This window comes from Mytilus trossulus, chromosome 13, assembly GCF_036588685.1.
Source record: "Mytilus trossulus isolate FHL-02 chromosome 13, PNRI_Mtr1.1.1.hap1, whole genome shotgun sequence".
In the NCBI taxonomy this organism is placed as follows: Eukaryota; Metazoa; Mollusca; class Bivalvia; order Mytilida; family Mytilidae; genus Mytilus; species Mytilus trossulus.
The window spans coordinates 29392563-29464651 of record NC_086385.1 but is presented as its reverse complement, the minus strand read 5'-3'; the positions used below and the strand labels follow the sequence as shown (position 1 = coordinate 29464651).

The 72089-nt window shown below is 32.6% G+C and overlaps 2 protein-coding genes across 2 annotated transcripts; both read right to left on the bottom strand.

The window, feature by feature from the left end:
• Positions 1-21211: 21211 nt before the first annotated feature.
• Positions 21212-22283, bottom strand: LOC134695496 (uncharacterized). The gene has a single exon (XM_063556775.1). The coding sequence runs from the start codon at positions 22061-22063 to the stop codon at positions 21281-21283; it is 783 nt and encodes a 260-aa protein (XP_063412845.1). The 5' UTR covers positions 22064-22283; the 3' UTR covers positions 21212-21280.
• A 12416-nt stretch (positions 22284-34699) lies between these two features.
• LOC134694227 (uncharacterized) lies at positions 34700-35518 on the bottom strand. The gene has a single exon (XM_063555226.1). It carries the CDS (start codon positions 35516-35518, stop codon positions 34700-34702), a length of 819 nt encoding a protein of 272 aa, XP_063411296.1.
• Between the last annotated feature and the right edge of the window lie 36571 nt (positions 35519-72089).

Here is a 72089-nt window from a genome sequence, read left to right as displayed (position 1 = left end):
ATAATCACATAGCAAAATCAAATAACAAAAAACGAATGGACAAGAACTGTCATATTCATGACTTGGTAAAGCTAAGTTGACTTACACAAGATGGAAGCATGGACAAATAGCTACTATTTCACCATAAAAAATGTAAGAAATGAAATAACAATGACCACTCTATTTATCTGGTCATTAACTGTATTATAAAGGTATCAAACTAACATAAATAGACATTAACAAAAATGACGAAAACATTATTGAGGTTAATGTAATAATAGAAACATATTTTGATTTTCAAATTTTGAACAAGTTAATATAAAAACGAAGATGTGGTATGATTGCCAAAGAGACAACTATCCACAAAAGACCAAAATGACACAGACATTAACAACTATAGGTCACCGTACGGCCTTCGACAATGATCAAAGCCCATACCGCATAGTCAGCTATAAAAGGCCCCGATAAGACAATGTAAAACAATTCAAACGAGAAAACTAACGGCCTTATTTAAAAAAAAAAAAATGAACGAAAAACAAATATGTAACACATAAATAAACGACAACCACTGAATTACAGGCTCCTGACTTGGGATAGGCACATACATAAATAATGTGGTGGGTTAAACATGTTAGCGGGATCCCAACCCGTTTTTAAGCAATATTTTGTACATGTTATAACATTTACAATGCCTTTGTACATGTTATAACCTGTTCAAAATCGCAACTTGTATACGACATACATATAAGTACGTCTGAAGCAGTGACAATTCTACAACAGATTTATCCATCGGATCACCACAGTGATTGTGATACATGGCTGTGTACATTCTGTATATACAACTCGTCTATACATTAGCCCAACAATGTTAGATCTGTAAATTAGCTTTTTCCTTTTTTGTGCACAGCGTGGACAACATTTAAAAACTCTTCAATAATACTCGTTCCTCAAATTTCACGTCGTTTTCATGTTTTTCTGTGAGTGAAATCTAGTCCATAGCATTTGATACATATTTTATTGCTGTTCGATTGATTCATAAAGATCAAAATATTCGATACACATAGTTTGCAAAAAATCAACTATTTTTGTCAGATCAAGGATTTAGTCAAACATTTGATTGTCATTTAACAAACTTTGTCGGTCTCTGATTTACTTGTTATTAAAACTTTATTTATACACCATGTGAAACAACCTCTTTTTACGTTTGTTAGACTAATAAAAACAGGATAAATATGAGTAGAGAATCGACATACTGGTCTCAGATCGATTTATTTGAATTTTTTGGTCTGTTATCATCAACATTACATTTTATATTTCTGTTCTTTATTTCTTTTGACAGATGAAAAAATTTCGCAGTTGTTTTTACCCGAGATAGAAATTTCCAATCGATTTTGTCGTTATTTAAAGTTTAGAAATTTAGATTTATTTTCATTTTTTTTTATTTCAATCTTTTTCCAGAGGAGAAAATACAAAACAAAGATTAAAGATGCCGAATGATTAGTTTTCAGTTGATCACCAATAGAAGTCTTAACCCCTACTTTATACACAACTAAGCTAAACAATAATAATGTATCAAATATCATTTATCACGAGGGTCAACGATAAATATAATTTCATCCGTTTGAGGAACGGAATTAGATTGAATTAATTTGTTCTAGATATCTGCCCATAGACCGTTAATTGTATTCCCGCGCCTCATGGGAATAACCATTCAGCACGACAGGGCCGACTCGATTAGACGTGTTTCCCCAGTTAATTTTTTTTTTATCTTGCTTATGTGATTTTTTTTTATATTATGATTAATGTTTTGATTTCAGTAGTAATTATAAATTATATATTATATATATGACTATATTTTGTCGACATGATATTATGTATCATAATGTGCAATTAAAATCAGCACTATCGTGTGGGTATTCAATTTGAACTTAAGTTTGTTTTTTATTAGTTTTATGTGTATACAGTTGGGTAGTCTATGGGCGTTAGTAATTGTAGCAGAATTTTAAGAAAAAAACTCATGTTAAATATGACATAATTTAAGTAATGAATTTTGAACGTTTTTGTTAACCATGGGACCGTAAAGTTAGTTCTACTCATCCAATTTCGACTTATCAGGATTCGAAATACATATATTTATATGAAACAAAGTTCGGGACCACGAGAAACCTGTTTCTACTAATTCGAAAAGTCGAGTTAAACGAGTTCAAGACAAGGAGAGTCAACTGAAGAGTACTTGTATTACCTGAGAGTTTTAATGTCAAGCCAAATCTAATTCAAAGCGTTGTATGCAACACATATAAAAATAAACACAAACAGGCTATATTAATTTGTTAAGTGAGAGTTTTATCATTCACATGCACAACAAACCAATGACCAATCAGTAAGAACAATAAATATAAGTAAACACGTAGATATATACGAATCATATAGATATAAAGTTTACTCATACAACTCAATTGTAAATATTAATCTAGTACTAGTATAACAATGTATAACTGACCAGCATTGACTTGACTGAAACCTCATTTCGGCAAGAATTTAAAATTAAAATTAAATAACACTTTATAACTGGTCTTCCTTTAACCAGAATAAAATAAGACATTGTCAATGACGACGTCATCAGAGACAAATCCTGTACATATCTTTTATGACTTAATTGCTATTTTCTTTTATACTGACAGGATCTTTTCAATGTTGTTCGAATGAACGATGTAGACGAAGTACAGAAGTGTATTGATTCAGGTGTTGATGTTAATTTTGCAGATAAAACGGTAGGAAGATTATTTCAATATTATCATCAGGTAGTTCTATCTTGCTTTCGACTTTCAATCCATCAATCCATTCATTGATTTTATGAAATTCGAAAAATTGTCATCCGATTGAAAATTTTAGAATTTGTAAAAATAACCTCTGCTATTTTGAAAGACATCGTACAATTACCATGTCATTACGATGTCAAAGTCAGTATTTGTAGAAACGTTCTTTGTCCGAATATCATACCCTAAGAAATCCATATTTCGCTGAGTGACTAAATCATTTTTTTTTTCTCACAGTCACAGTCGCCAGTGCAACTTGATTTTACTACAAAAGATTATCTGCCATGTTCCTGCCACAATATTTCTTTGATTAGTTCACTAACTGTGGACGTTTATTTAGTCAGGACTTTATCAAATATCTCCATCCGGGTATTTGTTCACAGCATACTCAGTAATCAGTTTCACCAATAAACCTTCGTTCACAACAAGGAACGATTTTCGAACATTTATCTCAATACTTCATTGGTAATCGTAGACGCTTTAACTTTCAAACATATTATATTTCTCAAATTAATTCTACAATTCTGAGCCGTCCCAATATTACCAAATCTACATTTCAATGCCGTATACTAAACAGATTATAATGATATCCACGTGGTAAATACGATACATGTTATTAAGCTTTACATCTCAGTGATGTAGCAATATCACTAGGCGACCAATTAAAACTTTCACCCAGAAACCTTAAAAAAAAAGTGCAGTACCGTCAAACGCGGGTAAGTCACACAGGCTCACGTTGATTGTATTAAAATGAAATGCTGACAATTATAATTAATAGACATACTTGAAATGACAAATAATTATTATTGAACGTGACAATTTTTCTTTCTTTCAAATTTGCAACTTAGATTATCATTTTATCCTTGATGTAAACACCGAACAAAAATGTGAAATCATTTTCCGTCGACTTTTGTCGACTACATACTTCTCCGTAAATTTTGAGGTAGAATCTGTTTCAATTCGAAAACCAGTTTTCAAATTGTGAATCTCATTACTCATACATATAAAAAAGTCTGCATTATTTGTATAGTTACCATTTTAAAATACAAATCAACAGTATGCCCTTGTTACTTTGAAAACATACATAAAAGAAAAGCCGTGAGGTACATGTAAACAACAAATGTTCCTTTTAAATTATAAAACAGAGGATCTCGTTTTCGTGTTATTTCAGGGCAGAACAGCATTACACGAAGCTGTTGATGGACAGAATGCTAATCCAGACGTTATTCAAATATTATTCGAAAATAGTTGTAAACCGGATGAAAAAGACAACGAGGTAAACAGAAAATGGTTTTCATGCAATAATGATGTACATGTACAAAAATGTAACCTACAATAACAGCTTCTAATTCAATTTTACTTAAGGGGATACCAAACACTTTTACCCAAAAAGAACCTGTCGTTTATTTTTTCTTGTTTCTCTCATTGATAAACTAGTCCTAAGTTTAACATCTTCTAAAGATTTCAAAAGATTAGAAACATATGTCTAAAAGATATGGCAACTCGAGTATGTCCTATTTTACAGGCTAATATCGGCATAATTTGGAAGTTTCAGAAATATGTGTATAGGGGTATATAAGGAACCGTAGCTCTCATATCTATCTATCATTTTTGGAGCATTTGTGGTCCATAGAACTACAGATTTTTCAAGATAACTATAATTTCCTCGATATCTTATTTTGGAGGGGAGAAACGCCCACAAAAAGTCAAACAGGTGTTGGTTTGTTTACATATTTCTAAGCGAGATTTGAGTGTTTTTAAGACTTTGAACATTAATTCATACGAAATATTTAAATTGCTGACACAAATTATTGTTTCCGTTTATACTTAACATTAATGAAACGTTCTTTTATTCAAAAAGTCTTACAAATAAAATGAAAGACAACGTAAACAAACCAACACGTGTTTTCCCATAAGAGTTATCTTTTTTTATTTTTCTTGACGTCACGACGAGATTCAGTATTGGCTGAAAAAAATTGTCGGAGAATGTATACATTTTGAAATTATAAGTGAATAGTGTTTAGGAAATACATATTCAACCATAAATAGGTATGTCATATCCTAGATACATATCTAACGAAACGAACTATATATATCGACAACCTGTGCAAATAGTCCAAAAATATAATAAGGACCTTAGAGTTATGGTTCCGCAGCTATGAATACATATGTTAATATCTTTAAAGATTAATCCTAAATTGACAATGGCATTGTTAAAAGTGATAACTGAGGCGAATTTAAAAAAACAACAACATTTGTAGTGCTCTATCAGACTATTGATCTTGCAAAGATTTATAAAAAAATAACCTCCAGAATTTTTTTCCATCAAAAGTTTAAATTTCGCATCACCCTGAAATTGGCGCAATAAATAAACACAAAACCCATTCTGATAGTACATAATGACCACATTGTTTTTAATCTTTTATGATATTTGGCATATTGATGTATCATCATGAGATAAACTGTCTCGCATGACCTTCGTGTGACCTTTAAATTTTACAATATCGTCAACTCAAAACATTTTTTTTTTAGCAATAAACACTACCAGACCATAACTTCTTCGTCTTTTGACCTACACCTTATATTTGAAATGTGCATTTATAATCATGAGGTGGGTGCCTCCTTTTAATTTTGAACTTCATGTGACATTGAACTTTGTCCTCGAGGACGATTCTTGTATTTTTTTGGAAGAAACATTTGAGCAGGACATGGCTTGCTGTCTTTTGGCACAGACCTGAGCTTGGCTAATAATTCAATTCAATTGCATTCAAAGTTTGATTTAGAGTCATCATTTAGTTTAAAAATAATTATTACACAAGCTATATTCGACCAAACAACAATAAAGACAAAAATTTTAACATATGAACAAAGTTCATGCATACAAATTACATGAAGTGAATGTAGTTGAAAAACAACAAAATAAAACTAGTTTCTATTGAGGCGAAGGGTACGTACTTACCCTCTCTATAGAATGTTGTCTGATTTAACATACGGATTCCGCTTTTGAAGTACACTAACAAATAATATAAAAAGAGGAGTAATCGTTTTCGTTTTTTGAGATACGCGCTGTTGAATCTATTAGCATACGACGCCAAAAATGCAAAGGTTACAGATGGAAATATTAAAAATCGGCAAATATTTTTACATAATCAAGATTTTTTATTTTATTGGTATACAGAACTAAAACAATAATACGATTCAAAATAGACCGACGAATCCTTAGGTTCTTAAAAATCTGAACTAGGTGATCTAATAAGTGATATAATAGAGCTGACTGTGCAAGATTCATGGGTAAAATCAAGTTTGTTAAACATAGAATTTGATCGTATATCTGCAAAGGTTATGGAAATTAGATACAACTGTTTTTTTTTTAGTTTTAAGCAAATCAGTCTTCAAAATGCTATAAAAATGTAAGAGTTTTAACTTTTTAACTCATTCACTTATCTAGTTTTGTTTGGAATGGTATGAAACCGTCTTAACAAATCTTAATCGCTCAACATAACTATCTGTCCTATCTTTCTTGATATGCCTAAACAGACTGCAATACATGCTGTGACGATCGTTCAAAATGGCGTCTGAACGTCTGAAAAGTCATTTTTCTCTGGTGGTAAATTCAGTCGATTAAGACTTGACTAGACCAAAACTCTTTCTACAAATGAATAGTCTGAAAATTTAGTTTTCAAACAATAAATTGATTTAAAAAAAATTGAAGTTAAAAACATGGTTAATTGCTTCAAAAAGTCAGCATAGTGTTTGACCTATAACTACATTTTTATTACATGCATGGGGTGTATTATTCTGTAAAACCTCTTGGCACGTGCAGACCAGAATAAGTTTTTGAAAAAAAAATTTCGCCGAAAAAAAATAATAATAGGGGAAAATATTATTTCAAATGAATCAAATGTAGTTAAACTGTATTTTCAGAATAACCATTTACTGCTAGAATTTTTTTTTCGTGAGTTTATTGGAAATTTATTTTCGACATTGTTTTTCTTTAATATGAATTCAATAGCTGTTATATTTTGTTCTAAGTTGTAATTTTCAGGTTACACTTGAACAATTCGTATTGAAAGGGCAAAGATATTGGTTCATAGAAACAGACAGAGCAAATTGTACTATTATAATTGCATATGAAAGATTCGTCATTTTTATATATTTTCTATTTATCAAACAGTGGAAATTTCGGAATTTGGTTCTATAATGCTTATAATTTTCAAACATTTGTACCCGAAGATATTAATATTTACCAAAAACATCACAGAAATGAGCAATTTTATGTAGACGAAACGCGCGTCTGGCGTACTAAATTATAATCCTGGTACCTTTGATAACTATTATGACACGATAATGTATGCCCACTATTGTACAAAGTATAATATGAATAGTACTTTTGAATTAGAAGCCGGTTGGGGATCTTTAACATAGTAAATTTTGTTAATATTTCCAGAGTAGAGAAAGCGTCTTCGCTGGTGTTTGGGTTTTGTGAAGTGGTTTTATTGGATACGCATTATACGTTGGTAGCTTTTATAAAAAGCATAGTTATCATGGTTATCAAAGGTACCAGGATTAAAATTTAATACGACAGACGCGTGTTTTGTCTATATAAGACTCGTTTGTGACTCTTGTATTAAAATAGTTGTAAAGCCAATCACGTACAAAGTGTAAGAGCATTGCTAAGCCAAAATTCCTAAAATGGTTGCACACCAATACGGCTAAGGTAACCTATGCCTGGCTACCATATGGCTTAAATTAGAGCATATGGTTCAAAAGCAGTTTTTGGTTATAATCTCGCAAATTCGCAGTAAGAGCAAATCTGGCATGGAGTAAACATGTTCAATAGGTTAAAACCTGTCAGCCGAAAAAATTTCAGACAAATCGAACAACCCATTGTAAGGTTGCTGCCACTAAAAATGTTAATTTAAATTCTAATGCAATCTTAACGTTTTCTTAATTCTCATTGGTTAATGCCATAATTTGCATAGCATCAATACCACGGTTGAAATGTCTTCGGATATTTGAAACCGTATCACACATATTCCTACGCGTTTATTTACAAACAAAATGGAAGACAAATCCGAGTATAGCGAGGAAATTAAACTTTTAGGGCAGCTAATTATGCCAGACTTTGAGCTTAGATCAGATGTGTTGGTAGATATGGAAACAGGAGCATCCCATAGTGATGAGGAACTCGCCGAGGCAATTCATGCCATTGAGGAGACGAAAAGTCATGAAACACTCGAATCTCCTGAAACAACGACGACGTACATGTATCTGTACCAGCCGTAGAAATGGAACAAGAAATACCAAGCAGATTCGCAAAACTGGACGATGATGCGTTTGAGAAAATCATTGGTGAAGCAGAAAGTGCTTCTACAAAAAGACACTCAGACAAAATACGGTGTCAAAATATTCAAGCGTAGGTGTCAATTCTCAAATAAAAGCAGAATCGTACAGTGTATAATCTGCACAGCTCTACCCCAATTCCATATCCTATATCCTTTTCTTTTATAGCAAACACCTTCTCTTTCCAGTCTCTCTAAAATAACACACATATATTAAATCATTTATTTCAAAACAATGCAAAACAAAATTATAAATATTGTTGGCAAAGGCAGTAGATTTAAAAAAAAAATGTTATAAAGATTGACATAAATTCGCATCTTGAGAAGAACTAGTACATGTACGTTCAATTTATTTTTATATCAAGCAGGAAAATGTTGACTTGCAAGAATTCAAATTAAAACAATTTTTTTATGTATATCTAAATGCTTATGTTCCTGACAGAAAAATCCTTGTGCAGGGTCACTAAGCAATCTGCCCATTGTTCACTAGCAACACCACACAATATAACGCTTAGGCGGGGAATCGAACCCTCACAGTTTTGGTCTTCCATGAACTGAAATAGAATGTGTGACCGAAATATGCATACCCATCTTTATCTTTCAGTCTTCAAGAAATCTTTTTTAGTTTACTACAATAAGCTATAATAAAATCAGTTCTTAACAATATTCCAATATTGCCTTAAAGTTATTAGAAATTACAGGATTGTAGTTGAAAATAACCGCGATCAATATTGTTACTTTCACTGTCTTAAATTTAGGTGACAACTATATTGTATTTTTAAGATCCCATGGCATCAATAGGTGATTTGATGGTCGCAAACTAAGTTGACTGGCGATGCATTAGCCCATTTTCGTTAACTATGAACTGATACCATGAAAATTGACAAAGTTAACTAATCAAAATGGAGGATGCAAGCGAATTGCTGCTATAGTCCTTTAGATTCTGAAAAGGTGAATTAGCAATCATACTCATCTCCTTATTTTTATATGAATGCTAGTTTGCCATCAATTTACGAAGATACATTGAAAAAAATTACTCACAAATACTATATGAACAGTGCTTAGGATATAGCTGTATTTAATTTTAAGCGTTGAAGGCTTCAATTGGTAATTTGATTGTCTGAATTAAGTTTAGTGGCAACGCATTAGCTTAGCCAGAAAAATTGTATTTGTGACCATCAAATAACCAATTGATGTCGTCAGATCTTAAAAAATATATTGTTATCTTCATTCTAATGAAACTCACAGACAGAAAACAAAGTCAAAGCAAGCTCTTAAAATTAAAAAATACTGTTTTGTATTTCAAACTCTTACGGCATTAAATGGTGATTTGATGGTCGCAAATTAAGTTTACTCTCGACGCATTAGCTATCATCAATCGATGCCGTAGGAGATTGAAATACAATAATCATTTTGATTGGATAACGTCACAAATTTTCTTGGCATCAATTAGGAGATAACTGTATTGTATTTTAAGCTTTCACGGAATCAATTGGGGAGTTGATGGTTGCAAATTTAGTTTACTGGTGATGCGTTAGCGGAGACAGTTAGCGCGAATGTTAGACCATCAAATCCCCAATTGATGCCGTCGGAGCTTTGAATACAATATTGTTATCTCCATTCCAATGAAACTGACAGAAAACAACGTTAAAACATGTATTTAAAATTTGTCATATGCCGTCTGCGTTTGCGCATAGGTTCCATAGCATCAATTGGGTAAATAAGTGTTGTTATTCAATCAATATGAACGTTACAAACATTGTTGCATTAGAATTAAAATGGACTTAAAAAATGACAATGTTGCACTATTATAAATAACTGTATTAAATCAAAAAATTGAATGATATATTTATCATAAAATATTTAAGTTCTTTTTTTCTTACAGAATGGTTGACTGAAACAAAACAAGACTCAAACAGAACAGCTTGTTTCAAATTCTTCGAAAATTTTATACAGAGGTTCGAAACACAGATGGTCAACAACATGCGAACAGCACTTTTGTCGGCATAAGAGCGTCAATAAATATATATTTATGAGCACCACCACACAACAAATCAATATCTCTACTTGAAGATAAACAGGATTTTCACACATCTAACCAAATGTTTACAGCTATGATAAATAAAAATGCAAAGGGAAGGAATTGATGTCACAAAGCATCACCCATCAATCTCAGATGGAGACCTTGAAAAGCTAAAGTTGTCAAGTATTCTCTCCAACAAAAATCTTAAAGCACTACTACGTAAGGTTTGGTTCGACATTATGCAACGTTTTGGAAGACGCGGTCGTGAAAACCAAAAAAACTTTTACTAACAAAACGTTTGCTATAAAAGATGACAGAGGTTTCAAGTATATTGAAATGGTTGTAAGTGAAACAGCAAAACATCACAGAGGGGGACTTGGGGATGATAATTTTGAGAAGTCACCGCGAGTTTATGCAACATATAAGCAAGGCTGTCCAGTGGAATCGTTTGAATTTTGTATGGACAAGCGTAACCTCAAGTCTGAATACTTCTTTCAGGTTTCAAGAATCAAGATTTTAGATTCGAAGACAACACAGTTCACCAGCAGACCCTATGGAGAAAGAATGATAAACGGCATGATGAAATATATCTCAAAAGATGCCGAATTACCAAAGATGTATACAAAACACTGCGTCCGGGCTACCACAATCAATGTTTTCGAACACTCAGGTGTCTTTGACAGGGAAATAATGAAGATAACTGGCCACAAATGTGAGAGAAGCTTGAACTCTTACCATTCAGATTCAAGTGATAAACAAAAAAGGAATTACTCTGCTATTCTCCAGTGAGATTCAAACAGTAGTGATACCGCAAATGCTATTGTCCTAATCGTTTCATCTAGTTCCATTTCAAATTCAACCGTACAGCAAAAATTAACCATTGCAAACGAGACGAGGATGCCGTTGACACAAATCAACAATGTGAATAGTAACGTAATGCAGCAAATAAATAACTTACTCCGAGCTCCGATGTACCAAAAACAATTTGAGGTGAATAATTCGACTGTACATGTCTACAATTACCACGTGACTCATCCAGAAAACCAGTAAATTTATATTGTGATGACATCTTCTTTCTACAACTTTTGGCGCCATCTTTCACAGGATCCAGTTGATGGAACTTTGAAAAAAATAAAATAAATCTAGAACTAAAACTGTTGTTTTCTTAAACTTTGTCTTTTTAAAAAGAACTCTAAAAGATCATCTTTCATTTTTGTTATTTTTTTGTAAAGTCAAATTCATTAAAATGAGGTAGACACAAGTGCAAACTATTTCTTGCGTATGAAAGCTGTTATTATCCCCCAGGTAATCGATGTGTACTGACAAGTGTGTACCATTAAGCACACAATAAGTGTTAGGAGAAAATGAACTTCTTTGGAATAGAGATAACAATATTGTATTTTACGCTCCCATGGCTCCGACGGCATCAATTGGGGATTTGATGATCGCAAATACCCGTTTAATGTCTCCGCTAACGCGTCGCCAGTAAACTTAATTTGCGACCATCAAATCCCCAATTGATGCCGTCGGAGCTTAAAATACAATACAGTTATCTCCTAAGTATTTTGCAGTTTTTGGTTATTATCTTGAATATTAATTAAGATATTTTAAGTCACTCATTATTAAATATTGAATAGCAATAATCATTGATCATCATTTTTTGCAAAACATACAGGTGAGTGATTCAGGCTCTTGAAAGTCTCTGGCATTTTTATGATCAAAATGTTCTGATTTCTTTTAACATCATTATAATGTTGTATATTAATTGCGAACTGAGTTTAACTGGATAAACCCAACTCATCTTACTAGTCTTGATAGAATAGCCTTTCAATTATATTGATATAATAGAGAATATCGATTGTGTTCAAAATTATCATTCATTTTGCAGGTTGGTCTTTTCAATTTGCATCATTTTAAGAGGAATTAGCATTATCTTTTTGACTTGTCAAATGTGGTAGCTTTGTATTCCTATCAACAAAGATCATTAAAAGTGATGGCAATGAAATTTTCCATTTTTTTAAATAATAAGAATGAAATGTGTTGTATGTATTTTCAGGGGAGTACAGCATTACACTTAGCTGCTTTAAGGAATGATAACAATTTAGACGTTATCAAAGTTTTACTCAAAAATAGCTGTTCACCAGATATAAAAGACAAACAGGTAAACAGAAGTAGATTTCATCCAGGAATATTAAAACAAACGACCATATGAGTATTTGAGTCATAACCAAATGGGTATACACTCATATGGTCAGTCTGACCATACACATATAATCCGACCGTACGTGTATATATGGTCGGGGTGATTAACACGTGCAATAATAAAAAAACATTTACTAAATAAAACAAAGCAGTTTCACACAGTTAGTTTTACTCACTATTCGTAAGTACAATAAGAAAATGTCAAAATCACATGTAAACGGAAGTTTTGTCACTTTACTTAAACCGGTGGTTGACAGATGACATCGCGACAAGGGCAATAGTTTATTTAAGTTGTCCTATGAATATGGTGTACTGAAGTCATTGTACGAAATCTCGAGTTTCTAAAAACACCGTAGGAATATCAGTATATACACTGTCCGAGACCTCGGTATCCCTTCACGTACGCAGAGCTCTACAAAGAAGGCAAGATTTTCACTCGCAAGCAGAATGTGTAAGTGAAAAGAATCGTGCACAACCAAGACGTACAAATGCAGAAAAGCTATGGTACCGTGTTGAACTAAATACCACCGGCCATATTTATACATGCAAGACTACAATTAGGGATGAAAACTAAGATCAACCGACTGTGTTATCTATATTAAAAGTTTATGTAGCCTTTGAATTATAAAATCAATACATTTCTACATGTATGTAACCATCTTTTTTCGAGATTAAGTTTATTCTATTATTGAAACATTTTTAATGTATTTAAAAACAAACCCATCCATATGGTGCAGATACTCATATGGTCCGGCCAAACGAGGATATACTCATATGGTCCGACCATATGAGTTTACGCATACGGTCTTAACCATACGCGTATGGTCCAAATACTCATATTGTCCGGAACATAAACATGTTTAACCCCGCCACATTATTTATGTATGTGCCTGTCCCAATTTAGGAGCCTTTAATTCAGTGGTTGTCGTTTGTTTATGTGTTACATATTTGTTTTTCGTTCATTTTTTTTTACATAAATAAGGCCGTTAGTTTTCTCGTTTGAATTGTTTTACATTGTCTTATCGGGGCCTTTTATAGCTGACTATGCGGTATGGGATTTGCTCATTGTTGAAGGCCGTACGATGACCAATAGTTGTTAATGTTTGTGTCATTTTGGTCTTTTGTGGATAGTTGTCTCATTGGCAATGATACCACATCTTCTTTTTTATACTATAAAACACCAATATCTATACAATGATACATATATAGTCATAGGATACCATATTTGTACATAATGATACTTATATAACCATATAAAACCATATGTATAGAGATGTGATACAAATATAACCATATTTAACCATATCTATTATCATGAAAAAGAAACATATATAACCATATAAAACTATATGTAAAATGATACATTTAAAATCTTTTGAAAGCATATGTATATAATGATACATGCTTAGCCATATAAAACCATGTGTATAATGATACATATATAAAATGTAAACCATATGTAAAGAGATGTGATACATATATAACCATGTGAAACCAATTTGTATACTAATAAATATATAACCATATAAAATCATATGTATTATGCAACATATATAACCATACATTACCATATGTATTCTAATACTAAACCCCTAACGGGGAGGATTGTGCCTGATGTTCATATGATGAAATCATAATCTTTCAGTCAGTTTAATTGAAGTCTGGAGCTGGCATGTCAGTTAACTGCTAGTAGTCTGTTGTTATTTATGTATTATTGTCATTTTGTTTATTTTCTTTGGTTACATCTTCTGACATCAGACTCGGACTTCTATTGAACTGAATTTTAATGTGCGTATTGTTATGCGTTTACTTTTCTACATTGGTTAGAGGTATAGGGGGAGGGTTGAGATCTCACAAACATGTTTAACCCCGCCGCAGTTTTGCGCCTGTCCCAAGTCAGGAGCCTCTGGCCTTTGTTAGTCTTGTAGTATTTTAATTTTAGTTTCTTGTGTACAATTTGGAAATTAGTATGGCGTTCATTATCACTGAACTAGTATATATTTGTTTAGGGGCCAGCTGAAGGACGCCTTCGGGTGCGGGAATTTCTCGCTACATTGAAGACCTGTTGGTGACCTTCTGCTGTTGTTTTTTTATTTGGTCGGGTTGTTGTCTCTTTGACACATTCCCCATTTCCATTCTCAATAGGTGAGAGCCCAGGTGGTCGTGTGGTCTAGCGGGACGGCTGCAGTGCAGGCGATTTGGTGTCACGATATCACAGTAGCATGGGTTCGAATCCCGGCGAGGGAAGAACCAAAAATTTGCGAAAGCAAATTTACAGATCTAACATTGTTGGGTTGATGTTTAGACGAGTTGTATATACATTATGTACACATCCATGTATCACCATCATTGATGGCGATCCGATGGATACATCTGTTGTAGGGTTGTCACTGACTCAGACGTACTTATGAATATAATTATTTTCTGTGACTGTATCTTACATTAATTTGTAGGATCCTTTACTATAGATAATTTAGCTGATCTGTAACAATAACATCTTCATGCCTTATATATCATGTACTGTAGTACGCCGCTAGATTAAAACTGACGTGGAAAGGTAACATATGGCCACCGAAAGCTCTTTTTTTGAGAGCCCAGGTGGTCGTGTGGTCTAGCGGGACGGCTGCAGTGCAGGCGATTTGGTGTCACGATATCACAGTAGCATGGGTTCGAATCCCGGCGAGGGAAGAACCAAAAATTTGCGAAAGCAAATTTACAGATCTAACATTGTTGGGTTGATGTTTAGACGAGTTGTATATACATTATGTACACAGCCATGTATCACCATCATTGATGGCGATCCGATGGATACATCTGTTGTAGGGTTGTCACTGACTCAGACGTACTTATGAATATAATTATTTTCTATGACTGTATCTTACATTAATTTGTAGGATCCTTTACTATAGATAATTTAGCTGATCTGTAACAATAACATCTTCATGCCTTATATATCATGTACTGTAGTACGCCGCTAGATTAAAACTGACGTGGAAAGGTAACATATGGCCACCGAAAGCTCTTTTTTTGAGAGCCCAGGTGGTCGTGTGGTCTAGCGGGACGGCTGCAGTGCAGGCGATTTGGTGTCACGATATCACAGTAGCATGGGTTCGAATCCCGGCGAGGGAAGAACCAAAAATTTGCGAAAGCAAATTTACAGATCTAACATTGTTGGGTTGATGTTTAGACGAGTTGTATATACATTATGTACACATCCATGTATCACCATCATTGATGGCGATCCGATGGATACATCTGTTGTAGGGTTGTCACTGACTCAGACGTACTTATGAATATAATTATTTTCTGTGACTGTATCTTACATTAATTTGTAGGATCCTTTACTATAGATAATTTAGCTGATCTGTAACAATAACATCTTCATGCCTTATATATCATGTACTGTAGTACGCCGCTAGATTAAAACTGACGTGGAAAGGTAACATATGGCCACCGAAAGCTCTTTTTTTGAGAGCCCAGGTGGTCGTGTGGTCTAGCGGGACGGCTGCAGTGCAGGCGATTTGGTGTCACGATATCACAGTAGCATGGGTTCGAATCCCGGCGAGGGAAGAACCAAAAATTTGCGAAAGCAAATTTACAGATCTAACATTGTTGGGTTGATGTTTATACGAGTTGTATATATATATATATATATATATATAAAACGTCTGAATAATAGTCAACGATTTTTCCCACGAGGGCGCTGGATCGTTACAAGTAACGATACATGTACACAATAAAATAAATTATATGAACGCCTAAAAAGTGTACATAACAACACCAATAACACAAAAAGGAACTATAAATGTAATTATTTATAAATATTTCGGATAACAGATATCCTTCGTCAGTCAGATTCTAATGTTAAATGAATCATCTTTAAGTCTTCTTAGATTAAACTTTTACTAAATCTTGAAATTTATACAATAAAAAAGGCAAACCGAACATCAGTTAAGACGCTTGCATCATTGCAAAAATATGTTGAATATGAAATAGGTTATATGACTAATTACATCAGAGAGTTCAAATAAATGTTTTAAATAAAAATAATAATATGCGATATGAACTAGCACAATTCTAAAGCTTTAACAGTGTCGATAATTATGATGTTACAAGAAAGATTGCGTCAATAAGAATTCCAAATAAACAGCATTGAACGGTCTTATTTCTAAATAAACAGCACTGAACGGTCTAAATTTCTCAATATTTCAGATTTAACAACTGTAGTGTAGTTACATTAGAGTCTGCGATGTTTAAAACAAACGGCCGTTTAAAAAAAATAACAAATTTTGACTAAAGTAAAATAGTTGGACGTGGCTTGGTACTTATACATCCCTAAAAAAAATTAAGCAATTTAGATTGTTATATTCAACAGATATATTTTAGAAATGAGTAAGGATAGAAATAAAAACGGGGACTGTAATAATAAGTAATATAACCCAGATGTGAAGCACTGCATGGTGTCGAATTACATCTTTTCATTTATCCCATTTGGTGCCAAAGTTGTTAATTTTCTTATCCAAAATCTTTCCAGAGTAAGTCTATCCTCCCTAGACCAAGCAGAGTTGTGGTCAATGATAGTAATGGTCAGTCGATTGAGATCTGCCTTAGTGTGGCCAGGGGATCTCAAATGTCGACTAAGAGGGAGGTCTGGCTTGCATTGGTAGTCGCTACGATGACCGTTCATTCGTTTGTGAAACGCCTGTTCTGACTCGCCAACATACTGTTTACCACATTTACACTGTAGGAGATACACAACATTTGTAGTCTTGCAATTAACATTGCAAAATATGGTGTATTCTGTACCAGTGGAGTGACTGTTAAAAGTCTGGGTATCCAGTATTTGTTTGCAAGTCAGACATCGTTTGTTTCCACAACCCTTACAAGAGCCCACTGACGAAGAGCCTGCTTGAGAGCATAACTCAGCTCTCACCAGCAAGTCTTTAAGGCTTTTGGGCCTGCGGAAAGCCAGTACAGGTGGCTCGGGAAAAATAATTACATTTATAGTTCCTTTTTGTGTTATTGGTGTTGTTATGTACACTTTTTAGGCGTTTATATATATATATATATATATATAGTTTATCTAAAAATGAGGGTACTTTTTATATGGCCTTCCAAATACCGTTTCGATACCTAACATCACTGAATAGACATTTATTGTCGAAATCCGGATCTGGTGTACTAAAAAAATATTGACAACTTATGTTTGTGACATAACATCGTGGCCACAAGTAATTTGTTTTCAGTTTAGTATATTATTTATATTAAGATCCGTTTTGTTACATCTTGTGATCAATTGTATTTGGCAATCGCCAATGGCGCTAAAGAACATCAGTTGTTCGACCTGTTAGTCAAATGCGTTTTGTTTAAATATACTTTTTCACATTTTTGGTCTTTTGGAAAATGTTGTTTATGCTGTATTTAGATCCTTCTAAAACGAAATTTGTTTTACATGCACACGTATAAAAATTGCGGTTTTTATCCAACGCAATCATAGGTTTGAACCTAGTTTTCAATTTAGACTCGTTTATAACAAGTACTCGTCATTTTATAGCACCTCTCCTGACGAGAAAAAAGCCATACAATCGCTGAGAAACCGAGATGATATTGTTATAAAACCAGCAGACAAGGGCAGTGCCGTTGTGATAATGGACAAAGCTAACTACATCGCGGAAGCAGTGCGTCAGCTCTCTGATGAGAGATTTTATAAGAAGCTAGACTATGACCCAACTTCCGAGTTTAGTTCCAAAAGTATCACCACGTTACAAACCATGTACCATGACGGTCACATAGATGAGGATACAATTGGTTATTTAAAACCAGAGAATGCCAAGCCTGGTCGATTGTATCTTCTTCCCAAAATACACAAGGTAAACAACCCTGGTAGACCCATTGTATCGGCAAACGGCCATCCCACTGAGAAAATCTCGGAATTCGTCGATTTTAATCTAAGATATAATGTAGAAAATCTTCCTTCCCACATTCAAGACACTACAGATTATCTTCGTAAAATGGAATCCATGAACCCTCTTCCTCCGGAAACCCTCCTTGTTACTTTAGATGTCACCTCATTGTATACCAACATACCTCATGATGACGGCATACAATCTTGTAGGGAAATATGGGACTCTCGCAACATTATAGAACCACCTACTGAATATTAAGTCCAGTTGCTAACTCTGGTCCTGAAATGCAACAATTTCACCTTTAACGGTGATCATTACCTTCAAATAAACGGGACAGCGATGGGGACGAAAATGGCACCGTCTTACGCCAATATTTTCATGGGCAAATAAGAAAAACAAATTAATTGCAATACTCATATATGAAGACCCTATTTCAATACTGAACGAATAACAATGAGATGAAAAACAACGATCCAGAGTTGTTGACGTATTTTCTAAACATATTAAAACTTAATCAAGAGTTGTCTCCCTTTTTCTGTTGTGAATTATAATTCACAAATACCAAATACTAACTAAAGACTTTCTGTATATTATACTCATTTGTGTAGAGGTTCCATCCTCTGTAATTCATATACAACTTATACAAAAACAATCCTTTGAATTAAACATACATTTTATTACACCAACTTGTATTTACATTTTCATGACTAGAATATACATTTTTTACTTTTTGGCAATACTTTGGCTACAGAGTATTCTATGATATTTTGTTGAGGCGCCAGGGTGACTACTGATTACCTACACACAATGGCTATCAGCTGACCTATGTTGACATAGTGTCATAAAACCCCTGGTAGTTAAACACGGTTACACCACCACCTACCATGGGGAGTGACCGGGGAAAACACTCGTATTACCAATGCTCCAGTTAGCGCCCCACCTGTTGGCAGGTGTAGGCCTCCCCTCTATGAGATGAGGTGGAGGAGGTCCCAGAGTCACCCATCTGTAGACCACACCGTTACCACTAACCACATTTTCCAAACCTGCAAATTTTATAACTTGTCAGGCCCAGAGCAAGGGCCGAGTGAAATAATCCCCCAATCACTACCAGTCTCCCTGGACCTCCCCCCATTCAAAATTGACTCTGCGCCTTAGGATAAAAGAAGATAATTGATTTTTTTAAAATGTCATGTTTTTGTTCCAATTAATATAATTGTTAATTAATAAAAACTAAAATTAATGCTGGATGCTCAAATCACAATAGTCCATAATATGTTAATAAAGTGCTTAATAACGGAAATGTCCAATTCATAGAAACGCAAGTTTATTCGAAATTATCCTGTATTGGTCCAATACTATGAAGGTTCTGCTTGGATACTGGTAACCATAATATGCCAATCAAATACAGCAAACAGATGCCTGAAAATATAAAACAAAAACAGCAGCAACTATTCTCATAGGGAGGGCGGGCGGGTTTTAAAAGTTTAACTAATTTGTGTAACACCTGCTTTCTAGTGACAGCAAATTAACAAGTGCCCGATTCGGGAATTCCAAAATTCTAATTCAAGCTGATACGGGAATTCCAAAATTCTGATTCAAGCTGCGAGCGCCCTCTATGGCCATGCCGAATATGGCAATAAGCTACAGGCTGCAACATCCACACACCCACACAAATATTTGATTGAATTAAACCAGATTATTGAAAATATGAAATTTTTATAATCTCTATTAATTGCAATACTCATATATGAAGACCCTATTTCAATACTGAACGAATAACAATGAGATGAAAAACAACGATCCAGAGTTGTTGACGTATTTTCTAAACATATTAAAACTTAATCAAGAGTTGTCTCCCTTTTTCTGTTGTGAATTATAATTCACAAATACCAAATACTAACTAAAGACTTTCTGTATATTATACTCATTTGTGTAGAGGTTCCATCCTCTGTAATTCATATACAACTTATACAAAAACAATCCTTTGAATTAAACATACATTTTATTACACCAACTTGTATTTACATTTTCATGACTAGAATATACATTTTTTACTTTTTGGCAATACTTTGGCTACAGAGTATTCTATGATATTTTGTTGAGGCGCCAGGGTGACTACTGATTACCTACACACAATGGCTATCAGCTGACCTATGTTGACATAGTGTCATAAAACCCCTGGTAGTTAAACACGGTTACACCACCACCTACCATGGGGAGTGACCGGGGAAAACACTCGTATTACCAATGCTCCAGTTAGCGCCCCACCTGTTGGCAGGTGTAGGCCTCCCCTCTATGAGATGAGGTGGAGGAGGTCCCAGAGTCACCCATCTGTAGACCACACCGTTACCACTAACCACATTTTCCAAACCTGCAAATTTTATAACTTGTCAGGCCCAGAGCAAGGGCCGAGTGAAATAATCCCCCAATCACTACCAGTCTCCCTGGACCGCCACATGAGAGCCCAAGTCAGCTTCCAAATCTGACATGGGTTCTCACCTCCACAAAATTTTCTTTATTGACTCTAAGGAAAAGTTGATTATGTTGTGCGTAGGACCGACTCCCCCCTACACAAACCCTTGTATATTATTCAAGAAAAAACTGATTTCCAGTTTGTGACAAATAAGTTCCATTTGTTTTGTATAAAGACACTTCACTTACCCTAATGTTCTCATGTAATATAGCTTTACCCCTCTTTTCCGTAACAAAGATTTTGTTGGCCACTAAATCACTCTTTTTCTGTTCTGTTCTATTATTGCACCCACATTCAAGGGTGCAACATGCCAGTATCGCACTGTAGCAATAAAGGCCATATTATAATAACCTTTTTAAATAAAGCCTGGTTACGTAGGGTAGACCATTTTTTTCATTTTCAATTAAACCATTTGATGTCAATTCTAAATATGTCAAATCAATAGCTCCACAGAGAATAATAGTTGAATCGGCTTATAATTAATACTGACAGTTAGGAATTTATAATCATCAGATTAGCGGATGTTGTGTATTTGTCCTTTAACCCTGTGATTGCACTGACACGCTGTTTTGTACTATGGGAGATGTGATGTGTAATAGCCAATATTCACCGTGTATATTTCCCCAAGATAAATTTGGATTCTTCTCTATTTTTAGCCTAAATTGCTCGTCATAGGTGGCCCAGTTTTCTGACCTCGTTGCCGCTAGTCTTATATCGCGCATATATTTTAACAATTCCTGTGCCCGTGTGCAGTATTTCTCAATGTAGACACTCATAAAAACCATGAATGCTGAAGTCCATTCATTTATGGACAAATTAACACTCGACGATCTTTTTTCAATGCAAATTTTTCCCCTTTTTAATTTCAAATCGCCCTCGTCCACCTCTTCCATTGCTTTTTGCGTTCTCAAAAGAGAATGCAGCTCAATAAACTTTCCCTCCCAAATTTTTTCCTTAATTTTAAAAGGCACGTGTTCCCCCACTGTGTCATGAATGCTAGATTCTTGTGAAGGAGTGAAATCAATGGAATTATTTGCAATTTCAAAGTTTTTGTGTAACGGGTCGTGCCTTAAAGAGGTGAACGCTCGTGCATCCTCCTCCGACTCATTACCTGATGAAAAATCAGTAGTTTCCACCGGTCCTTCTGCCACCACGTGTCCGACCCCTTGGGTTTTCTTTGCAATTCTTCTCCGGCCAGCTCCGTCCTTCTTTTGGGTTATTTCCTCGTTCTGCATTATCTGTCCGCCTGTCCTGTTAGCCGTTCTTCTCTTCTTTCCCATGGCCCTTGATGGCGATCCTACGGCATTTCTCTTGTTTGGCATCTTTTCTTTTTCTTTTAAAAGTTTAACTAATTTGTGTAACACCTGCTTTCTAGTCGACAGCAAATTAACAAGTGCCCGATTCGGGAATTCCAAAATTCTAATTCAAGCTGATACGGGAATTCCAAAATTCTGATTCAAGCTGCGAGCGCCCTCTATGGCCATGCCGAATATGGCAATAAGCTACAGGCTGCAACACCCACACACCCACACAAATATTTGATTGAATTAGACCAGATTATTGAAAATATGAAATTTTTATAATCTCTATTATTGCAGCATCTTTATACAAACCTTTGTCTTGGTTCCGTTTCATTGATGATGTTGACACGAAATGGATTGAATCCCAACAAAAACTGGATGATTTCATCAGACATGCAAACAACGCCCACCATTCAATTAAATTTACGTATGAAATTTCCGACTCTAAAATATCTCTTCTTAGACACAACCACATCTATAAAGGACAGTGTCATATCAACAGACCTCTATTGTAAACCCACAGATAAACATCAGTACCTTTCTCCCCAAAGCTGTCATCCTAAACACTGTACAAAAAGTATCCCGTACAGTCAAGCTCTCAGAGTAAAGCGGATTTGCTCCTCTGAGGAGGCTGTCACGAAACGGTTACAAGAACTTCGCGGATTTTTGACAAAACGAGGTTATAAGAAATTGGACATAGATAAGGGGTTTGACCGCGCTAACAATAACAGCCGCAATGACCTCTTACAGTACAAACGGAAGAGGCGCAGCAAAATAGTCCCGTTTGTTCTAACATACAATCCAGCCTTTACTAACCTTTCACGTTTGGTCCGTGCCAATTGGCAAACTATTGCCAAACACCCTAAATTATCCAAGATCTTTCCCAATCCTCCTGTCTTGGCTTTTCGGAGACCAGCAAGTCTAAAAGACTTATTTGTTAGAGCTGACGTCTCCTCAAATAAAAGCTGTTCAATTGCAGGATGGTGCAAGTCATGCGGTAACGTTGTCTGACTTGTCAATAAATACTAAATACTCAAACATTTACTTGCCACTCGACTGGGTCTGTGTACAAAATATTTTGCAATTTAACTTGCAAAACCCAGAATGTTGTATACCTCCTTCAGTGTCGATGTGGCATACAGTATGTTGGCGAGACAGAGCAACCATTCAACAAACGCATGAATGGTCATCGAAGTGACTACACTTGCAAGCCCGACCTACCCGTAAGTCGTCATTTGATATCACCTGGGCACACACATGCTGATCTCAAAAAACCTTACCATCACAATCAAAGACCACAACGAGGTTTGGTCTAAGGTCGACAGAGTAACTCGGGAAAGATTTTGGATAAGAAAGTTACGGACAGTTTCCCCAGAGGGCATAAATGAAAAAACGTAGAATGAGTCACTCATTTTCCTGTCATCATTTGTTTCCAGTAACTCCAACTTCAGTACTGGCTTTGCAGTTCGATTTTTTTTTTAAATACCAGTTTAAATTACAGGGCTCCATTCATTCGGGATAGATGTATAATTACGCAGCCACGCTCTATCATTTTACCTCATCAGATAAAACTTATTTTTCTAATCATTTTTAAACTGTTATTCGTTTCGGAGGCTTAAATATGTAGTTTCTGTTGCAATTGACCTACCGTTGTCAAATTTGAAATATTATACCAACTTGGATCGTTTAGGACATATTTGATTTTTTTGTTTGAGGACTGCCCTCCATGCAGTTTTAACATCTTAACTGTCACAACCTTTGGAAATTTAGAGTTGCGCCATTTCACATCGCAAATAACTATTCTCATTTGGCATATCTTTGTAATCTTTGCGCCGTGTTCGGAAATTTTAAAATTGTACTAGCGTCTGTTGTGTTCGCTTAAATTGTATAAATTACAAGATTTGGAAAAAGTTTCTCAGTTTGAATATATTGACATTGATTCATTTGACCTCGTACTATTATTGAAGAAGGATATCTGTTATCCGAAATATCTGATATTTCTTCATTTTATAGTTACTTAATGGTGATGCTGTACCCTTTTTGACTTGTTATATATCTTACATTAATTTGTAGGATCCTTTACTATAGATAATTTAGCTGATCTGTAACAATAACATCTTCATGCCTTATATATCATGTACTGTAGTACGCCGCTAGATTAAAACTGACGTGGAAAGGTAACACATGCCCACCAAAAGCTCTTTTTTTTTAGAGCCCAGGTGGTCGTGTGGTCTAGCGGGACGGCTGCAGTGCAGGCGATTTGGTGTCACGATATCACAGTAGCATGGGTTCGAATCCCGGCGAGGGAAGAACCAAAAATTTGCGAAAGCAAATTTACAGATCTAACATTGTTGGTTTGATGTTTAGACGAGTTGTATATATATATATATATATACAACTCGTCTAAACATCAAACCAACAATGTTAGATCTGTAAATATATATATAAGGATACATAAATAACCATTAGACTAAATGTAAAAGATACAAATAATAACATATGAAACAAAACGTATTAAAGATACAAATTCAACCAAAGGCTGTAAACTGAAAAACAATTTGTCTAATGACATCATGGACATGGAATATTTAACTAATGATTTAAACAAATCAGTTTGTTTTTGGCAAACTTGTTCTTAAATAAATGCTAAAATCTCGAACGATTATGTTTTTTTTTGTTACACTCCCCCCGCCTCCCAAATTTTATACGTAACGTGTTGGTAATCACAAAACAGAAAATCTGCAATGCCAATCAACTACACAAACATTAATTGTTAGTGTTTCAAATCAGATCTATTCAAAGATATCAAACAGCAAATTTTGCCAATTCTAAAACAGAAACAAATAATATGTTTACGCGATTTCAAAGTTGAAGACCATAAAACTAACCTTTCGGAATTCCTCGGTTATCACATTAATTGATCACGTGTATTCCGTGAATGGTGCGGATATCTTACACTAATTTCTCTGATGCATTTCCGCTTACTAGATACCACAAACTTTAATAAATATCGATCTGGCTATGGATTAAAGTGCGTCAGTGTATTTTGACTCGGACGTCATATACCACCACATAATATCACATGCAAGGTCAACCTGTATTTTGGCATCGTCGAAACAAAAATTTTATCGACCTTTGTCACTTTCACAGTATGTATAACAAGATCATAACTCATGCACAATTGAATGAAAACTTAATAAATACTCAATGAATCAAAAATTATAATTCACAAATCTAGAAAATATTTACGTTATAAATCAAATCCAGATATATTATACTGTGCCTATACATTTATTTCAGATGGCTTTTACCATTTTTCTTTTTGGTTATCTCGAATTTTAATTGTGTCTGTACAATCAAATAGAATCTTCTGACAAAACTGCTTTCTGTGTCGTTTCAGCATACAACATCGTTGTTAAAATTAACAATCTTCATTTTTCTTGAGAAAACAAAAATGACGTTCGCTAGCATTCACTTCAATGGCGAGAATGCTGGCTAATTCAAACACACGTAAAGAGACATTGGTGAATTAGATATCTTTAAACAATCATACTAGTAATTAATCTTGACCCTGATCGTGTGATGACCACACTGACCTTTGCATGTAATAAAAAAAACTCAGACAATTCAAAGTCAACCCCCATGTAATATTAAACTGTCAATTTACAGTTTTATATTACTCTTGATAAGAATAATTTTTGTACCATAAAATGATTTTAAGAAAATGTTATATAATAATTTAGTAGATAAAAAATGTAGCTGTGCTATATTATTTTTTTTAAGAGAGAACAAGATGGAAATGTTGAATGGAAACTGCTAAAGTATATTATTCGTATTGCTGTTTTTAATGGAAATATCTAAATATAGATAGTATATAAATATGGCGTTCATTATCACTGAACTAGTATATATTTGTTTAGGGGCCAGCTGAAGGACGCCTCCGGGTGCGGGAATTTCTCGTTACATTGAAGACCTGTTGGTGACCTTCTGCTGTTGTTTTTTTTTTGGTCGGGTTGTTGTCTCTTTGATACATTCCCCATTTCCATTCTGAATTTTATTATAGTAAATATTATTTCTTTTGTAAAGCAGGAGAAGATTATTCACATTTTTTTTTATTATTATAAGTTCATTTTCAAAAGATTTTTGGATGAAAGTAAAACACCTGGTAACAAAACTCAATTTTGAAACATGGTATCCGCTATAAATACCGTGTCAGGGATATAATAGTTAAACTATATTTTGATTTTTTTTGTATTTTCAAATCATACAGCGTTTATGAAGGATTTATGCACGTTTATGAATGAAAGAAAAGCGATATCCAAAATGGACTGTTTAGAAATTTGATATAATAGAATAACTGATTAATATATATTGTTATAGTTTACGTTATGTTGTTTTTATGATATTCTTAGTAATGTCCTGACCACTCATAAAATAATTTACAGGAATTGTTCACTGGCGCATTAAAAGAGAAGTATAATATTGTAATACATGTTATAGGCAATATAAATAATATATTTGTGTTGAAAATATAAAAAATCATTTTGTTTTAAAAATTAATCAGACAATTATGTAATTTATGTTCTTTCAGGGTAGGACAGCATTACACTTAGCTGTTTCAAGATGGGAAAACTATTTAGACGTAATTCAAGTTTTACTCCAACATGGTTGTGAACCAGACATAAAAGACAAAGAGGTAACAGAAGTTGGATTACTTGCAGAAATGCTTTACTTCAAAAAATAAAAATACTACTTTGTAGTCTATGGAAGAAGCGAATCGATAAAAAAAAACGTTTCTTATATCAAATAGCGATGTTGTCTAATATAAATTGTAAATATACAGACATTCCATGCAGAAAATGTTGTTTTCGGCAACAAAAAAATACAGAAAATACAAACATCAAAACTTTATTTTTCAAGTATAAACATCAATTAAGTCTGTATATACATTCAGAAGTCAGTTAAAAGCAAAAGTTTATGTCCATGTAGAAATTGAAGTGTTTTGTTTTTCTTATGTACATAAATACATACAACAAACATACATTGAAATACTAAGGCTTTTCTACCTCAGGCATAGATAACCTTAGCTGTATTTGGCAAAACTTTTAGGAATTTTGGTCCTCAATGTTCTTCAACTTCGTACTTTATTTGGCCTCTTTAACTTTTTTGGATTCGAGCATCACTGATGAGTCTTTTGTAGACGTAACGCGCGTCTGCCGTATATACAAAATTTAGTCCTAGTATCTATGATGAGTTTATTTTCTAATATCTATGCAATAATTTTAAAATATGATAACAGTGTTTTTTTGTCAATATTAGTACTTGTTAGTATTAGTATTAGACTGCTGTACCCATATTTTGACAATTTTACCGATTATGTCTGTTTTGTGTACGCATCGTTGTCAAAATGATAGAATTTAATGCGTCATGCAAGTGAGTGATTTAGCGATATAAACCAGGTTCAATCCATTTTTTTCTAAATTTGAAATTGCCTGTACCAAGTAAGGAATATGACAGTTGTTATCTATTTGTTTGGAGTGTTTTATTATTTGATTTTGCCATTTGATTAGAAGCTTTCCGTTTTGCATTTTCATCGGAGTTCAGTATTTTTGTGTTTTTTTGTTATTGTATTGTATGTTAATAAGCAGAGGCCATTGCTTGAATTCAACTTGTTTTTGAAAAAAATTTCAAATTTCAAATTTCTAAATTGGTTTTGGAAGCAAAACTAATCAAATAAGGGTTTTATAAACATTTTCGTAATTAAATAGCTTAGTATCAAAATCAATAACTAAGTATGAAAATTATTGTTCACATACATAATACATTCAAAACATTTAATAAATTTTATCATCGGTACAAAGACATCATTCGTAAATATAGCTAAACATGCAGACTTCTTTTACGTTTAGGTATTTCACATCCAATCTTTTATGGTACATTTGTACTATTCTTTATAAAGCACAAAAATGTCAGTTATCAAACACAAAAGCTAACAAAACCTTTAAATATACTTATTAAGAAGGGATATAGGTACGATACTGTTGTCAGGTCATTAAAAATTCCATATTTTGGCCTTAATTTCTATTCACTTAAGGTTAGAGGGTCTTTTCATCGGCACTAAACACATTTGTTTATAAACCAGTTGTTGACATGGCACGGGTTAGGTTCTTGATCATATTATGACGACATAATCTTTCAATCAGTTTAATTGAAGTCTAGCTTTGGAGCTGGCATGTTAATCAACTGCTAGAAGCCTGTTGTTATTTATGTTTGATTATCATTTTGTTTATTTTCTTTTGTTACATCTTCTGACATTAGACTCGGAAATCGCTTGAACTGAATTTTAATGTGCGTATTGTTATGCGTTTAATTTTCTACGTTAGCTAGAGGTATAGGGGGGTGGTTGAGATCTCATAAACCTTTTTTTTTTAGTTTCTTGTGTATACATTGGAGTTTAGTATGGCGTTCATTATCACTGAACTAGTATACATATTTGTGTAGGGCCCAGCTGAAAGACGCCTCTGGGTGCGGGAATTTCTCGTTGCATTGAAGACCTTTTGGTGACCTTCTACTGTTGTTTGTTCTATGGTCGGTTTGATGTCTCCTTGACCCATTCCCCATTTTCCATTCTCAATTCTATAACATCTATGCAAAAAGCATTGAAACAATATATATATCCGATATTCTCCAAACACACGTATGGAAGACTTTCTTTGTTGGTAACAATGAAACTAACTTGTGCCAAATATGAATCATTCAGATTGATTCGACAAAATCTGACCTATACTTTTGAGTCTCGTTTTTTTATACAAATTGGATGTTGGTGGTTTTTTTTTAATAGTTCAATACAAGTAATTTTTTGGATCCTATATCGCGTGTTGTTCGGTGTGAGCAAAGGTTCCGTGTTTAAGGCCGTACTTTGATCTATAATGGTTTACTTTTCACAAATTTTACTTCGATGGAAAGTTGTCTTAATCGAACTCATACCCCATCTTCTTATATCTATAATCATTTTAAACTGCCCTTTAATTAACTGCTTTCCAGTCGACCAAAACTGTCTGACTACTTCATTGTTTCGGATTGCACATCCATTTTTAGTAGTGAACCAGGTAACAACATCAAGAAATAACTGATACGGTTTGTTGTTAAAAGGAAGAAGTTTATTGACAAGGCTTCTGAAAATTGAATTACTGACGTACTGAACACCAGATACCCGCAACTTCTTGTGGATGATCACAAGCACTTGTCTCAGATAAAAACTCATATCTCTTTACCTGAATGTGAGGTTAATAGTCTGAGATATATTGTTTTCGTGCGTAAATGGTAAATTAATGACAGGCAATTCAACCTCACAGTAATAACTATCATTTTATAGTGATACAAATCAGTTTACTCTAGTTTAATGTTATATATTAATTTATATTAATTTTTGTATATAACAGTTACATGTATATATAATTTTCATCCATTTGCATAGCATTCTTTTCTACTATTTTAATAATAAAGCAGTAATAGGCATGGTGGACACTTTTCTGTAATGATTCGATATATCTCATCGATTGGATTTTAGTAGGCATTCATATTTTCCCGCAAAACGTTTTTGAGATATTCTTTCGTGTGTGTTAACATAAGTTTTCTGTACTTACACATAGACATTAATGATCTTGATTATATATATATATTTATAACGTCAAAGCATTCACATATTATTTATTTGTGTTCTAAAAAAAGACTTTTATGAGTACTCATTGAAGAAATGAATTGATAATAAGCGATAAGGATTGTTTTTTTGCACTCAAAATTGTTCGCTTATTCAAACCATCGGTTACCATTCAAAAAAGTCAACGCGGCGAGCTGATTATGTGCTTAGAGATCTGGAATTGCGAATGGGAAAAGTCTTTGATATCCAACTAGAACAGTTTCCTTCTAAATACTTTTGTCTTTGTTCTCCAATTTATTTATAGTGTAGTCCTGTGGTGTTGTGTTGTCATTTTGATGTTATATTTCACATGGCCATAAAAGAGGGAGGTTTGGCATGCCACAAAACCAGGTTCAACCCACCATTTTTTCTTTAAAAATGTCCTGTACCAAGTCAAGAATATGGCCATTGTTATATTATAGTTTGTTTCTGTGTGTGTTACATGTTAGCGTTGCGTCGTTTGTTTTCTCTTATTCTTGAGTGTAAATTCACATTACGGTAAGACGTGTCACGGTACTTGTCTATCCAAATTCATGTATTTGGTTTTGATGTTATATTTGTTATTCTCGTTGGATTTTGTCTGATGCTTGGTTCGTTTCTGTGTGTGTTGCATTTTAGTGTTGTGTCGTTGTTCTCCTCTTATATTTAATGCGTTTCCCTCGGTTTTAGTTTGTTACCCTGATTTTGTTTTTTGTCCAAGGATTTATGAGTTTTGAACAGCGGTATACTACTGTTGCCTTCATTTATAAAAAGTACATTTTCTGTTTGACAAGATTTTTCATTCGTAATATCTGAAGTTGTTTAGTTGTCTGGGGCTGCTCAATTGGTATTTTCAGAGTTCTGGACATCAGCATTTGTACATTTTTCTTTGTTTGGAATATTTATTTGACAATTTGAATAATCATTATCAAGTGTAATTGGGATCCGTATTTGATTGGATTGTTTGAATGAATCTAATAGATCGGTAGACTATTCACAGTAGCCGCATTTTAAATCTGCCATTGCATCATTACTTCAAATAGAATTACAAAAATGTAGTCGGTAAAACCATATGATCGAAAACAATGGACTTAGCAGGTTGTAAACACTGTCAACTATCAACATATTCGAAATGATTTTTCATGTAAGCGTTGATTTTGTTGCATGTACTTAATGTTAGTAATGTTTGGCCTCAAACGTTAAACTGTCATGAACTTTGTTTGTGAATCATGTATGCAGTTTTCTTGACATGCATTGTAACATGTTTTTGTTTTCATTTTATATGAGATAACTACCGCAGTTATATTAGAAAAATATTGCATTCATAAATGTTATATTAAAATCACATCGCTACAAATATCGCATAAATATAATAAGATATTGCAGTATCTTTGACTTATATGTTATTATGGCTTAACAAACAATTGAATTCGTCTTAATTGCATTCCACTGGATTTGCTGTACGATATTTATTGAATGCGTACACCTACAAATGATAAATCGTGCAATTATGTTTCATTTAATCAACAGTTCATTTTTTTTCACCTTCCTTGTAATTATATTACATACTTCATGGAAATTATACAGCAGACGTATGTCGTGTTAAATTTTACCCTGTTTAAGAAAAGAGTCATTTCTTTATACCGATAAATTTTCCCTTCTTCATACAAATGTTCAACAATCGTCTGAAATTTCCCACAATGCCACTCGTTGATATACGATGCTATCGCGATTTGAAATTATAAGAAACGTTTTTATCGATTCGCTTCTTCCATAGACTGCTTTAGGTTCGCTTAAAATCAAAAATAAAATTAGCGAAATGAGATAAGATGTAGAATGCAAATCAGACAACTATTCAAAAAGTATTCCTTAAGTATAAACTGAAGTGGATGAAAGCAATTATAAACATCCGATCGGCTTTTAAAAATGAGAATAACCCAAACCGATTATAGGACTATAACATGTCCCGACATGAAAATATGGAAGGTCGTTTTTAACGTTATTTTACCACATGTGGCATTTACAAAACTTATCTTACTGAAATTAGATAAGTAATAGACAACATTGAGTCCATAAGGTATACACATGTGGGTTATTTAACCGCGAGAAACTCAGCGCCTTTAGCAACATTCGCTGTCCACTATACATGTTATACATGCTTTACAGTGAACAAAACGCATACCATTAATTAAAACGTTATTGTGACGTCATTCTATTGTTGTACCCGTTCTTTATTTTAGTGATTGGACTATCATTTACCTGTAAGAAACCATTATGTTACCTAAAGTTGTCCAATATTTTTAAGAAAGCCCTCCTCTTTCCTACAAATAGTGGACAGATGAAGGTAGCATAACTGATTCTTACAGGTAAATGATAGTCCAATCACTGAAATTACATCTTAGCTCCTTTGTTCTAACAGGGCTGATTTCAGCCGGACCATCCCTACCAGATCACCCCAGCTTGAGTTTCTTTGTTTTGTATGCTTTCCTTTGTTCTGTAACATTTTGGCGGGAATATCAAATCCACTATAAAACTTATAATTAATCATACGAAAAAGACTATTTATCAAACTTTACGTAGAAAACATCCAGTTTCTGTGCTGTGATTCGAACCCAAGACTTTTAGCATATCAACACATACCACTACACCAGGACGACTGGATACTAACTATCAGTAATTTAACATACTTATAGGAGGCAAGATATTTTATAAGTGGGTCGAGTTGGCAATTCCGTTGGGTTTAAAGCCTTTTCGCAAATAAGTGAGTTGTCAATTTGATTGTTCAATTTGATTTTGCACCTTTTCAACAGTGGAGCGAGTAGGTCAACAAAAGTTGGGCGATTTGTTTTTAAAATTGCGATCTAGCTTGGGCCGATCAGCCAGTGGGGTAGTTGACATGGTTTCAAATCTAATCATCGTGTTTGGGGATCATAAAGGGTTTACATTATATAGTAAGAAATAAAGTATATCATAATGGTTATTCGGCGTTCTAAACTATATTTTATGAATTGTAAATGGATTTTCGTCTGATCTAAAACAGCTGGGATGTAAAATAGTTATCCCATTCGGACTTGGTGTGTGAGTGTTAGTTCACCCTCTGTCCACCGCGTCCTCGTGGGATAACTATTACAGACTCTATCAATTTTGCCAATTTTTTTTCATCATGTGAAAAGAAAGAAACAAGTAACAAATAACAATTACAAAAAAAACATTTTATTAAAGTCACCTTCCAACTACCAAAAGATTTATTTTCGTCAGTCTTTGGTTATCAAAATTGACTTCTGATGTTTTGCTCTTATTCCTCCTAACATCATGTTCATCTACAATTAAAAAAAAACAATACAGTAATGATTCTAACGTTTGATAGATCGCGCCGCAATATAAGGACCATATACAACATAAACACACTCTGTGTAAAAGTGCAAATCTAGAACTAACTTCATGAACTACGGGACAACAGTAGTTGTTAAAAATTTCAGGTTTTCTGCGTTGATTTACAAGTTGTTGTTTTTTAAGTCTGATATAATTGCTCGAGTATGAATATAATGCAATATTTCGATAATGAACGAGATGGTTAAGGGAACTTAAGCAGCATTAAGGAAACGTTACTGCATGTTTTCTGTAAAAAAATCAACCGTGTGTTCGATTCACACTTTGTTCGTAGTGATCGTTGTATGTAAGAGAGAGTGTTTTGTTCCCTAACGGAAATCGCGAGAAAAAAAAAGTACCGTTAATATTAAATATAAAACAACACAAGGGACATCAATACACAAATGAACGGAAAAAAAGAGATGACACGACCTTTCACGAAATAATCGATAAAAATGATTGATTATCAGATGGTACCGTTTGGGTAAACAATAACATTTTCTTTAAAATTCCAATTGACAACAAAAGAATGTAAAATGATTACACGTTATTATCTCTTCATTGTTCCTATAAATTATATATTTGAAACAAAATCGACTGCAATGCACTCAATTTGCTCCAACGTGAACCTGTCTTCACATGTTTTTGTTTTTTTTGTTTTTTTTTCATTCACCTCGTTAGAAATAAAACCCGAGAAGAAACAACAAACTGAAAGGAGAGGGACTACATTTTGAAATATAATATATATATATATAGATATATCAGTCTAAAGATTTGCACAACGGTACTGATATAAGGTGTTATTAAACGAAAATGTTGTTATAAAATCGTGTTGACAAACGGCTCAACAAATGGCCTTCTTCTTGTGTCACAAGTTTTAACAATACTGATACATAATGTATAAGGTGTGAAAATAGATCAGGTGATAATACAGGTAAGTTTTGGTCGATTGATTTTAATCCTGAATATCATAATTTAAACAAAACTCTATAAATCAATATACGTGACTGTGTATATTAACAATAAAAATAAGTGAAAAACAAAACTGTTAGTATTTCTTATTGATGCCGTTTGGGTGATGTACATTAAGTTCCTTTATCCAAAAGCTTTCCCGAACCTGTCGCTGTGCATCACTCCAGTGAATGTTCTGTTCAATCACTAGAATTTTCATGCGCTTAAAGTCATCAAGTTTGTGATCTGACTGTCTGAAGTGCTGAGAGACTGGAAGAAGTGGCTTCTTAGATATATCACTCCTATGGCCATTGATGCGTTTGTGGAAAGGCTGCTTTGATTCACCAACATATTGGAGGCCACAAACCGAACATTCTAGTATGTACATAACATTCATACTTTTGCAGGTAACATTGCAAAATATCTTATAGTTATTTTCGGTTGCCTTACTGTGAAATGTTGACGAATGCTGCATTTGTAAACAGCATTTGCAGCGTTTTTCTCCACACGAACGACATTCTCCAGGAGTACTTCTATTATCAGACACTTCAGCCCGCACTAGTAGGTTCCGTAGACTACTAGGTTGCCTAAAAGCTATCATTGGAGGCTCAGGGAAAATCTTGGACAGTTTGGAATTCTTTTCAACTGATTTCCAATGCTCACGAAGATGGGTGATAAGTAAGAACACATGGATTCCTTTTGTTTTTCTTTTTAATTTTGTATTCCAATAGTTCACTCCTCGGAATTGACTCCGCTTTCTGAAAGCTTTTTTTGATATTTCTGTGTTTGTAGCCCCTTTTCTTCAAGCGAGTTTCAAGTTTACGCAGTTGTCTTTTAGTTGTTTCTGTGTTGGAGCATATTCGCTTGACTCTAAGTGCCTGACTGTATGGAATGCTCTTGGTAAGATGAGCAGGATGGCAACTTTTAGGGGACAAATATTGATGAGTGTCAGTAGGCTTAGAATATAAATCTTTAGATATGATCCCCTCTGTGAGCGAACTTGAAGTATCGAGGAAGGCGATTTTGGATTTAGACTTCTCATGAGTAAATTTGATACTTGGATGTATGTTGTTGGCATGAGTGATAAAAGTGTCTAAATCCTCGTCGCTTTTATTCCATTTCATATCCACATCATCTATAAATCTAAACCAGGAAAGCGGTTTTTCGATGGAAGTTTCAAGGAGTTGTTTCTCTAATTTGCCCATAAATATGTTGGCATATGACGGAGCCATTTTGGTGCCCATGGCAGTTCCATTTACTTGCAAATAATGATCTCCATCAAAAGTGAAGTTGTTTTTCTTAAGTACCAGCGTGAGCATTTTGACCAGGCATTCAGTAGGTGGATATTTCACTGGTCTGGAATTCCAAACTTCTTTGCATGCATCGATGCCATCGGCATGTGGAATATTAGTGTAGAGGGAGGTAACATCCATGGAAACAAGAGTCGTGTCGAAGGGGAGTGGATTTAAGGCCTGCATTTTTCTAAGATAATCGGTTGTATCTTTGATGTGAGATGGTAAGTCTTCAACATGTTGACGAAGATGGAAGTCAACAAATTCCGATATTTTTTCCGTCGGATGACCGTTCGCTGAAACTATAGGTCTTCCTGGGTTATTGGCCTTATGAATTTTAGGTAATAGATAAAATCTGCCCGGTTTTGGGTTTTCTGGTTTCAAATATTCATATATAGATATATATATATAACTTGTCTTTATCAGCTGCTAAAACTATATCCTTTTTGTAATCCACACTTAAATCGAATATATCTAAATACACATTTGATTTAAATCCAAAGTTTGCAAGAGCACATTCACGAATCTACACTTTCTTCGGTTTTTGCATTAGGAATACACTGTCAACGTCTTTATCTATTTCGGAACACAAAACGCATGTAAAGGTATTCGCAGAGCATATTTAAACTAGTCCTTTCGCTCTCAAAAATCCTGATACACATACCCTTAGTCTTAGTCTACATGTAGCAATACATGTTGACAATAATAACTTTCTTTTTTTCTATTGTTTAAGTTAAAGGGGCAACATGCAGGATATCTTCCAATATAAAGAAAGTTTATTTACAAAACAATAAATCTTTTTTATTTGGTTGCATTTTGTTCACTTTTTTGACGTGTTAAACAATGTTTTAAGTAAAATATAAGCCTCTAACAGTCCATTTTGAGGCCTCATACAAAAAACGTACCTGTCCAATATTTTACAGAGTTGACTGTTATCGGGTAATATCCTTTACGTAATTCATGAAAGACACAGACATTACCTAATAAAACTCAAAATATGAAACCACAGTTTTGGTTTTTGTATACGAGAGAAATTTCTCTAAAACAAGTGAAATATTTCACAAATTTATATTGTTCACGAAATTCATTTCCCGACATTAACTCTATATATGTTGATTTATCTAAGGTTGAGTTAGATATACTGTTATGTAAGTCTTATATTGACTCTGTTAATATCTGATATTTATCCAAAAAAAAACGTTTAAAAGATTACAAAATAGAATAGAAAGAATGCAAAGAAAAATTCAAACACATTCTAATGAGTCAAAATTACTGACAACGCAATGGTGAAAATAAAAAGGATCAAAAAAAGGCAACAGTAGTATACCACTGTTCAAAATAATATATCGATAGAGAAAAACAAATCCGGGTTACAAACTAAAACTAAGGGAAACATATCAAATATAAGAAAACTACGACACAACAGAGACACAACAGCGAAATATAACACACAAAGAAACGAACTATAATGTACCAATGGCCATTTTCCTGACTTGGTACAGGGTATTTTAGGAAAAAATTGTGAGTTGAACCTGGTTTTGTTGCATGCCAAACCTCCCGCTTTAATGTCAGCGTTAATTATAACATGTAAAGGACAACATTACACGACAGGGTTACAATAAACAAACAGATAAATGGAAGAAAATATAGGAAAGAGACACAAACAAATAATAACCGTCAAAACATATCAGGTTAAAAAATATTTTAATACGCCAGACGCGCGCTACGTCCACACAAAACTATGCTCAGATGTAAAAAGTTTGAAAGCCATAACAACTACAAAGTGGAAGACTTAACGACACAAACGGTACAAGAAAACAAAACACAGAAAACTAAAGACTTAGCAACACGAATTACACAAAAAGAATGAAACAACTTTTCGTGGAAAACACATAATGATTTAAAATGTGTACATGGTGTTTACTTTGAAAAAATAATGCCTAAGCGGCCACTACACGGCTTTGTACTACATATATATCATTATAAGTTTACCGATTTATGCCGTTTGAACGTTGTTTTCAATTTAGACGTGTTTATATTTATTTCGTTTGGGCTTGTATTATATTTTCCATCCGGTCTATATAATCGATTCATCCTATTTGGACTCATTAAAATTCAAAGTCTATCCCTAATTTTAGGTAAATTATATGGCCTTCCAAATACTTGTTAGATCCCTAACATCACTAACATCACTGATGAGACATTAATTGTCGAAATCCAGATAAGGTGTAAGAAAATCAAAATTAATCACCTCATGTTTGGGTTTACAATCTTTGTTGTTGATTGCTTTCTGTTTGGTATTAAATCAATATTAAGATCCATTTTGTTATCAATTTTTTGGCAATCTTTAATGGCAATTAGCAGTTGTTCTACCTGTTAGTAAAACGCGTTTTGTTAAAATATACTCTCTTTAGGTCTTTTGGAAAATGTTGTTTTTTGTTGTATTTAGACCCCTCTACCACGGAATTTGTTTTACATGCACACGTATAAAAATTGCGGTTTTTATCCATTACAATCATACGTTTGAACGTAATTTTTAATTTAGACTTTTATATATGAGTATTCTATCGTGTCAGATACAGTGCTAGGCGACTTGGTGTCACGATATATCAGTATCTTGACTACGAATCCCGGCGAAGGAAGAACAAAACATTTGCGAAAGCAATTTTACAGATCTATCATTATTGGGCTGATTTCAAATTTGGTAAAGACAGGAGAAAGTTAAATAAAATGTTGAGATCATTTTTCGAATATCAAAAAACAGAATTTTTGGAGAAATAGACATTAAACATTGCAAACAAAATCTTGTTATTTTAAAACTGGGTAACAAGTGTACTGGTATATATTAACGATACATCATGTATCGTGAGGAGAAGTCAACAAATTTTTAAATAATTCAAATCGGATACTGTGGATTCATTTATTTTCACGGACACCAATTTTCGTGGATTTAAGAAAATGTTAATTTTCGTGGATATTTGATATCATGGTTTTGACAAAGTTTGTATACATTTGTATATTAAATGTGTAATTCGTTGGACATTGGAATTCATTGGTCCAAGGTAACCACCAAATCCACGACAACAGGTATCCAACGAATATTAATGAACCCAAAGTGGCTGAGTTTAAGAAATCATGAAGGGTTGGCATCAAGTTCTAATTGAAGAGTAACATAAGTATCTGTTCGGATAAATGGAGTGGGGAAATAAGCATATATAATTCGTAAACAATTTTGAAATAAAATTTGTTAAGTAGAGATCAAGATAGAAATAAGCAGATGGAAACTGCTAAATTGTGTCATTTCTACAAAGCAGTTGCTTTTGAAACGGAAAGTTTCTAAAGATAGTAAATGTTTTTTTTGGTAAAACATAATACAAGGACTATCGGCACTTATTTATTACAAGATTTCAGGGCAAAACTGAAATAATATCTGCCAATAAAACACACGTTTGATGATATATATACAGCTGCTATATAATAAAAACAGACAGTATTTGGATACAAAATATCAGATCAGGGGTATAAAGAGATTATAAATAATTTTTGTTTTTCTGTTTTAAGATTTCTTCCAAATCATCATATGTCTCCATGCAAAAATTGAAATTCTTAGATGTGTATAAATTGTTTGTAATGTGATTACGAAAGGTTGTGAATGGAAAGCAAAACGTTCTCTCAAATGTTTTTTTTCGGAAATGCAAAGACATTGGTAGAATAAAGGAAATAATAAACATATATTGTCGTAGTTTATGGAATATTTTTTAATTATATTCTGAGTATTTTCTCGACCAAACAGAAACACTCAATTGGCGCACTGACAGTGAAGTGTAATTATAAAAGACAATCTAAAGAACAAAGATTAAATGTTGATTGAATTAAAAAAATATGTGTTTTAAATTAATTATAATAATATGTCTTTTATGATTTTTCAGGGAAGAACAGCATTACATTTAGCTGTTTTAGGATTTGGAGACCATTTAGACGTAATCCAAGTTTTACTCAAATATGGCTGTAACCCAGATATAACAGACAAACAGGTACACAAAATGTAACAGAAATAGGATTTAATGTCGAAAAGCGATACTTCAAAATATAAAAAATACAACTTTAAAATCGATTAAAATCCTTAAAAAAAATAAGAAATAAGCGTAAATAGTATTCATTCTGTATAGGTTATATATCCGCGATTGTGTTGTCTCCAAATCCTTAAAAAACTACTTTTAACTCAATTTAAACAAATCTAAAATGAGTGCAATTGATTTTTATTTCTAATTTTCAAGAAAAAAGCAGATGGTGTAAGCTTCCCTATTATTATATATTGAATCAACATTTGATTCAGCTAGAATTGACATCAAGGAGGTTCAGTCGAGAACAATTTCACCAAAACAATAAAGAGATGGTGTAAGCTTCCATATCATTCATTTTCTATTTCTTTGTACAAATATAGCAATATTCTAACATTGCATATAATGATTCAACAATTTATCTGCCTACTTCCAAATTACGCATTCATATACATCATGCAATGAATCAACTCTTACACACACACCTAAAATGTACATAATATAGGGACATAGAGTCATACTTGCCAAATAGTGCTTAACTCGTTCCATGCAATTGATTCGTCTGTCATACACCTCAAGGTAAACAAGTTGCATTCTTATCTCATAAAGTAATATACTAAATGCCATATGTCCAAAACATTGACAATCAATTCAATGAAATATTATTCAGTTCTAAACCATATCAATATATAACATAAACAAGAGTTAATATACATTTTCCATTTTTCTCAAATGAAAACACCAATAATTCTAACCACCCACAACTCACCTAAGTTCCTAATTAATTATATGTAAATCATACAGGAAGAAACAATTACCTTAAGCTGGGGTCACACATTCACGATTTTTACTACTGTCCTCGACAGGACCATTCCCGATTTAAATTTATCAAAAGTCTGATCAAGATCCTGTGAATCGTGGATGGAAATTCAAACTTAAATCAAAATTTAAGAAAAAAACAAATTTGATCACGACAACAATCAGATAGTGTTCAGGAAGCGAGGATATTCAACCGTTTCTAGGCGAATTAGTCCCGATAATCCCGTTCTTAATCCGCTTCTAAACCGATTTGTATTTTTCACCAGGTAAAATTCGACAGAGTATGTCACGACTTCGTCCCGACTCTACCGAACGTATTCCGACATAGACCAGACAGTGACCAGACAGTTAACCGACGCTGACGGAAGATATCCGTTAGAAAACTGTCGGAATATTCGGGATGATTAGGTACTGTCGGAACGTAATCCTATCACGGTCCGCTCTACCGCATTGCAAACGGCTTTGTCTGGTCTCAGTCGTATTGTATTCTGTAATTGTCGGGACTCTGACGTGGATATCATTGATTAATTTCGTATTAATAACGGGACTGTTTCGGAACGGTTTCGGGAAAAAACGGTTCGCAATCGACAATATCTGGATGCAATCTGGACTCAATCGGCAGAAAAACAAGTATGAAAAATTACTTCGGATCATTCCCGTTCCACAAGACACCGTCCAGAATACACAAGACATTGTTCGGAATTCAATCCGATACAGCAGAATCTGTCACGACATAGCCACGATTGTAATCCGACTAGACAAAATCGTCTGAGTTGTCCCGAATGTTACGGGACGCACCTTACTGTCGGGGTGCTTTGCCGAACTATTTGGACCCTTCCCGACCCGTAAGAATCTGTTACGAACTAAAACGAATGCGTTCAGACAATGATAGGACATTCCAGATAATTGAGGATACTAATCCGACTTTTACACTTTTCGTGTCGTATTGCTGTCTGATCTCAAACGGGAGCAATAATCGGCAATGTGTGAACCCCGCATAAGTGAAGTCAAGCACAGCTGAATAATAAGTATCTGAACGATAACTTACATTGATAAAATATACAGAGAGAGTAGTGAGTCTAATTAAATCATCTCTACCACAATTATACAAACTGTCTTTTGAACATTGATAACGATTTGATTTCTTTATAATAGGATAATACTTATTCCCATATTTGTCTACTTTTTCTTCAATCGCGGTTTTGACTCTGCACTTGGTAAATGCAATCGTCGAATCAATCACGATAGTTGTCATGACTAAAAGTCTCTTCAAGTGTTTTCATTATTCAAACAAGAATAGCAACTCAGTAAAAAGTAAAATCACAAAAATACTGAACTCAGAGGAAAATCAATTTGGAAAGTCCATAATCACATGGCAAAATCAAAAAACAAAACGCATCAAAAACGAATGGATAAGAACTGTCATATTCCTGACTTGGTACAGGCATTTTCAAATGTAGAAAATGGTGGATTAAACCTGGTTCTATAGCGCTAACCCTCTCACTTTAATAACAGTCTCATCAAATTCTGTTACATTTACATGATGCGTTAAATAAACAGTCACAATCAATAAAATAGTCAAAATATTGGAACATCAGTCATCATATATAAATATAAATATATAAAATGTATTCATATTTGTAGATAAACATATCAATGATGATTTGACTTCAACTGATAATCTTAAAAATAAATACAAACTTATGTTTATTTGATATTGAGATCACAATGGTTGTGTAATATATCTTAAACTTGTTCAATATAAATTGAGAATTTGAATTAAAAAAAACTCTTATTTTAAGAAAGCCATTGCTTTATTTCTAGAATAGTTTTTTTTAACTAAAACTAATAAAGAGGTTGAATATGATTCCATATGAAAAAATTGTCCATCGACCAATTTTTGGAAATGACTGTCATTGTAAATAAACAGATGATTGGCAGCTAAGATTTGGACAACACTTGGAATCAAAAAAGACATATCCAAATTTGTGTGTATTAGGACACTTTTAAAATAACTGAAACTATATTTCATTACTTGAATCAGGATTAATAATTATTTTTTGTGTCGCATACAACAAGGGAACTCAGGATTTGGATGAACAGTTTCAAATATACACATATTGACTGCATCAATAATACTGTTTGCCATGTGAGAACACTATTGACCGGACTTCGTGTACTCTAGGGACAAATATTAATTAGCAACTGTTTGGGACCAATGGTTGTATTTGAAGAAAAAATACACTTATAATTCGGTTCGAAATCTACCTGTACACTTTTTACACTTTCGTCGTATCTGTATATGTTCTAGGTTTTTTGTTGTTTGGATAAACAAGTACCCTGCCACGTTTACTCTGAGGAGTATTTGTATCCATCTGATAGGTGAAGCCTTTTTCAACTAATTTTTATAGTTCGTTCTTATGTTGTACTTTAACACCTATGTCCAAGGTTAGGTGGACGTTTGAGAGTTCGCTAACATGTTTAACCCCTCCACACGCTATATGTATGTGCCAGTCACTAGTCAGGAGCCAGTAATTCAGTGATTGACGTTTGTTTATGTGTTACATATTTGTTTTTCGTTCATTTTTTGCACATGCCGTTAGTTTTTTCTCGTTTGAACTTTTTGTTTACATTGTCATTTCGAAGCCTTTTATAACTGACTATGCGGTATGAATTTTGGTCATTGTTTGAGTCCTTTCTGTGACCTTTAGTTGTAAATCTTTGTGTCATTTTGTCAGCGTGAAGAGTTGTCTCATTGACAATCATATCACATATTCTTTTTTGTACTTTACATAAACAGCAGCATTCGTTTAATTCGAATTGATACAGGTTATAATTTAATAAGATTCTTTCCATAACAGATTTGTCAAGTTGGGTTTTTTGTTTGATCTTATTGCGAAACAGATCTAAAAAGAACCTTATTAAATACCAAGAGCTCGACAGAAAACGCAAATTATGATTTAAAAAGAAAACAGATTTTTAAATGTCAGCATTGTTTGTATAGTAGTAACCTTTTAGAAATGTGTATAAAAAGTAGCTCACAATACTATAAAAGATTACGGGAAAAAATGTGACGTCAATAACAAATTTTACCTTTTGAATAATAGTAAATAAGATTTCTTCTCTTATTTTATTTCAGGGAAGAACAGCGTTACACGCAGCTGTTGATACGTGTAATGTTGATCCAAAGGTTGTTCAAATTCTAATTGAAAATGGCTGTAAACCAGATAGAAAAGACGATACGGTAAACAAAAAGGGGTTCTAATGCAATAATGGTATATTTGAAACATAAAAAAGCAAATATTTATTTAGTTTTAAACAAGACAAAATCCATGAAATTAAATAGTACGAACGATACTTTTTCTCTGAACGGTATCGATGTATTTTGTCATGATAGTTGAAATAATTACTTGTGATATTTCCAATGCATGTTATAAAAGACATATTTCTCCTAAATTTCACCAAATATAATACCAAGATTAATTACTACATATCATCGTTGGTACTAATGCGTTTGCGTCAAGTCAGCATGAACTTATGTCGCTTTGCTTATTTTTTTTTAACTTTTGTGAAGATGTAATAATTTAATGATTCGAGCATTGTTATGTTTTACCGATAGGATAGGGAACATTTTTTTAAAGAAACAGTGTTTTCATTCATCAGCCTATTAGAACTACATGCTGAAACGTTTCTCATTTTCATAATGCGATTTAGTAAGTAAAGTTTGATTTTCAACGAAACAACTATTTTCTAGAGACTGAATGAAGTAGAAAAAAATTTCAGATCACCATATGAACTACCAGCCGTAGACATGACATAATAAAAACAGTTAAAAAAAAACTAGCGCCATTATTTTTAATAAAAGAGGAAAACAACACTTAACACGACAGATGTATTATAGAACTGCATGACTTAAAATACATGAAATTAGGTTGACGAAATTGAAATATAATAATCTCTAAAAAATATACTTAAAGGCAGTACCTTCATTTCTAAATGTATGTTGTGGTATATTGTTAATTAGTTTGAAAAGTTATATTATTTAACGACCTGTACGTACATAATAATATATAATATATATCAATTAATGTAGTGTCTTATTTGCCAAACCTGTGAACACATGTGGATCGCAAATGCTTTTAAGATAACAATATGTCATTGATATAATTACATTAATGTCCGAAAGCATGTACATTGAATACAATTTAATCTTTATATCACAAACAAGAAGATGTGGTATGATTGTGAATGAGAAAACTCTCCACACGAGACCAAACTGATACAGAATTTATAGCATTTATATTATCGAATGTGTAGACAACTCTCTCAGAAGCACAAAACCATAAATGTAAAATATAAGGGCATACCCTTCCGGCATGGGGACACACATCACAAGTTACAAACTTTACCACCAATAATCAAGCAAGAAAAATGTAGTATGATTGTCAATGCATAAGAATTTTCATAATAAGACGACCCCCAACAAAGGCTTATTCGCTTTAGAACTTTGAGTAATTTGCCTTTTTTTGATAGGTCTCTGTTTGACATATGCATTTTCATCGTTAAATTGTATCTTCCTTTTTTCAATCTTACAATGTATTAAAGGTTAAATTTCGATAAATGTTAATTTAACAACACACAGCTTGATTCGTGTGTTCCACATTGTAATTTACAACTTAAAAGATTCGGGATATTTGTCTTCTTGCTTTTTATCAATAAGAGTAAACTTTAGAATTTTAGTAATTTTGTTCCCTAATTCTGATTTTTATCTTAAACATTTGTTTTGAAGATATGAATTATTTTATAAAAAATGACATGAGTAAGAGATATGTTCTAATACACTGATGTATGCCCGCTGTCACATGAAATGAATAGCCAAAGTATTTCAAAAGGAGGATAGTTTGCCTATTATTGTAGAAAAATAAATGCTTTTGTTGCTTGTTCTGTAATGTGTTTTGTTTTTATCGAATATTGATTGTCTGTTGGCGTCCTCTTCTTTTCATTATATTGGATAACTTTTGTTAATTTGCATCCCACGATAGTTACCTTTTTAACTTTTATTTCTATGTGATATTTATCAAATACAACAGCACTTTACTATTAAAATCTCCTGGTTTACAAATAACTTTATCTTTTTTGGTTAATTTGCTAATTACGAAAGTAGTTAAACTACAAAAAATATTTCTTGAATGGACATAGGGCACGGGAATTCGATTGCGTCGATATTAGAGCTTATAATAATTTGCTCACAAGTATTCCTTCATTTTGCGCGTTAATCGAAAGTCTTCCATTTAGTCTTCATCGATTTTAATGGAAAAACAAATATTCTTTAAACTTATCAATTTTAAAAGCATTGCACTAGTGTTTTAAAAAAATAATTTTGACTTTTATGATATTTCGTTTTTCGTTTCACTTCAGGGAAAAACAGCATTACACTTAGCTGCCTTACCTGTTAATCCATGCTACAAAATAGAGGACGTTATTAAAATTTTACTCCAAAATGGTTGTAAACCAAATGAAAAAGACAATAAGGTAAACGGAAAATGGTTGTCATGCAAAAGATTATACTTCAAAACATAAAAAGCAGACCTTTAACATGATTTAAACAGTACAAAAATGCAATAAGCATATGAGTGCAAAATGTATTTTTCTCTTAACGATACCGATTATTTTTTCACGCTTGTTACACTGATTGATAGTGTTGTTTCAATGTATGTTATTAAGGTTATTTTCTTTCAATGTCAAACGACATATGACAGATATTTACTACTATTGGACAGAAATTGAAGTTTCACTTGTCAAAGGTGAGGCCCACTCCAATCTGAGTTGACTAGGACGGTCAGTTTTTCTACAAAAGTTCGTTGTTTTTTTCTCCATTCACTCAGGTTCACTCCAACCAATCATCAATCTTATTTTTTTGCTGTTGTAAAACAGCACTCAGATGATTAATTTTGCTTGTTGGTAATTTGATACAATTCTTAAGTTTTCTAGACAAATCAGTATGATGTCGATGTGTACAGGTAAACAACATCTCGAATATATATAGCTCACTGATCTTCATTGACTGCCGATGATACTGTTTCATTTGAAGCAAATTGTTTATACAATATCCAATTAACAGAAATAAATGACTGAAAAGTGAATGAAGAATTATATTTTTTTATTGTTTAATCTTCTAAAAGCTGTCTAGATAAAAAAGAGGGATTTACTTTACTGTAAATTACTGCCATGCTATATATGACATACTTTCATCGTATCTTCTTTTCATAAAAAAAAAGAAATGAGGTCATATAATTACCAGTACGTATTGCTTTTATAGGAAAATGTTTAACAGTTATTTCTTTTAATTGGGAATTTATAATTTTATACAAATATAAAGCAAAAAAAATAAATGAAATTGTAATAGAGTACACTTTGGTATACATTTGAAAAAAAATATAATGTTTTCGTGCCTCTTTGCGCTCATTTTACAAAATGATATAGATTCATCAATGTTTCTTACAAAACGGACACGCGTAAAGGACATTAATAGGGATTATGACAACAAGTTACAATTAGAATAATTAGTCCTAAACATAATCTGAAGCCGTTGTTGTTGCTTCTGCAAGTTACGTTCTCAGTGATTTACCGCGTGTCTTCTAAAAATTGCATGTCAAAAGCGGGGTATCGAAGGTGTTATACCACATTTGATTTTCCCCTATTTGTCTTTGCCAAATATGCACTTTTCACACTATTGTGCAGAATGTATCCATCATGTCCATGTTTCAAATAAATAAATTATTAGCATGAGTAACGTTTTATTCTGTCCAATACTATAGACAAAACATCACGTAACATGTTATTGCATTTAAAAAAAAACATCACTGGCTGTTAACCAATCAAATGTTCACCCTTATATTTCCTGTGTACAACCTTTCGTAGGTATGAAACTTCAGGTGTCCAAAATATTTCATAGAAACTTATTAAAAAATAATGGTGCTTTGCATACCCTAGTTACATGTTCATTACTAAGAACTGTTTTGCTATGAAATGTAGAATTAAATTGCTTCAAATGTCAAATTTAAGGGAATATGTGTTTCGACCTCTTTTCGTATATAACCGGATGTGACGTACAGTACTCGCAACCTTAGGCGTTACTGTTTGACGTGAACTTGACTGATCGGTGAATGATTGGTGACGGATGTTTGACCGATCGATGATTGATCGGTGATCGGTGACCCATATAATCCGTCAGATTAGTCAAACAAGCTATGTGAGAATTACCGTGACAACGGTCAGCAATCAATCAGATGATTAATTTTATGCACGAATCGGACGGATACGTATATATTTAGAATTCTTATTCAAACCGAAATCCGAAAAGTTTACATTCGATGAACTCGGACTTCTACGAAGACACCTTTAGTCGTTAATTTGTAATCAAATTAGTTGCAATAACATTTAAAAACATATTAATAACTGTTCACTACCCATATGTATTACTTCATATTCTTTTTTAAAATTTTAGCTAAATAAATTCCATAAGTGCAGAATAACGATATACTTAGAATATTAATGTAACACTGAGGCAAAATGTTGTCGATTAAAATAAGTCCTCCATTTAGCAATTTCATGCAACTTTATGATGAAAGTAATAATAGTATAACATTTGAGATGCTTTGAGCTTTATTAAGCATGTTGTTTAAATTATTGTTTTTAGATTACCATAATTTCTTCTTTTGATAAAAAGTAATACAATTTGTTTTGTTATTTGTTATTTTAAAGGCCTCAAGATAAATCTAAAGTCTTTTCTTAAAAACTTCTTTTTTTTTGGAATAAGATAGAAATTATTTCTTTATGTTGATACAAATTATAAACCGTCATAGGATTTCAGTAAATTTGATACATCAGGATTGGTTGTTTTTCAGAACATATGCTAGATTTTAGGGAAAAAATACAAAGTTTTTGTACCCGTTGCCTAAAATGCAAACTTTCTTCTCATATTAGACATTATGCAACATTAGTTGTAATCAGTCATTAAAACAGCCTTTTGATAAGTTAATTTGTATCAACTGTGAACATGTGAATACTTGAAGGATAAATATGCAAAAAAATAGTGTTAATGTTCAATGAGAATGCATTGTTTTCCTTATTTGAATGGAAATTATTAACCGCCATATGATTTTTGTACTTTTTATAGTTCAGGATTGGTTATTTCTCATTATGGCAAATGAATATCAGAAAAAAATTCTATAATGTTCTTCGCATTGTTTAAAAGTACCACAATTTCTTATATTTTGAACTATTATGCAGCAAATTTTTTTGTTATTTTACTTTTTACATGTTTAAAGACGTCTAGATCTTTATCTAGAATTCAAATGAAATCAGAATAAAAATACTCAAACTTTTTGAAAAAGAATGCGATTATTGACTTATTCTGATACAAATTATAAAACGCCATAAGATTTCAGTACTTTTTCTACATCAGGATTGGTTTTTATTCACAAATTTATTTGACATAATGCAATATCAATTGCAATCAGTCATTAAAAATACCTTTTGATAAGTTATCTTTTATCAAATGTGAATATTTGAATGATAAATATGCATAAAGTTTTGTTTTTGTTGAACAAGATTGCAATTATTTCTTCATTTTTAACAATGGAAATCATTGACCGTCATTTGATTTGTCTACTTCTTATAGTTTAAGATTAGTTACTTTTCATAAGAATAAAAGATTATTTGAGAATTTATACTAGATAAAATCATCATAGATACCAGGACTAAATTTTGTATACGCCAGACGCTCGTTTAATCTACAAAAGACTCATCAGTGACGCTCGAATCCAAAAAAGTTAAAAAGGCCAAATAAAGTACAAAGATGAAGAGCATTGAGGACCAAAATTCCTAAAAGTTTTGCCAAATACAGCTAAGGTAATCTATGCCTGAGGTAAAAAAGCCTTAGTATTTCAAAAAATTCTAAAATTTGTAAACAGTCAATTTATAAATATAACAATATCAATGACAATTCATGTCAGCACAAAAAGTGCTGACTACTGGGCTTGTGATACCCTCGGGGAAATAACTCTCCAACAGCATTGTCATCGACCAAGTGGTAGTAAATAAACTCATCATAGATACCAGGACTAAATTTTGTATACGCCAGACGCTCGTTTAATCTACAAAAGACTCATCAGTGACGCACGAATCCAAAAAAGTTAAAAAGGCCAAATAAAGTACAAAGTTGAAGAGCATTGAGGACCAAAATATTGTTCGCATTGTATAAAATGGTCAAAATTATTCCTCTTTTGGTAAAAATTTATGCTATTTTATTTGTTAATCATTATTTTAAATGCCTCAAGATAAGTCTTTATTTAGAATTCAGATGATTTCAGATTTAAAATACTCAAACTTTTGATTTTGTGGAATAAGAATGCAGTTATTGCCTTATTGTAATACAAATTATAAACCGGCATAAGATTTCAGTACTTTTTGTACATCAGGATTGGTTGTGATTCACAAAATATGCTAGATTTTAGGGAAATTATACAATAGTTATCAAAGGTACCAGGATTATAATTTTGTATGCCAGACGCGCGTTTCGTCTACATAAGACTCATCAGTGACGCTCATATCAAAATAGTTATAAACCAAACAAATTCAAAGTTGAATAACATTGAGGATCCAAAATTCCAAAAAGTTGTGCCAAATACGGCTAAGGTAATCTATGCCTTGGATAAGAAAATCCTTAGTTTTTCGAAATATTCAACGTTTTGTAAACAGGAAATTTATAAAAATGACCACATAATTGATATTCATGTCAACACCGAAGTGCTGACTACTGGGCTGGTGATACCCTCGGGGACGAAACGTCCACCAGCAGAGGCATCGACCCAGTGGTGGAAATAGTTATCAAAGGTAGCGGATTATAGTTTTGTACGTCAGACGCGCTTTTCGTTTACATAAGACTCATCAGTGACGCTCATATCAAAATAGTTATAAATTAAACAAATTCAAAGTTGAAGAGCCTTGAGGATCCAAAATTCCAAAAAGTTGTGCCAAATACGGATAAGTTTTTGTTCGCGTTGCTGTACTATAATTTGGTGGTATTACACCTAACAATATTAATAATTCTATCATTCTTGGATATAAATATAGAACACCAATATAAGATCAAATTTCCATGTTTAGATTTCAAACAAATGAATTGCATAAATAGAAGAATATGTGGTATGTGTGTCAATCAGACGAATCTCCATTCAAATCACAATGGTTTCTGATAAAAAGTTCGAACTTTAACATGAGAACACATTATAATCATCACGAAACGGGAGCTGCTGTTTATACATGGAACGTTTAAAAGTATAATTTAACGTAAAAAAGCATGTTGAAGTAAAGTAATTCCCATCGTCTGCAATACTTAGTTTACCTGAATTGTTTCCTGTCTCTGTAACTTATTTCTGGCGTTTAATTAATGATGTAAATTTATATTTAATGCAATGTTTTTACAATAACAAAAGATGCAATTGATATACAAGACATTTCTTACAAAATTTAGGATTCAAAAGGGACTTAAATGAATAACGAAGGGGGATAGCATAGGTATAAGAGCGTTTCATATGGATATGATTGTTGATCAATTTCAGATTTTTTTTTGCTTTTACCAGTAATAGTAAGCTTATGCCCAAGACCATTCGATTTGGGATAAGTGCAGAGAGCCCTGCCAAATTTTCCAAAATGCAACAATAGTTTTTCATGGATATTTTACAATAAAAAGATGTTATTTCTAGTGAAAACGCGTATACAAGTTGAGAGTATTAAGGGATTTGTTTTATAAGTAGTCACAGTGCTTTTGTATACAAACTTACTTATAAAACAGAGAAAGGATTTGACGCATTGAATAATTTCTGATATTATTAATAAACGTTACACTCCTCCCACAATTAGATATAAGACGATGTGACAAGGGTGCCAATGAGACAAATCTCTTTTCAAGTCATAATTTGTAAAGTTTAAAGTAAATCATTATATAAAGGTCAAAGTACGGTCTTCAACACGGAGCCTGGACGTAATGTAGCGGAATTATACCCTTTACTAGGTACCAACCTTCACTATTACATGAAACAATAATGTAATATCACATCATAGAAACACACACTATAAAATCAATTAAAATGAATAAACGCAATCGAATGACACATGTCAAAATCAAGTACACTGATCTGTTACACAATGTTAATACAACATCAATGAACAAAAAAAAGTCAGATGATCAACAATGTCAGAAGTTATTCCATATCCTATAACAAACCGGCACCAAATACATGATGTAACGGTGTATATGTACACGTCTTAGCTTTTAATAAATATACAATTAAAACATCAACAGTAGCATTCTTTTCATCAGAGTTGATATCGTCAGATTACATTTAGGAAAAATCCTATTATGTAACAGTTTTTGTAAGATCTTATTGCTAACCAGATTTATCATGTTACTTTTTTAGTTGGATCTTGTTTTGTACATTTGTAACAGATTCGACTGATTGTAGTTTTGGTTAGATCATATATATATATTGCGTAACAAATCGAAAAGAAATCAAATTATGAAAATAACTTAAATAGACAGAGCTAATTTTGATATGGAAAGACATATTTCAAATTGTCAGCATTGTTTGTAAAGTATCCATTTAAAAATACGTATAAAAAGTAGCCAAGAATGTTATGAAATATTGCACAAAAAAAAAGAAGTGTTGTTATTAGTTGATTTTTTTGTGTGTCATTTCAGGGGAGAACAGCATTACACGAAAGTGTAAGTGATAGGAATGCTAGTCCAGAAGTTATGCGAATTCTGTTCGAATATGGCTGTAAATCTGTTGAAAAAGACTACACGGTAAAATGAAAACAATCAGGCTGGAATGATATATTTTAACGAAATATCGATGTCGTTTATCATACTACTTAAAATAATTGATTGTGTTGCTGTTCATACGTGTTATAAAAGACATTCGTTATTTCTAATGTCACATTAGTCCTGAGGCTAAGTCCAATATTTTGATACAATTGATTACTTTATGGTAAAAGCATGAAACTCTGCATATTGCTAGTAATGATACCTATAATCGATTTTGGCTTTGAAGTCATTTTTTACAAATTCCAAAATAGCTGCTAATAGTCAAGAGTCTAAGTCAAAAAGATTTGTATTAAAGAGGGACGAAAGCTATCGGAGGGACAGTCAAACATATAAATCGAAAAATAAATTGCAACGCCATGGCTAAAAATGAAAAAAGAAACAGACAAGCAATAGTACTCACGACACAACATAGAAAACTAAAGAATAAGCAACACGAACCCCATCAAAAACTAGGGATGATCAAAGAGATGTGTATGAATGATCACTTTATAGTTAAGGCATGATATTTTGCACAGTAGAAGCTTCTGTGTTTTGTATTGTAACAAAATAAAAACTTAGAGTCACAGCATTTACACTCTACATTTTATTGTCAAACGTATAACGACAGTACACTTATTCTTTGAACATGTTGAATGAGGACGAGTCCATACTATAATTTTCAAAGAATCTTTTCTATTCTAATATTTGAATTTAAACTGAAGTTTAAATTGACAGTATTGATATTTGTATGCTCATTCGTGAAGCTTACGTATTGTTCAGAAAACAATGTGGATAAAATCAAGGGCAAAAAGTTACCACTTGTTTCAAACATCCCCTCTTGAAAGAAAATAACTACGATAGAGCACAAGCTACGACATTTGAAAAGTAATTGTTCTTTATTGTCAAGACTTTATATTGTTGCAATCAAGAGATGGAAACATCGCTTAGTCAAAATGATAACATACGTTAAAGAAAAAATGCTGACATATTGTCATAATGTCTAGAGTATTGTCACCTCTAACAGATGTTCAAACTGTAGTGATTTCTATTATTCTGGGTGGATTTTGATTTTCTGAATATTTTAAAAGAAGACAAATAATTGACATTGTAATTTAACAGTATGTAGTAAGTTGACAACAGCTTAAAAGCGTCTATTGGCGGAAACCGTGTTGAAAGTATCCGATTGCGAGATCGAGATAAATCAACTGGCAATAATCAGATGGTCTAGAAGCTAAAATAATAAAACTTAGGTCGTCCATTTTTTCGCTGGTAAAAAAAATTAAAGCTGTCATATACAATGAAATCGTAATTACTGACATAGACAACGCCATGGGAACATAGCTAATACTATTGATCTCATTTCACACAAGAAGGCTGATATCAGAATGATTTTAATTACTTTTATGCTGCCTAGAAATAGGTCACACCAGAATAGTTTTTTGTGAGTATCTATGGCAACAATCTGCATCTATTTGCTATATAATACTGCAAAAAGGGGGGAAAAGATGTCACATATTTCTCCAAAATTCATTCGCTTGAAGTTATACCTTTTCTAAAGCTGTTTACATATATTTTTCAGTTAATCCGATGAAAATCATATGTCTTTCGTCTATTTTTTTTGTAAATTTGCGTCAAAAACTTCGTGTAGAAAAAACGTGTTTGTAAAAATTACATTAATTTCTGGACCGATGGCTATGAAAATACTGAGTCAATCAAAAGATATCCAATAAAACATTTAAAAAATAATCTTCATGATCTTATAAACAATCTTTGAAGGCTAAATTAGTACTCAGCTGTCTAAAAATAAATTTCATTACACAACAACTTTCATATTTGATAAATCCATCGGGGCCAAATTGCGAAATTAAACTCCTAACTGTGTATTGCTACCTATAACTGTGTAGTTCTAGACCTTGTCGAAGACTTCCTTTTGATTTGTATCAGCTATTTGAATTTCATAGTACATGTCATCTCTTACCAAAATCTAATATTTAAGATAATTTTTTTATCCAAACAAATGTGTTTTTACATTTTTGTATCATTTTGTACCACTTGAATACCGCCGCCGATGTGAAAACAGAATTTCCCGTGGTATAGTTAGTACATTGTAGAAATGTCTTCATCACTTCATCAGTATGCTAAGTGTCTAAACCACCTTGATCATAAGTCTATATTGGTACCGTCAAACCTGACAATTTTGACGGTGCCATTTTGAATTTGGACGTATTTTGATAAATTATGTAATTATGAAGTTTAAAAAACAATTATAGTCAATTTTACATATATTTCCTGATCTGTATTATATCTTCTGTACTCTTGCATTTAGAAGACTTCATTAGGAGTATGATGTTGTATTCCAAGTTTCGTATGTCGGATATCTTCGGCGGCAACATTTTTTTTTCTTCGTGGTTCAATATCTTAATTTTGATTATACTCCTAATTCTTTCACTATGCCAAGTTTGAAGAAGAACCTCATCGGTAGCAAAGCTTTAGTGTCAAGTCAGAAAGATAATATTTGCCTAGCTGATTTTTTTTCTTTCTTTTTAAAAAAAAAAATCTTCCCTTTTTCGAATATGAATTTGTTTATCAACTGATCAATTTTAACTGAGGTACAAAATTGAAACTAGTAAACGTTAAAAGCATAAAACAATTAAAAGTAAATTTTTCCTGTCATTGACTATCTATTTTGTAGATTTTATTTTAGATTATGTCGAAGGAGCTTGCAGTTGTTTATTGACATCGTTTATTTTTGTTTGATACTTCTTCGTTATTTTAGACGTTTCAATTTGTGCAGAATGCCTTCGAAATGGATGCATGATGGTTTTTTTTTGATAAAGTTATATTGTACACGTGACTAATACACGACATCATTTTTAATTATATCAACATAGTTTCACAGATTTATGCAAGATATATCTTATCACATCAATATGCGGGGATATAAAAGCCATGCAATCGATGACATACTGAATGACATTCTAACATGACGTCCTTCGAACGCTTTTTAGTACACACCCGTGGTAAAATATGAATATATTGTTTGAGCTATCCGACGTCATATAACTACGATGTCAGAATATAAGCATTTTACACACTTGTGAAACCGAAAATCATCACAAACAAGAAAACGAGGACAAAAGATGGTTAAATGTGTTGTATAAGCCATTTGTTGTAAACTTATAAGACATACAGGTACAATTGTCGTTTAGATTCATCCAAACCTATCTAAATATTTTATTGTAAATAGTTTAAGCATGTCGCTTATTCGTTTTGCTCCGTTCTTTAACATCAATTTAATAGAGCGTTTATTTACGGGAAAGGCAAATAATGTCTTCACCTAGAGCACTTCGATCCAAAACCATTGCCGTATTTGTCCTATTAGAATCGAAATAATTCATGGGGGCTCGAATATATCGTGATTTTTTCCACGGGTTGTCCCTTTATGAGGATATTTTACCCCTCGATATCGCTCAGGGTAAAATATTTGTCAAAAGGGCCAACCCGTGGTAAAATCACGATATATTTAAGCCCCCATGAATGATTTCGAATAGGAAATAAAGGATAAAACAGGGAAAGTTATATCTGCTTGGAATTTTTTTTTAACTCTATCTCTAGTTGACAACAAGGGTCGGTAAAAAAAGAAACTGTACTCCACAAGAGATGATAACAGCTTTCCAATTTATATAGATTGAGCATCATTCCAGCAGCGCCTATATACTTAGTATTCTTCTCTCAGGTGATACAATATGCCAAAGTTGTCAATTCCTGTCATGACATCATTTATAGAGGGATGATATATAAAAGAAAGCTACAGTTGGGTTCATATCAAATATGAAATATACTGATCTCACCATTATCTGTTGTTGAATTCTATTTTCATGTTTTCTAGTTGCTAGTGTACTTTAAATTACGAAGACACAGTCAAAACGGAAAAATATAACGTCTTGCTGAATGAACCCACATTTGCTTTGTATTTGTTTATTTAGATTTGACCGGGCGTTTACTACATATTTTGCACATTGAACCATACTTGACAACTGCAAACCAGAACTATTATATGCGTCAATTATTTGTGAAAATTATAATTTATTTACATATCTCAAAATGATCATTTTTTTTTTTATTTCCACAAAAAATCATTAAAATTGTTAAAGTACTGTCTATCGTATTCTCTTTATTTGAGCAAGTACGTTAACATACTTAGGTGTCAATATTTATAATAGTTTCTTCGTTTGTTGCAAAAGATAAATAGGTATAGTATCGCCTCAAAAATAGAACTTTTTTTTATACATTACTCGATAATGAATACTGAAAACTTTAGACTTGAATTATTACTTGATTTATTTCACTTGACTGGGCGGGGTTTAATCGGTTCGCTTATTTAAGACCAGACCATCTTTAAACAGATATATCGGGATAAACTCATCAATGAAGTGTCTACTAGTTTTTCGTCTTTTATCCTGCAATTGGGCGTTCTACAATACAGATACAGCCCTACAGATATCGCTATGATGTATCTGTATACTATACAGATATCAAACAGTCTCCGGGACAAGTTTGCAATTCCGCTGAGTGCAAAAGTTGTCGCCTTAATTTTTGGAGTTAAGTCAAAACAAAGTTGATAACTTGGTTGGTATTGGTTCACTGATATTTGTCCTAAAAAAATTTGGCTCTAGCACCACTGTTGAAAAAGTTATGCCCCTTTTTTCAACAATTTCCTCAGAGGAAAAGTACTTTTCCTCAAGGGAAATCAAATTGCCCTGCAGGAAAAAGATTTTTCCTCAAGGGAAATTGTTTTTTCCTCAAGGGAAATTGTTTTTTCCTCAAGGGAAAAAGATTTCCCTTGGGGAATTTGCAGCTTCAAATTTTCCTTTGAGGAAATACTTTTTCCTGTGAGGAAATTTGTAGTTTCACATTTTCCTTGGAGGAAATACTTTTTCCTGTGAGGAAATTTTTGACAAACACTTTTCCTTGGAGGAAAATTCAAGACAACAAATTTCCTCTAAGGAAATCATTGTTCTTCAAATTTTCTCTAAGGAAATTTTTGAACATCAAATTTCCCTTAAGGAAATGTTTTCCCTTATTTTTACTTGTTAAACATTTCTTCACTACACCATGTATACAAATAGTATGAATATAATTATTACAAGACTGTATAATTGATGCAAATGATATTTAAAACTTTAATAAATGTTTGACTCAACATTTTAATGACATTGAAAATAATACAGTCTGACTATTTAGATCTAGGTATTGTTTATACTTTTTTTATAAATATAACTTTGATTTATAATTTTTTTTGGAGCAAATACTTCTGTTTTCTTTGTAATTGTTTCAATGCGATACATTAATAAGCAACCAATTTGAATGTCATTATATCATTTGTGGTGTTCTAGAGAATTTGTTTATATATTTGCAGATTAAATAATAACATAAACACTTTTCGTGTTATTTTAAATTAGAACTTCTTCTGTTTCAGCTTGTGTACAGTTATTCAATCCACTACGTAAGAATTCAGTGAATACATTATTCCATTCACTAAACAATTCCCTTCAATTCTAAGAGAAATCATTTTTGCAAATTGTTCTTCAATGATCTTCTTCTGTATATTTGATATGAGGGAGCGATATAAATGAGTGGATAAAACTGGTGTTCCTTTTTTCAACAACGAAATAGTATTTGTTCTGCATTCTCCTTTCTTTTGATTAAGATATGTTGTTGCTTTTATGCAATAGTGTTTTTGTGTATCTATGATAGAACTCCATTTTGTTTTATATGGTCATTATCATGTGATAATGTTGAAATTTCCTATTTCTTTTTTGCAGGAAAGCACACATTCCATTTCAAATTAATCCAATTATGCACTATGTAAATAAATTTCAACTTTAAGTTTCCTCTTCAGTAGTGACCTATTGATCATGAAAACCAAGATGTCTGATCACCTATAAATACACAAAATAAACAAATAAAATGTTATAAATGGATAAATGGAGAGAGAAACAGCAATAAATGTTTTTCATGTGTATCTTTCCTTATTAAAATACATTAAGTAAACTTGAACTTGAGAAAAATAAATAACTGCGATGTAGACTAGAAAGTATAAAATGCCAAATAAAGTATTCACGAAAAATTAGTTGATTTACAGTAGTCATGTCCATGTTTGCAGGAAATTTACCACATTGGTTGTCTGGTGGAGTCAGTTGTCTTATTGGCAATCATACCACATCTTATTTTTATATTACCTTGCCATATTCCTATTGTGCCTGTCCAAAGTTCATGCAGAGCCTGTAGCTTTTGTCAGTTTAGTCATACACTAAAATTTAGTGGTTGTTGTTGTTGTTTCATACCGGTCATTTATTTTTTGTCATTTATTTTGTTATAAACTAGGCAATTAGCATGATTAGTTTTACAGTTTGGATTGTTTCAATGTTTCATCTTTAGGTCTTTCATAGCTGCCTACTTTGACCATAGTATAGGGTATGGATTTTCTCATTATCGAAGGACGTAACAGGCCTACAATTGCTTTCTCAAAGCCATCATTATTAGTTTTCATTATATTTGATACCACATCTTTTAAATTTTATAGTAATCATGATACTAGTAATCATCTTTCAAGTTCAATAACTTTTTAAAATTAAAAGGTGCCTTACCATTTAGGTTTAGTTGGCTTCTGCAAATTTTACATTGCCTATCATTTCTGCTGTATATTATTTCTCTGTATCTTCTATAGTTCTTGTCCTATACATAAAAGAGTAAAAGTTGAATGACATCTTGCATCAAAATTTTTGTCTGTTTAATGTACATTTATATGTATATTAATGTGTGTTTAATAAAAATCTAAACCATGAGTGCTTGATAAGCTTCTTGCCCTTATAGCTGGTCTTTAAGCTTTAAATGAATTTTATTGATCGACTAAAAAACTATGAGCACTGTGCAAATAAGACCCCCGCCCTCCAAAAAAAACAAACATGCACAAACAGTGGTATTCATGGACTTAAAACATGTATATAATTTGGCTCAATTTATAGATATCTCAAGTGACTATAAGTTTAAGGCTGCAATTTTTTTAACAAATACATTTCTAAAACCTTTCAAAGTTTTTGAAAATGGACAAATTTCAAATAACTTTGCAACAACTAAAGTTTCTAAACTCTGCATCTTATAAAAAAAAATATACATGATAAATAGGGAATGATACTCCAGCTTGCATATTATTCAAAGTTTTAAAGGAACATAACTGAAGAACGGTAAAAGTGTTACTACCAAAATTTGAAATTGATCTGATTAAAATTGTGATAAAAAGTATTGTTTTAAAGTTTAATAAAATTTGGTCGAGGGAAACTTTAGTTAGAAGGCCGAAACAATTTTTTTCCATATTTAAAGAACATAACTATAGAATTTAGTAAAAGAGACACTACCAAAATTCAAACTTAATCTGTATTTTGTGGTGATAAGCATTGTGTATTGATTTCATAACATTTGATTGAGACAAACTAAAGTTTAGAGAACAGGAAACCAAAAATTCTGCATATTTTCCCCATTTCTAAAGGGGCATAACTCTGATTCTCTAGTACAGTAACACTGACATCACCAAAATTCAAACTTGATCTGAGTATTGCGATAACAAGCTTTTGTAAAAGTTTAATTGAATTTGGTTTGGGCAAACTAAAGTACTGTAAAAGAACAAAAAACAACTTTAGGACAGACGGACAAACGATCAAGTGTTAAACATTATGCCCCCTCCACTTTGGGTCATAATAATAAAAAGGGTGTTTATGTCAAGATATAAAAACAATTCACCAAAGTTTCATAAAAAATTGTGAAAGCATTCTGGAGACTATCCTAATCCCAAGTCATGATAGTACAATGACATAAATCAGATTTTTTTTTAAATTAAAAGGAAAATTATCATGTTTATGTTCTACAAAAATAATTCACCAAGTTTCATGAAAATTGCTCAAAGCATTATTAATAGTATACGTACTGGAAAATCCCCCCTTTTATGAATAAAATCCCTAACTTTAAAATAAAAATTTAAAATCCCTAAAAATTAAAAAGGAGCTTAGTTATCATGATTATATCAATAGATAATTCACCAAAGTATTATGAAAATTTTATGATTAATGTATTCTAATTCCAAGACTATCTTCTAAGACATGGTTTGTTTGAATAAAAAAAGTTGGAAAAAGTACCTGCTAGAATTCAGGAGAATTAGACCAAATCAGGCTATCTTCTAGATTATAAGACAATTGACTTTAGAAAAGGAATTTTCTTTTTTCTTATTTAGCTATTTGTTATCTCTGTCCTTAATATATACTGAACTAAGCCATTTTTTTCACATAATTTTTTTTTGCCTTTTCTCTCTTGTGACTTGTTATTTAACAAAACAAAAAAACAAAGGCAATGAAAGAGAAACAGACAATGGCAAGGCAAAACATAAGATGCAGAAAAGAAAAACAAAACAAAACACTAAGCAACACCAACATCACCAAAAAACTAGTGTTGAATTCATGTGCTCAGTCAGTCAGTGAGAGTTTGCAGATCCTGACCTACTATATCTATGCTTAAAAACCTAAAAATCATATAGTTCTAAACATATTTTGTAAATTTATACTTGATTAACAAGTGAAACTGCGAGCTACTGCTCACTGATGATACCCCCGCCGCAAGTGGATAATATAAATAGTGTAAAAATATGCAAGTGTTCGGTAAATAGGAAGTTGTCGAGTGATGAATCTGAAAACGCATCACACGGTATAGCTGACTTATATAAATCCTGAAACCAAATTTCAGAAATCTTTGTATTGTAGTTCCTGAGAAAAATGTGACGAAAACTTTCAACTTGGCTATCATGTGTAAAATTATACAAGTGTTCGGTAAACAGGATGTTGTCAAGTGATCAATCTGAAAACGCATCACACGGTATAAATGACTAAGATAAACCCTGAAACCAAATTTCAGAAATCCTTGTATTGTAGTTGAACCTGAGAAAAATGCGACGAAAAATATTCATGGGACGGACTGACTGACGGACGGACGGACTGACAGAAAGAGGTAAAACAGTATACCCCCCTTTTATGAAAGCGGGGGTAGAAAAAGTTGTCATAAATAGCATAGACACCTTTGAGTTTTGAGAACCACATGTGTTAAATGTGCGAGTATAATCATGCACAAGATTGACTTTTAAAAGCCTATATATTGAAATTTTCTGAAAATATTGCATGCATTTATTAATATGACCAATTTCAAGAAATGCACAAAGATGCAAGATGATTTATATAATTGTAATTTCAGGAATTTACAGTAAAGGCTTATATCCCCACTGCAGTTTGCACTTTTTCTTATTCAGGAGCCAGAAGTTATGGCCTTTGTGACCTTTGTATGATCACTCAACTAGTATACATTTTTGTTTAATGGCAAGCTAAAGCATGCCTCACAGGCACGGATCCCGGGGGGCTGAGGGTTGGACATGTTGGAACCCCCCCTTTCTTTACTGGACGATCAATGCATTTGAATGTGGACATGTAGTTTGACACCCACCTCCCCCCCCCCCCCCCCCCAAATTTGTCCTGGGTTAGGAACCCCTTCATATGACTCAGGATCCACCCCAGTCTCAGCTTGTGGGATTTTCTCGTTGTAATGAAGACCCATTGGTGACCTATGGCTGTTATCTGCTCTTTGGTCATGTTGTTATCTCTTTCAGTCTTTGATACATTCCCCATTTCCATTTCCATTTTCTTTTCAGTTCTAATATAAATATTAGAAACGAGTTTGGCGCGTTTACAAAAATATAATTGTCTGTGCTGACAGGGGAGTATGTGTGCATACCAATATTTCAATTTTCTAGGCCTTCCTTTTTGAATATTTTGTGTATTTCTTCATGTTCTTGGTAAAATACTGTCTGACCTCGAGTACTGTTGTTTTACAAAAACGGTCAAGTAATGTAGGGGAAAGAAACGAACTAAAAAGACCAAAATAAGCCACAACTAATGGGGGTCTCATTGGGGGTTCAGTTCACGGATCCCGCTTAGTTACTTCTTATTTTTTTAGATTCCCGCATGATGCCATCACGCTTACACTATGTAAGTGAACAATTCTGATATTTTTGTAATTTCCCATGTCCCGCTAAACTTCATTTCGCGTATTCACGGCACAATAATTTGAGGGAGGATATAGGAATTTATCGTTTTTTTAGCTCTGGATTTCGGGATTGACCCTTTCGGGATCCGATAATTATTTTTTTCGAATTTCGGGACCTCGGGATTTAGTGTTTTTAAGCACGGGATTTCGGGATTTCGTGTTTTTAAGCTCGGGATTTCGGAATCAGTACCCCTCTTACCCTCCCTCATTATTTAACTTTACAAAAAAATATGCCTCGACAATCCCGAGTCCCGCTCAGACCCCCCTTATATGTACATAATGAATAGTTTGCTATATGTAGTCAGTAGTCGGATCAAATACGCATTTATATACTTTTAGACGACCTTAGATTCATTTCACAGCGAAAATACTCATTGATATTGAACATTTTAGATCACTTCACATTTAGATTTTATAACTTTTAAAATTAAGACCATATAGATTTAAGATCATTTAATCGAAAGATGATAATTTGTCAATGAGCAACTGTAACCATGCAGGTACTGCATTTTTTTTTTGCATGCGTCAAGAAACAGTTAAAAGTGCCGGGAATAGAAAAGCAAGTTAAACTTCTCATCTGGACTTTTTAATTAGTCTGTATACCGGATCTCTTCTCTATTCAAATCTAAAGTTAAAAATGCGGTTTTGAGCCTATTTCTTCTTTTTAATTTGGTAACACGTTAAGCCATTAGTGACAATAATATGGTATGACGCAACGTAAGATATTGCTACCACTCCAAAAAATAGCGTTAAGTAAATATTTGACGGGAAATTTTTTAAAGAAATGCTGAAATAAATATTTCAAATTATACATGAAAATAAAGATTGATTCTTAAATTTTCACATTATGATAGAAAAAGAATAAAAATATAATATTCATAGGCTTAGGAAGACACAGATTATCCGAAAAAACGTTTACTTAGCGTTGTCCCATGTAACAAACTCGAAACATAAAACTCGAACAATTCGCGAAATGTGCACGCAACTCTTCGAAATTTTGCATGAACATTCTATGACGGGATATATTTCAGTATTGGTTGACATGGCTGTCTCCATTTAAAATTTGCATACATATTTTCAAAAGAATATGATGTACGGAAATGTCCCATCGGATATTTAATTTGGAAACTTAAAACATTGCAGTTCAAAAATAAAAAATTTTGACAAGATAATTTATTGAATTGTATGCACGATCGTTTTGTACTAAGTGTTTGCTCCCGAAATTCGAATTGAAAAATAAATTGAGCTACATAATAAATTCAAAACAATAGATTTGCAATGTCTTGCGGAAATGTCCGAGTTCAACTTTTACGCCTTCACAAAAACTTTTACGGAAAAAAACCCGGAGATTTGATTTCGTGATGATTATTTTTCGGCCTTGATAACTATACCAATAAAAAGTACTTTTAAAGTTGAAGTTGGTACACAAAATAACATTAATATTACAGGGTTATCTATAAAAAATACGGATTAATGAAAATGTCTTGCAAGTTTGTCCGTTATCATAATTTGACGTCGCTACAAGCGTAATATGCTAGGGACGGCATGCACTGCGTGTGCCTTCCTCCACTAAATATAAATGTCCTGCTTTCAACAAAACGAAACGATGAACACATTACAAAAATACATATCTATAAGACTGTCAAAAAGTAAGAACACTTCAGTATCATAAGTATAAGCTATTGTGTGTCACTGCTTGTATAAAATCATACTCGGGTTGAATATATAATGCAGCAATATTCCTATAAAACACATAATTACTAACAGTAAAATTGAATATCCTATGTTAATTATAAAATCATTGGATTCTCACGGCATTTATACCTGTGTGTTATAATTTGCATTTACCCAAAAAGGAAAGCAGGAAGAATTAGATAAAGCACGTTTCCAATTTAACGTCATTTTTCTGTTACACTAAATGGTAGCAATATCTGACGTTGTATATATATGACCAATAATAAGGCCATATATTTCGGTGTGTAGAAATACCGCAAAAGACTTCTTATTGCACTAAGAAGAAAGTTTTTGCATTAAGGACACTAAAACGATGTGACACCTTATATCTATAAAGTTAGGTATCAATAGATTTTGTAATTTTGAAGTTAAATGACTTTTTAATAAACGCGTGCCACTCGCCACGTACGGGGCGCCGAATGGGACTCTTGTGGTTTTGTACAAAATTCAATTCTGTCATAACAAAATCATTTTTGTCTTACAAAACTATTTGCTACAGACATGTTTTGTGAGAACTTCAATTTTGTGATGACAAAATTCATTTGTGTAGACAAAATTCATTTTTGTCATGACAAAATTTATTTTTGTAGACAAAATTCATATTTGTCATGACAAAAGTCAATTTTGTCTTAAAGGTATGCAAATATAAACATATTTGCATACAAAATTTACTTTTGTTACCTGATATGGAAATTAAATCACAAAAGTCAATTGTGTACGGTAAGATTCAATTTTGTGAGACAAAATTGAATTTTGTCAAACAAAATTAACTTTTGTGAAACAAAATTAACTTTTGTGAGACTAAATTGACTTTTGTGAGACAAAATTGACTTTTGTGAGACAAAATTGACTTTTGTGAGACAAAATTGACTTTTGTGAGACAAAATTCAATTTTGTCATTTTTGTTGAGACAAAATTCAATTTTGTCATTTTTGTTGAGACAAAATTCAATTTTGTCATTTTTGTTGAGACAAAAGTCAATTTTGTTAATTTTGTTGAGACAAAAGTCAATTTTGTAAATTTTGTTGAGACAAAAGTCAATTTTGTTAATTTTGTTGAGACAAAAGTCAATTTTGTCAATTTTGTTGAGACAAAAGTCAATTTTGTCAATTTTGTTGAGACAAAAGTCAATTTTGTGACGACAAAATTCATTTTTGTGATGACAAAATTCAATTTTGTAACAACAAAATTGACTTTTATGAGACAAAATTGACTTTCGTGAGACAAAATTGACTTTCGTGAGACAAAAATCAATTTTGTTGAGACAAAAGTCAATTTTGTTAATTTTGTTGAGACAAAAGTCAATTTTGTAAATTTTGTTGAGACAAAATTCAATTTTGTTAATTTTGTTGAGACAAAATTCAATTTTGTCAATTTTGTTGAGACAAAATTCAATTTTGTTAATTTTGTTGAGACAAACTTCAATTTTGTCAATTTTGTTGAGACAAAATTGAATTTTGTCAATTTTGTTGAGACAAAAGTCAATTTTGTCAATTTTGTCTCACAAAAGTCAATTTTGTGTAACAAAAGTCAATTTTGTGTAACAAAAGTCAATTTTGTGTAACAAAAGTCAATTTTGTGTAACAAAAGTCAATTTTGTGTAACAAAAGTCAATTTTGTGTAACAAAAGTCAATTTTGTGTAACAAAAGTCATTTTTGTGTAACAAAAGTCAATTTTGTGAAACAAAAGTCGATTTTGTATGCAAATTAGTTCACAAAAACCAAACTAAACTAATTTAAATACAAAATTGACTTTTGTCGCTCAATTTTCAAATTAGGTAACAAAAGTCAAGTCTGTGTAACAAAAATGAATTTTGTCATGACAAAAGTGACTTTTGTCCGCTGATATATAATTTTGTATGACAAAATTTCAAATTTGTAGTATGATACAAATTTTGTTAAACTGAACTCATTTTTGTTGAACAAAAGTCACTTTTGTCCGTACAAAATTGAATTTTGAGTACAAAACCACAAGAGTCCCATTCGGCGCCCCGTACCACGTGACCAACGGTTTATTGCAGATTCCCGAATCATCATGTTCAATCAACATAATCCAATAAACAATTGTCTTTTGATCGTTACTTATTGATTAATCAATGGTTGTTAACCTAACGGTTTAGCGTGGTATAATTTCAAGTTTATGAAAGAAAAATAAAAAATAAATTTTGTGTTTTAAAACTTTGCCTTTGTTATATATATTTAGTTTTTAAGGAAATTGCTATGCAAGCTTTTTTTTTAATTAACGAACTCTATTTTGAGATACAAATTGAGAAACAAAGGCTTTTGATATTTCATTTCCTTACTAACAACACAAGAGTTTACATACTATCATTGTTCCTTGAAAGACATTTGAGAGTATGTGGTGTCAAACAAAACACGTATAAGTATAAAAAAAATATGAATATTGCACTGCTAATGCTAATTATATTATGTTTCAAAAGTACAAATGTAAACAATTTATTAGACTCTCCATCCTGTCGACTTTTACGTCCGGTTATAGTAAAACAGCTCATTAAAATATTTTTGAAAGTTAACTTCCCAGGTCGACATTTTCCCATTCACTCGTAATAACATATTGGTAATGAAAAAAAAATGTGTTTACAATAATTTTGACTAGTGATGAAATTTTCTGTCTGAAACTACTTATTTTATTTTGTTATTCTTGTTATTACTAATTTTTAATAATAATAACTGTTAATTACCCCGACCATACGCGTATGGTCGGACCATATGAGTATATACCCATATGGTCATGACCATACGCGTATGGTCCAAATACTCATATGGTCCGGAACATAATTATGACTTGTGTATATTTAAAGAAGTGTAGCGACAACATGTCACCAAATTCAGTGCTAGATATTCAAATTATAGTAAAGATAACATTAAAACAAGAAATGGTTAATACAAAAAATATTTTAAGATTTTGAAACGGGGGGGGGGGGGGGGGGGGGGCTAGCTTTAACTCCCTAAATCCGCTCATGATGTGTGAGAACTAAATAATTCAGTTAACTTAATCATATGACTCTTAAGCCCGTTCTGCCGTTATTAAGAGACGCAAAAGAACGGAAATGTATGATTTTAAGATTTGGAAATAAATGAAATTGGTGTCACAAATGGTATGTCTGCTTGTATTTAAAATATTTTATAAATAGATAGAAATAAATGCTCATATACATAATTATTAATGGTTGTTTTACTTCGCTTATTTATAGCATTTAATAAATAACTTCGTATTCTTATTTTTGGCATCAAATAAAAATAATGGAATAAATATATAAAACAAAAATAAGCGAAAGGAGATGTGGTATGGCTGTCAATGAAACACCTATCCACAAAAGTTAAAAATGAAGAAGATGTCAGAAATAAATTGGTCATATTTACAGTCTGATACATCGAAGGGACTAAACATCGACCTATACATAATTTGTAAAAAAACATCGAATCAGAAATATTTTCCTTTCCTAAACATGTTTAAAACATTGCTGTGATAGTTATCAAAAGTACCAGGATTATAATTAAGTACGCCAGGCGCGCGTTTCGTCTACACAAGACTCATCAGTGACGCTCAAATCGAAATATTGATAAATGGCATAGTTCCTGACATTAGAAAAATGAATGAAGTATTGGCAACTGGACGTTAAGCAACCAAATATCAATCCTCACTTTTCCGTGAAGTGTTCACAATTATTTGTCTTTTTAAAATTAAAAGGATGAAAAATTCCCAAACTGAAAAGAGTTGAAAATACGCTATTACTTTAGAAGTAAAAAATATAGCAGACAGAATAAATACGACAGAAACAAACAAATGAAAAAAAATAGAGAACAATTTGAAATACCATATACTAGTACATGTTTAATCAGTATACTAGCAGATTATTCACGGTTCAAGGTTGAGCGAACATGAATTTGTTCCGATTATACTAAAGGTGACAATCAACTTTTTGAGGCACGTGTCGAGAAAACATTATAGATAAGATATAATTTAAAATAATGAAAGGAGTAGGTCCGGTAAGGACCGATTTTGGCCTCAAATTACAGGTTCATCTGACGAAAGATTTTGACCACTTTTGAAACACTTAAGTGTCTATATTTTATTTTATTCTAATAGTGTATGTGGAAGATTTTCTCTGATTTTGTCATTAAAAACGATCCGATTCAAGCTCAAATATGAAAAATCCACCAAATATGCCGGAAAATGTCACTTTTCAGATGTTTTTTGCCATTTAGCATGACTTTATGGTGCTAGTACCCGATATATGTGCCATGTATTGTCAAAAACAGCCCATATTTATGTAACAGAAGCATTCTACTGTCCACAAAATAACTAAAAGTTTACTTTTAACAATTTTGTAAAACTGCTATATTTTGGGGCCAAAAAGGTGTCTTACCGGACCTTCTCCTTTTACAAAGTCTATTTCTATATGCCATATCCTTTGTGACAGTTGTATCATTCCATCAGGTCATTAGTGCACATTTTTGTTCTTAGTGCACTAAGGAGGTCCTTTGCGGTGTTTCTACGTACCCCATATATTTGAAGCTGTTCAAAATTCTATACATTATAGGTACGTGTATCAGATCGGACAATTATTGTCTTATATCTAAAAAGAATTACTGTATAAGTTATCTAGTATGAAATATGTCCACTGGACCGACCGTGCAAGTGCTATATATATTATATCATGTATATAGCCAGTCAATATTTAAAAAAGATGTGGTATGATTGCCAATGAGACAACTATCCACAAAAGACCAAAATGACACAAACATCATCAACTTTAGGTCACACAAGGTCGTTAAAAACTTCACTTTGTTGTTGTCCACTGAAAATAAGCTCATAAAACAATCCCCGTTTACTTAATTCCACTTTTATTTGTTAATATTTCTTTATCTTTTTCTTTTGATTTTATCATATCTTTTTTGTGAAATATTTTGTGTGGTCGAACATGAAATTGCCTCCGATGCTACAAAGAAAATTTGTTTAATGTCATCTGTTGCAATATATACACGTGGACAGGATGTTCGCCAGAAAATAAGGGCGATATCTTTTTGCGCCAAAGAGTAACTCATTTGCGCCACAACTTAATTGCGCCAATACTTCTTTTGCGCCACCTTATTTTCAAAACTATAGGTATCATTTGCGCCAATAAAATAATCATTTAATTGCGCCGATTTTCTTTATTTTTGAGGTTGAGCCGGATGCAGTTTTCTTCTTTCTATATAAATTTACTGAAGCACATATCTTAAATCATTCTTTTCTAAATGTTCTTCAATTTAGAAGAGCTCTGTATTTATTAATTTTGAAGGTCGCTCTGACAACATATCAGTTGCTTTTCTTTTGCATTTGTTTAATGAATATGATATAATTCTCCATTCAAAATAACTGTATACACCGAGCGATTCATCTGTGAATAGCCTAGCACAACACGACTTAACTGTACATCTCCACCTTATTTCTCCAGTTTTCTTTACAAATGTCTGAGGGAATTTGTGTTCTTCAACAATGATGACCGGTTTTCCAGTATCAGTCTCTATTTTCTTGAAGGGTCTATCAGACATCTTGACTCGTGAAAAAATATTCTATTACTAAACAATTTATTTTTTGGTGAGTTTTCTTAAATTTGATGATCGAGTGTTAAGCTTAATCTTAAGTGGAAAAGTTAATTATAGTACATGTATGTTATAGGTAAAACATGTACAGGTATGATATAAGTAAAAAATATTTACAGGTAAATGTGGCGCAATTTCATTTCATTTATTGGCGCAATTAATACCATCAAAATAAAAGAGAGTGGCGCAATTAAAACCTTTTCAAAACTGTAATTGGCGCAATTTGATTCTGCCCGAAAATAAGTTATACACACCCCGATATAACCCAAGGGCACACGCTACTGTCATATGGAAAATTACTGGGTCACCTGTACGATGGTAATCAGCCATGCAACTAATTAGGTTACTGACCATGTCACTTCAATTTAAAAAGTTTATCGTTAGATAACAAAATGATAAATTCATTTTAATTAAAAATTTAAGAACTAAAGGATTTATCATTATAATGACAGTCTGCACCGTTAGCCACTAGTCCGATGCCCCAGACTAGTAAATATTGATTTGGACTAGCAAAAATTTTCAATATTGATTTAGTGAAATAATTCAACCAAACTCGTATAAAGATTATTTTTTTAATCTATGCCGGAAAGAATTGAAAAACTGTATTTATTGTGTAGGTTAAAATGTTGTCTTTTCCCATATTGTTTGCGTCAAATGATTGGTGTTTAATGCAACAGTGCAATACCTAAGTGTCAAAATAGAGTTTTTCCCGACCTGTTCACATATTTTTAAGGTTCCTATATTAAAACTTTTCCTGATGCACAGGTAACCTAGCTATTCCAACGGAACGTCCTATCACCTTGTATACAGGAACTTGAGAGGATTCCCGAGATTATCATTTATGCAATGATTTCTCACAAAAAGCTAGGGGAGTCCAACCCCGGATTCCATCCCCTTCGATCCGCCACAGAATACAGATATAATTGATAATTGTTATTTAAAAGTCATATACTATAGCCACTATATATATACTAGAACCGAACACCTGTTTTGGGTTATATATACATACACCACATCTTCCTATGTCTATATAGCTGATTTACCGTAAATAACTGCGAGAAAATGAATAAAACAGAAGTTGATAATTGTCTCTTCTCTGCTAATTTTAATGTGCATGCAATCATTCACTCTGATTTACTTGTGAGACCACCGACACTAATAATAATTACCTACAAAATAATCGGTGCTCCTTTACTGGGAAGAACATTTCGGATCCGATCAATTTATTGGTTCCATTCCCCCATTCTACACTTCTCCTCAGAAAAAATGCCTTGCAATGCGTCATAATTATCTGGACTACTAACTTACTCCCATAGAACTTCGAAAACAGACAATAATATATTTCACTGGATGAGATTGGGCTCCAGATGGGGGATGCTTGCCTCAGTCATGTTTCTGTGATTCCCTTTATAATCAACAAAATTTTCACACAAAAAGGAGGGCAGGGATTTCTCCTTAATAAGAAATCTCTATTTTCAGCATAAGTTCACATATATATTTGCCTTTTGAAGAACTGCAATTAATATGAGACGGCTAATGATTTTTCAGATGCTGTACATTAAAATACATCCATGTGACATACACAATTATATATAGATCCAAATTTAAAAAGCTATTTTTTTTCAATATTTAAATATTAAATGTAGGATCAAATCTATGAGTGGCCGTTCATGTCATTTGCGCGATTATATACGCGTATATAATTTTCAACGCGTATATATACGCGTATATTGTGGTTTTCAACGCGTATATTGTGGTTTTCAACGCGTATATTGTGGTTTTCAACGCGTATATTATCGTTTTATACGCGTATATTGTTAAAATAAACACGTTTATACTTTATTCCAATTTATTTATCATATACGCGTTAATATACGCGTTGAAAACCACAATATACGCGTATATATACGCGTTGAAAATTATATTATGAGTGGCCGTTCATGTCATTTGCGCGATTATATACGCGTATATAATTTTCAACGCGTATATATACGCGTATATTGTGGTTTTCAACGCGTATATTGTGGTTTTCAACGCGTATATTGTGGTTTTCAACGCGTATATTATCGTTTTATACGCGTATATTGTTAAAATAAACACGTTTATACTTTATTCCAATTTATTTATCATATACGCGTTAATATACGCGTTATTTGCATAAATATACGCGTTAATATACGCGTTAATATACGCGTTATTTGTGTTAATATACGCGTATGAAATCATTATATACGCGTTAATAAACATTCGTTTGTCTTATTGTTTTAACCAATGAAAGCTGCGTTCTTAAACTGGTTTGCATGTGACAATTGTATAACGGTCCGTGTAACACTTATCAAATCAAAGTTTTAAAAAGTTTTGAAATTTTAGATTTTTGGAATTTTGATCCAAGTTTTAAAATATCAAAATTTCAAATTGTGTTAAAGTTTTGAAATTTTGAAATTTTAACCAAATTATTAAAATATCAAAATTCTTAATATCGTTTATAAATTTGATAGTTTAGAAATTTGATCAAACTTCTAAA

Excerpts from the sequence above, each read along its gene's own strand:
- LOC134695496 (XM_063556775.1), bottom strand. The coding sequence starts at position 22,063 with ATGCCAAACAAGAGAAATGCCGTAGGATCGCCATCAAGGGCCATGGGA.
- LOC134694227 (XM_063555226.1), bottom strand. The coding sequence starts at position 35,518 with ATGCAGGCCTTAAATCCACTCCCCTTCGACACGACTCTTGTTTCCATG.